We start from the raw sequence: 69,815 nt of genomic DNA, 5'->3' as shown, positions 1-69,815 counted from the left end.
TGGTAAAGAGACCCCGTGACCAGTTCCAGCCACTCTTAGTCCCGCCCAGACTGGGAACTCATATAAAGGACCAAGGAGAGCCCAAGAGGTCACAGTGCTGGCTGGGAGCACCGGGTCACCCAGACACCATGAGTTGGTCCTTGCAGCTCCGGAGTTTCATTATAAGCTGCGTGCTTTTACTACTTTCTCCAACGGGCCTGGCAGTAAGTGCTCTTCAGAAGCCATATTGTTTGAGAGAGAGAGAGAGAGAGAGAGAGAGAGAGAGAGAGAGAGAGAGAGAGAGAGAGAGAGAGAGAACCACTGGCAAATATATTTTTGTTTTTCTCCCACAGCAGTACACTGCTACTAGAGATAACTGTTGCATCCTAGATGAGAGATTCGTAAGTAGTTTCTGTGTCGCCCTCTTTCCCGAAAGCAGAGAAGGGTGGGAAACAGGGCACTACTTTCATGTATCAGTTGACAACTGAAGCTTTTGGGAAACGGTTTACTATGTAAGGGTAGTAACTAGAACTTATCTCCTCAGGTGTTTAATTACCTGCTTACTGACTTTGCAGGGTAGTTACTGCCCAACCACTTGTGGCATCTCAGACTTCCTGAATTCTTACCAAACCGACGTGGACACTGACCTCCAGACTCTGGAAAACATCTTACAACGAGCTGAAAACAGAACCACAGAAGCCAAGGAACTGATCAAAGCCATCCAGGTTTACTACAACCCGGACCAACCCCCAAAGCCGGGTGAGGAAACCCACTGTGGAGTTAGTTACCTTCCCTGCTTTCGGTTGTGCTATTTGCTTAAGTGACTTTTCTGTCCCTGGCCCTGTGACAGGTATGATAGAGGGCGCCACTCAGAAGTCTAAGAAGATGGTAGAAGAAATCTTGAAGTACGAAGGACTGTTACTAACCCATGAGTCGAGTATCCGGTATGTGTCTGGGTTTTAATGTACTCTCCAAGGCTCCTGGAGATTTTTACTTAAAATTCCACACTTCAAAGAAAGTGATCTTGGAATTTAGTTTTCATTTAGAGTATCAAGTCTCCCAGTGGGGATAAGAGAATTTAGTACAAAATGAGTTGTACTAGCTTGAAAGTTTTAAATAATACTCACATTGGAGAAAGGTTATTATAGATATCTTTGAATGCCATTCTGGCTCTATTGACCTGGATGTCCCCGTCCCCTTACAATATAAAACCAAATACATGGGAACTGAAGTGTGGAAATGCTCTTCACAAATATGTTACCAAATCCACACTAATAAATCAGAGAACAGACAGAAGGAGGATCTTGGCTGCTATAGCAAATCATGTCCAAGGTGAAGGAGAAGGGAAACGTTTTGGAGCTCCTTGACCAGAGTACATGGACCTGAAATTATTTCTCGTCCCCGTCCTCATGTCTAGCTGCCCAGAGACTCTGGGCATGGTAGCGCAGGGATAGTTTTAACTCCTTTTCCTGTTTCCCCCTAAACTAAACGCACAGCACCGTCGGAAACTGAGCTAGATGGCCACTGGGGGAAGTGGCCTCCAACATGCTTCTCCTCCTCCTGTGATCAGAGGGTAGGGCTTAGTGCTGCTACAGTTATCATTCCATTGCCTTTGCTCATCACTAAAGGGTAAGAAAACTGTTGTGAGAAAATGTCTAAGACAGGGAAATAAGGCGGTCCACCATTGTGTCCCTCTGCTTTACTTCAAAGACAGACCCAGTGGTCTGGGCATTGTACATACTTATCTGTCATGTCTGAATATTTTTGAGCAACCATGCAAAGGATGACCAAGGCAGAATCCTCGCTTTCCCCACCTGTTTTCAAGAGCTATAGGACCAGAAAAGGAAAGTATCTGCCCTTTCATGTCTGGGAATGCCCTAGGGACTTTTCCCATGTAAGTTATAGGCACACAGAGCACCCATCGCTCTGATTCCTCTTAGCCAGACCTACCTCCCACAATTACCTGAGCCTCCTTATGGAGAAGGCAGGAGTCAGCAAAGCCACCTGCAGTGACCTTTGTTTATTGACAGGGACTTCTCCATTCCTGTTCAAAGTCGAGACCACCTGCCTGACCCACCCAATTCTCCTCCACACGGCTTCAATTTAATTTTACAATTAGCAATTTTACAATTTCCCAAGACAGAAGAAATTTATCACAAAGGAGTTCTCCAGAAAATAAAGCAGCCTTTCTAACAGGGAAGATTAAAAACCCTGTCTTCCGAAAAGAACCGCTTAGCCCCTTCCCGCACTGCTGTTTCTAGGTATTTACAGGACATCTATACTTCAAATAAGCAGAAGATCACGAACCTGAAACAGAAGGTGGCCCAGCTCGAAGCTCAGTGCCAGGAGCCTTGCAAGGACTCCGTGCAAATCCATGACACAACCGGAAAAGGTACACACGAAGTTAATCCTGGGATCAGGGTCATCAAAGCAAGCAGCCAAAATAAAAGCAGTGGTGCACCTCGCACTGTACAGCAAGCATGGAAAGCATCTGACCTTAAAGCTAAGGGTTCCGACCACCCAGGGCTCCCTTGCGGATTAGTCAGTAATTGGGAAGGGATGACATTAGGCAGACTAGAGAGGCTGCTGATGCATTAACACCGCCTGGGGTTGGAGCCACTGCCCACTGCTGTGGTTTTACTTGCCCTTTCTTCTCCAGATTGTCAGGATATCGCCAACAAGGGCGCCAAAGAAAGTGGACTTTACTTCATTCGGCCTTTGAAAGCCACGCAGCAGTTCTTAGTGTACTGTGAAATCGACGGATCTGGAAATGGCTGGACCGTATTGCAGAAGGTAAGGGCCTCTGACTGCATATGTATTAAAAAAAATGGCCCACGTTGCTCCAGATGGTTCTCTAAGCATAACTCTCACCTCGGCCTCTTTGAGATGAGGACTGGTCTCACCTTAACCCACAGAAGAGACTCTGAAGCATGAGACCGCCTAGGTAATGAGTAACAGGCAGGATTTGAATCCAGCAGCCTGGCTTTGCTGTGCTCTGAGGCAACACCATGCTGACTCCCCTGTTACGCATTTACGGTCACATAAGCCAAGTCCTTTAGTGAGGTGACATGGCGGAAGCCTCTTTCCTCAGATCAAGAGCTAAGGCTGGCCCTTAACAATAACCCGCAGCCTCTCTGAGGATATAATTGGGCAGCTCACGACAAAGCCTTTTTGGCATCCGCCTGCCTGGTACCCACTGCAAAACTGGCCTTTTTACCTTGTAAGCTTATGAGTTCTGAAGACCTCCATGGGTCTTTTAAAAGTGCACAACAAAAACAAAAAACAAATTAGCAGCAACGACAAAAATGTCCATACCATTAATGTAGGAATAAGCATGTAGCAGGTGTGTGTGTGTGTGTGTGTGTGTGTGTGTGTGTGTGTGTGTGTGTGATCCTCAGAGCACCAGCATTCCATTTGACAGTTGGGGAGATAGAGGCAGCTTAGAAGAGCACAGTTAGCTGGTAATTGGCCAAACCGTATCCTCCACACATTGAATGCTGTTTCTTTATAAGCACCAATCATCTTTCCTCTGCTCTTGCCCATGCTGTTATGCAACTAGAGGCTTGATGGCAGTGTGGATTTCAAGAAGAACTGGATTCAGTATAAAGAAGGATTTGGACACCTGTCACCTACTGGCACCACAGAGTTTTGGCTGGGCAATGAGAAGATTCATCTGATAAGCATGCAGTCCACCATCCCATACGCATTGAGAATACAGCTCAAAGACTGGAGTGGCAGGACCAGGTATGGAAGGGACTTTAACATTTTGTCTTGGGCTGGGGACATAGCTCAGTTGGTAGAGTACTTGCCTAGCATGCATGAAGTCCTGAGTTCAATACCCAGTGCTACATAAACCAAGGAATGGTGGTGGTAACTGTCTATAGTTCTAGCACCCAGGAAGTAGAAGCAGTAAGGTTGGGAGATCAAGGTCATCTCCAGTTACATAGTGAGCTCGAGGCCAGCATGACTCACATTAAGCTGTCTCCAAAAAAAAATTTTGTCTTAGCGGTCTGCTACATTTATTAGACATCAATATATCATCAGCTAAATGGACCGTCAGCTGGCAATGGCCTAACAGCAAACAACCTGACAAGGGCAAAGAGCATGACCAGGCTCTTTCCAAGAAGAACTTGGACAGTCCAAAGAGAGCGAGAAAGCTAGGCTGTCTCCTCTAGGCGGGATGTGGATGGTGGGGCATTCACATGTCCAATTTACACACCTTGGAAGCATTCGGTAGTTGCTATAGGGTGTTCAATATGAACCAGAAATTGAGCATGAAATTAAATTCAGTCAAATTCAAGCATTCATGTTTCCCACTCATGCAATGATTGTTCACTCCGTCAAATCACAGACTGTCTGAAAATTAACTGACTCCTGTGGAGGATCTGCAGCCCTGCCAGGCTGAGCGATGCTCTGGGGTTTGGGTTTTAACCACCTCATGTAAGTGCAAAAAATTGCAGAGCCTTCTAATTAGACATGAAACATTGAAACATGCTCCATTTCCAAGTGCATTTTTTAAACTTTATTTTAATCCCCAAACTATCCCAGTAGCTAGCAGCATTTTCCTACGTGAGCATCCTCCACTTCCCAAGGATGAGATATGGGGAAAGAGATTAACTGTTTTCTAGAATTCTCTATTTAGTCACAAAAGACCATTTTTCTCTCTACTCTGCAAAACCGTAGCTGCCTTTACTAACTTTCCCAGAGGAGGTCTCTCTGACTCTTGAGGCTCTCATTTAACGCACCACATAGGGTGCGTGGCTTCTGCAACATTCTAGAAAGTCTCTTTTGCTGGTACACCAAAGAAAACCCTTTTGTACCCTCACACTTTAAGTGTTGTGGATGGGTAAGGAAATCCCTCTCCTTTAAATTTGGAACATGGGTTCACTCATTGTAGATAATTACTCTGACCTATGTGTGTGCAGTGCTAACAAAGGTTAAATGAAAGCTGAAATAATTACATTTTCCCATCTGTTTCCATTTGATCTCAAGATTGTGTAACTAAAAAGCCAGGAAGTGGCTTTTAGTTTTTCTGAGATTTGCTGAAGGCTTTTTAGATCCATCCTGGGTGGCGGGGATGTGATCTGGAGTGGTGCACATGGGTATTGCCTGGAGTTGCAGAAAACGTTGTCATTCCATTCCCCTCTTTGGACCCTGTGACTTGAGATCCTCCATTCCATCCTCACAGCACCGCGGACTATGCCATGTTCAGGGTGGGTCCTGAATCCGACAAATACCGCCTGACCTATGCCTACTTCATTGGCGGAGATGCCGGGGATGCCTTCGACGGCTACGATTTTGGTGATGATCCCAGTGACAAGTTTTTCACATCCCACAACGGCATGCACTTCAGTACCTGGGACAATGACAACGACAAGTTCGATGGCAACTGTGCTGAGCAGGATGGATCTGGCTGGTGGATGAACAAGTGTCATGCTGGCCACCTCAATGGAGTTTATTACCAAGGTATTTTTTTTCAGTTATGAGTATATGTGTAACAGATGCTTTATGGAAGATAATAAACAGAAGCAGAGAGATGAAGCATTATAATAAGCACAGAAAGTCTTTTATCTTACAGCTTTTCATTTGAAGTCAGAATTGGATACCACTCACTATCCAACTGGCATTACCTTAAAGAACAGAAAGAGTTTGCCTATGCTGGTCACCTCTAACGCCCACAAAGCATCAGTGTTTTGATATTGTGCTGAAACTCATTATCTGACTTGGAATTTGGTGTCTCCTTTAGACCGACCATGTATATGATAGCGTTACCATGTCTGTGCTTGTGGACACATTATCCAGGTTCAGCTGTCTATGAACTATGTCAGGCACAAGCAGTGAGAAGTGGATAGGTGTCCAGAGAAATGAAGTGAGAGGCACAGAAGTACTAGTAAGAGTGAAAAGTCATGGAAGCCTGGATGAAGGATCTAGCCTGGGGTTGTAGATGCTCGTTTTAGCATGGGGGGAGCGATGGTTTCTGTAAGGCTTAAGGGGTTTGGAGCACTGATTTCACTGACCACCTAGCAGTTCTGTATGGAGAGACTCCAGGGATACCGAAGGATCTTTTAAGGCCCCATCTACTAATGAGAAACTCCATGGTGATGTAGAACAACTTTCTACAGACACCTTCTATAGCCCGTAATAGCATCTTCCATTAGCCAGACAATTGTGCTGCCATGCAGCATCAGACCACCTGATCAGGAATCTGTGGCTCCTACCACAGGGAATGATGGATTGCCTCTGATGAAAGAAAGACAGACAGAGAGAAACACAGACAGACAGAGAGAAGTGCTCCAGCCCTGATAAAAATGGATAAATTTTAAGTACTGACATAATCACCAAAACGACTTATTGGCTCTTGGAATCTCTAGGGATGTTTTCAGTTAGGAGGAAATGCTGTAGACGTCACAGTAATTCTATTGGAACTCTAATGAGCTGAGAAAATGTAGGGAAAAAAGACACACCCATGCATCTCTGACTCCTTGCAGGTGGCACTTACTCCAAGTCATCTACTCCTAACGGTTATGACAATGGCATTATTTGGGCCACCTGGAAAACCCGCTGGTATTCCATGAAGGAAACCACCATGAAGATAATTCCCTTCAACAGACTCTCCATTGGAGATGGGCAGCAACATCACATGGGAGGATCCAAACAGGTCAGCGTGGAGCATGAAGTGGATGTTGAATACCCGTAAATCCTCTGCCTGGACATTTTAAATTAGACACAAAGAATTAACTATTAACTTCTATTAGCCTGTACCAAGTTCCAATAGTTTCCTCAAATTTTCTTCTATACCTCTATATTCGAGTTATTAATTTTGGTCTCTCTTAAAATGATATTTAGCCATAAATGGACATTAAACCCCACATGAACCATGTTTCTAAGTTACTTGAATCAAAGTTATTAAAATTTGTTTGTTTGAATAGACAACATTTTGTTTGACCTTTCCCCTAAATATTAAAAGTAAAACTACTGTACTTTATTTTATGATCAGCTGTAATTATTGTTTTTGTTGTTGTTGTTTCCTGAGTATTTTTAGTATGCACTAATAAAATAGGAGAAATTTTTAGAACTTCACCTGTATATTTTCCATGTATTTTACCTCTACATCATTAGTATTTAATTCTTCTTTTTAAATGAAAAGTTATATTTTTTAATATACCTTTTGTTTTATTATGTATTCGTAGGTTGGAGACATGTAAAGAACATTTCCAAGGTGATTTGCTCTTTTAACGGACTTTATCCAAGCAGAGAGATATATTTTTCCTATGAGACCATGGAACCTCACTTCCTTTACAGAGTTAATGGGATCCATGATGCAAACTCCATTAGCAGTTTTATGCTGGCGATAATTTATCTACATGCATTTCAATAAACATTTTGTTTCCTAAGATGAGACATTCAGTGGCTCTTTTGAATTACTCTTAATTGCAGAGTTCACATGTCATGGCTACATAGTATCCAAGCCAAGGGGAGTTGGAGGGAAACTCCAGCCTCTTAGCCTCCAGGGGTATGGAACATCCAGAGTACAGTAGCTCACAGTGACACATGCAACAAACGAAAGTGACAGCATTCCATGCAAGAACATGAACACAGGTCACAGGGTACCAAGCATTTAGCCAAGGTGCATGGCCAGCTAAATACATGCTGCTGGAGTAAGCTGTTAGAAGACTCTTCTAGAAGAGACGCCAAGCTCCTGTAGCCAGTATATCACATAGAACTGTACTCAGAGCAGAACTGAGGGACAATCTGCCCCTCTCGCGGGTGGTGAACAGAAGAAACCATTTACTTGCTCTGAACAGGAGTTCGAGATCCGGGGAGCTTGATTTGGCTGGCACATGCTTCTAGAAGGGATCGGCTAAGTGCAGGAAACTTGCATCAAGTTATTGTGCTGAGTACCTGGCTTGTTGTATTAAAAGACCCTCTATCCTTTATGGCTAGTAGCCACGTATAAGTGAGTGCGTACTATGTTGTCTTTCTGGGCCTGGGTTACCACACTCTTTTCCAGTCCCATCCGTTTGCCAGCAAATTTTATGATATCGTTGTTTTTAGTAGCTAAGTAATACTCCATTGTGTGAATGTACCACTTTAAAAAAAATCCATTCTTTGGTTGAGGGACATCTAGTTTGTTTCCAGTTTCTGGCTCTGAATTTTATGAATAAAATGCTGCTATGAGCATAGTTGGGCAAGTGTCCTTGTGGTATGGTAGAATAGCCTTTGGGTATATGCCCTGGAGTGGTAAAGGTGGGTCTTGAGCCAGAGACTCAAAGAGGATAAGTAACAAGGAGTGCTCAAAGGGGGACTTGTGAATCTCACTAAGAAGGGGACACAGAATAAACACCACAGGTATATGGGGAGAGAAGATTGGATGGAAGTGGGTGGTGGGGATGGGAACAGGAGGCATTGGGTGTGGGGAGGATAGAGGAAGAGATAGAGGAAGAGAGGAAGATAGAGGGAGAAACAGCTAGAATCAGGGGTGGCATCTCTGGGATGAGCTAGAAACCTAGACACTCCCAGTAATTGAACCCACCGTCTCCTGGAACCAAGCCAGACTTCTAGTGGAGGGATTGGGAAACCAACACAGCCACAAAAACCTTCGACCTACAATCTGCCCTGCCTACAAGATGTGCTGAGGTAAAGGTGGTACAAATACTGTGAGTGGCCAACCAATGACTGGTTCATCTTGAGATACATTGCCATGAAAGGGAGCCCACTTCTCAAACTGACCCACAGGCTGAATATCCAGAGACCTAGGATAGAACCAAACATGAATTCCTAATAATATGAGCAGTAATAGTGGTAATAGTAGTAGTAGTAGTGGTAGTGGTAATAGTAGGTGGTGGTAGTAGTGGTAGTAGTAGTAGTAGTAGTAGTAAAATCAGTGGAATGATTCCCAATGATAGTCTGCTCTTCTTTTAGATGTGTGCATAGCCCAATCGTCATCAGAGATGCTTCACTCAGGAAATGATGGGAACGAATGCAGAGACCCACAGCCAAATGTTAGGCAGCCCTTGGGGAATCCCACTGAAGAGGGGAAGGAAGAACTGTAGGTGCAGAAAGGGTCAAGGGTACAAGAAAACCCACAGAATCAACTAACCTGGGCTCATAGGGGCTCAAACAGACTGAACCAAGAACCAGGGAGCCTGCCTGGGACTGACCTAGGCCCCCTGCACATATGTTACAGTTGTGTGGCTTGGTCTTCAGGGGACGCCTAACAGCGGAGCAGCAGCTGTCTCTGACTGGTTGCCTTTCTTTGGGTCCAGCTGCAATAGAAAAGGAGGTGCCTAGTCTTACCACAACTTGATATGCCAGGACTGGTTGATATCCATCAGGCCAGCCCTTTCCTGACAAGAAAAGGAGGAGGAGTGGATGATGGAGGGGACAGGAAGTGTGGCAGAGGGACTTGGAGGATAGGGGAAGGGGAAACTGTGGTTGGGATTTAAAATAAATTAAAAAGAAAAAGAAAAGATCAGCTCTTGGTTTTGGTTTGAAGTGTCTTACTTTGCACAATTTCTTTTCAAACTCCTTCATTTCCTAATTCTTATGACCCCTATTTAAAAATAAAATTTCCTGTAGAGAGATCACTGCAATGCTTGACTCACTAAAATGAGCTCATACTACTAATTTTGTGGTTAATTTTTGAAACTCACTGAGTTACAAAGAATGAGTTAACTTCAAATTTATACTTGTGTGGTTATTCATACCTATAGGTAAATCTCAAAAAGTTATAGTTTCAGAAATAAGGCATGAGAAAGAAATACTCTGGACTCAATTAGACCATGTCTCTGTAAGTAATAGACAAGATTGAACACTTTTCTCGATACATGAACTACAACAAACTTTTAAAGTGAAGCTCGGAGCCTGGGGCCTTGTATACACATGCAGGCTCCCCCACAGGGCAGAACCACTGACAGCCATTGCTCTAACACCTCTCTCCTGTATTGTGCAGAACACTGGAAAGCTTCGAAATAGAGAGGCTAAATGGCAAGCATGCACCCAGGGCTCAGCCCCTGAGCTACTTGGGAAGCTTCCAGAAAGGAAGTGCAGAACAGTGGTCGAACTCTCCTTAAGCACATGCAACAACTCAGGCTCAGTCCCCAGCCCCCACCAAAAATGTTCTGGTTCCATGACTTCAAACAACTGTAGGGAAGATGTCTTGTATGTTCACGGACAAGAAGAGTGACTTATTGACCAAATGCCACGGTTTTAAATACACCTCTGAGATGCTGTACCTTTCCCCACTCCTTTACCGTGGCTGTTATTTATGGGCGAGTTTCAAGGCTGTGGGTGTGAACTGAAAACATAACTAGCCAGGTTATAGTCTTAGCACTCGGGGGTGTCTAAGACAGGAAGATCCTGAGTTCAAGACCAGCCGGGCCTATAAAACAGAACAGGCTCTCAAAAAAAAGTGTCAATGGGAAAAAAGAGTGAGTGAGTGAGAGAGAGAGAGAGAGAGAGAGAGAGAGAAAGAGAGAGAGAGAGAGAGAGATTAAGTATAGACAGCTTATCTGAGAGCTCACAAGACCTTAAATTCTTTCGCTCTCACTTAAATCAGCATGAGCTAAGAAAGGTATTTTTTGATACCTTGGTTTATTCAGATGCTAAATGTGAAATTTTTTTAGGGCTCATTAAACTGTAGATAGAATGTCTAGCTTAGAGTTTCTTATTACCGTGAAGCTCAATAAGAATGAGGCAGGCTGGCTGATGGCCTGGTAGGCAAAGCACTGTCTGTATCTCCTCCCTTCCCCCCATTGATGGCTCAGTGGGAGAAGCACTGCTGTCCGCATCCCCAGAACCAATGCCCAGACAGACTCAGTGGGACAGATCTGCAGGCTATGGAGAGGAAAAGGCACAGATAGAAGACTCGCAGGATGCTCACTGGCCAGCAAGCCTGGAGTATGAGATTCTGTCTCAAATAATGTGGGAAGTGAAGGCAAGCACCAGAGGTTGTCCTGTGATCTCCATACATGCACCACAGCACATGTGCATTACCCTCACTTACATGACCATATTTGAGAAATGGAGACAGAGAGAAACAGAGACAGACAGATGGACAGATGGACAGATGGACAGACAGACAGGCAGACAGGTGGACAGACAGAGAACCAGAGCCAGAGAGAAATGGAGACAGAATGAAACGGAGACAGAGAGAAATGGAGACAGGGACGGATGGGTGGACAGACAGACAGATGGACAGACAGAGAAACAGACAGACAGACAAATGGACAGAGACAGATGGAGAGACAGATGGACAGACTCAGACAGACAGAAGACAGACAGACAAATGGACAGACAGGCAGACATAGAGAGAGGAGAGATACAGAAGAGCCAAGGATTTAAAAACTAGAGGGGAGTGAGATGACAATGGAAGATTAAGACAGCTGAGCAGACTCCCTGTCATTCCCCTTTTGAACGTGCTCACATGTGGGGCGGAAGCTGAAGAAGATGCCTGTGCTCCTAGCACAGCATTCCATTTGGTCTGTGCTGGGTTTGTCTCCACAATTACTTATGCAGATTCCCTTTCCCACTCCACCTAATGAGCAGTCTTTATAACAAATTTAACAAATGCTACTTTGCTCTTGCTCTCTTGTTCTCTCTTGCTCTCTCTCTTCCCCTCTTCCCCCCTTTGTTCCTTCTCTCCCCATTTCCCTCCCCGCTTCTCTCCATGTGCTCATGGCCAGCCTCTACTCTTGTATTTCTCTCTCTCTCTCTCTCTCTCTCTCTCTCTCTCTCTCTCTCTCTCTCTCTCTCTCTCTCCCCCTACTACCCTCTTAACTCCCCTCCTAATGCCCTGAATAAACTCTATTCTATACTCAAAAAAAACAAAACAAAACAAATGCTCCTTTATTTATTTGCTTCTTTGCTTATCATAGATTGTATATGTATACTGTTTTAAGATAACAATAAATGTTTCTGTAACTCAGTGGTACTGAAGAGACTGGGCCTCAACTTTGTTACTAGTCTGTGTTAAATGCAAAACTTAAGCACTATCATTTTTAAACTCCTGTCTATATTATGCTTGCTTAGCTGATATTTAAGTGAAACATCTTTGCCTTTTGAATGTAACAAAAATTGGGGTCTGTGTTTTATGTAGCTTGTTTGTTTGTCTGGTCAGTTCATTGAATTTTGTCTTATATTTGTTGTTTGTTTCAGACAGGGTTTCTCTGTGTAGCCCAGGCTGTCCTCGAACTCACCCTATAGACCAGGCTGGCCTCAAACTCAGGGATTCACCTGCCTCTGCCCACCAAGTGCTGGAATGAAAGGCGCTTGCCACCACCTAACTGCTTTATGTAGTTTTGTTTTTAATTTTACTTATCTAGTAATTTATTTCACTTTGTTTTATAACACATCTATACCTCAGTAGAATTTTAATAAGAAATGGTTCTGCATTGCAAACAGCTTGAGAGGCTCTGAGATCTTCATTTCTGTTGCTTTTCCCTTTCTTCCCCCTGCCCCTTTCTCTATTTTTTTTTGGGGGGTGTGAACACCCAGCCCAGGGCCTCACCCAAGAAAGCCCAATCCCTCAGCTACACCCCTTGTCCAGTAACTTTGCTGTTTTAAGGTCCTTCTCCAATTGAAATCTGTATAGTTTCCCTCTTTGAGTCCAAGAGTTATAAAGTAGATGTTATTTATCTCCAAACAACATTTTTCAATATTTAAAAAATTTTAATTTAGTATTTAAAGGCCACAGTATGATCTGAGAACATAGCCTTGATGATCTTGATTTGGGGGGAAGGCAAAGTTCTGCAAATTCTTTGGGGGTGGGCACTGTCACTGAATTTGTCTATCCCACAGAATGAACACAGCTCATAACCACTGTCCAGCATGATCTACATAGCAGAGGCCTGTTGATTGTTATTTCCTTAAGAATTGAGGGGGGATGCAATTAGATAAGATGGATGAAGCAAAGAAGTGCAGGCCGACAGGAACCAGATGTAGATCTCTCCTGAGAGACACAGCCAGAATACAGCAAATACATAGGCGAATGCCAGCAGCAAACCACTGAACTGAGAACGGGACCCCCGTTGAAGGAATCAGAGAAAGGACTGAAAGATCTTGAAGGGGCTCGAGACCCCATATGAACAACAATACCAACCAACCAGAGCTTCCAGGGAATAAGCCACTACCCAAAGACTATACATGGACTGACCCTGGGCTCTGACCTCATAGGTAGCAATGAATATCCTAGTAAGATCACCAGTGGAAGGGGAAGCCCTTGGTCCTGCCAAGACTGAACCCCCAGTGAACGTGATTGTTGGGGGAAGGGTGGTAATGGGGGGAGGATGGGGAGGGGAACACCCATATTAGAAGGGGAGGGGGAGGAGTTAGGGGAATGTTGGCCCGGAAACCAGGAAGGGGAATAACAATCGAAATGTAAACAAGAAATACTCAAGTTAATAAAGATGGGGGGGAAAAGAATGAGGGGGATGGACCAAATACAAATAAATACTGACTTTGTAGCCATGAGCTTTGGTTCAATGCCACTGCAGCCATGATTGGATTGTTGTGGGATGTCACAGACCCACCCATCAGAACCTTCTGGGAAGGCTGCTGGCACAGAGTGAGGCTTGCTCACCTCAGTTTCACTGGGAAACACGGAAGCCGGTAAAGCAAGTTAAGTTCAGGCTTGTGACATTCACTCAAATCTAACTGGGTCACACTTGTGTCTCTCAAGGCTAAATGATGGGTCTTTGGCACTGGCTCCTATCCAGCAGGTCAACACTAGATTTTCTCTTCCTGGCAAGTGGAGGGGACTCCTCATAAGTGTGAGTGTTGACTCTCCTTAAATAAACATGGCAGGGCAGATTCTACTCTGGGATTATCCAGGACACATAGTTAAAATGTTACAAGGGAAAAGAAGAAGAAGAGAGCTAACACTGAGGAGACTTTGGCCTGGAGTTATTTTTCTTCATGTTTGTTTTCTTTACATAGCAAAGCTGTGTTGAGGGTCACATGACAGGAGAGAATGTAGAAAATCGTTCCAACAACAATGACAAAGTCGGGCTGCTTCTTTCTGGGAAGACTAATATTGTTGCATGGCTTTGAATATGATAGTCTGAAAGTATGAATTTAAGACAAGTTTTTGAGTCATGTTGCATATGATACTCATGTGGCCTAGGCTGGCTTCAAACTTACTATGTGGTCAAAGATAACCTACTCCACCCCCCTGCACCCCACCTGTGTGAGCTGTCATACCTTCCAGGGCCACAGGGCAGCAGGCTTTCTTCTTCACCTTTGTTCTCAGCGTTTAGACTTTTGTTTTCAATGTAGAGGAATCTAGTTTTCTGTCCCAGCCAGGAATTTTAGAAAATGCCCTTCCATGTGCACTTCTCTGTTGCTTTTCTTAATACTTTTGCTGCTGCTGTTGCTGCTGCTGCTGAAAGTTTATCTAAATGCATCATTTTTATAAACTGGTGAAACCAAGCCAAATGTCCTTTAAAACTGTGTCCCTGACTGGGGCCATATCTTTACAGTAGAACTTGTATCTCCAGTGTGCAAGGCTGTCCCCAATGGCACCGAACAATCAGAATGCAATGGACCTTGACAATTAGTCTCATCGCCCTTTGCATGTAACTCCTTGCTTGGAAAATGCTAAGTGCCTTGTAGTTACCAATTCTCCAAGTTGAACATGTTCACAACTGGTAGGCTTTCTGTGTTCATCTTCATCCCTGTGAATCTAGCAGAATACCGGGCTGACTGTTAGATATGTGGGATGAACGCTAAGAATGAAGCCATGTTGTCTGAATGAATACACAACGTTCATCTGGATGGCTGTACATTTTATCTTCATTGTTATTTTATGCATATGGTGTTTTTCTTTCATGTGTGCCCATGCACCACATGCATGCAGTATCCACGGAGGCCTTAAGAGGGAATCAGATGCTAGGGGACTAGAGTTAAAAACTCTTGTGAACCACCATGTACGTGCTTGGAATCAAACTCAGGTGCTTTTAATCACTGAGCAATCTCTCCAGCTATGTGGTTATATCTATGCTTTCATACAAATCAGACGTAAAAGGGTGGTAAACCTAAAGGAAGTATATTACAATTAATATTTCATTAATAATGCAGTTGACTAGAAAAACTCAGGGGCTCCATTTTGCAGATTCCCATCCTCAGCCCCCACCACCACAGTGTTCAATTGTACACAAGCGAGCGTGCACATACAGATACACACACACACACACACACACACACACACACACACACACTCATAACTACTCAGTGGGAGCATTATTGAAAGAGTTTATGTAAAGGACATTGACATTAACCTGAGGGGGATTGGGGGGAGAATATGAATGAATATGACCATTAGTCAGCAGAGGCTAGCCTGGTCTACATAGTGAAGTCCAGGACAGCCAGGGCTACATAGACACTGGCTCAGAAATGCAAACAAACTAACAGCAAAGCTAAGTAAGGCTCAACCGCAAGGCCTAGATTTAACCCACAGCAGCTCCCTCCCCAAGAAGCGACTGATTATGGTGCTAACTTCTACAAATCCCTGAATATTGTTCATGCCAATGCTCACTAATCTGCAGAGAGTTCTGTTTTAAGAAATATGGACATTTCCTAATTAAGAATATTAAAAGCAAATGTAGGGAAAGAGAATCAACCAATATTAAGACAAACAAGCGAAAGTCACCTTCTCGCTTTCCTAAGCATAACTCATAATTATCTCTGTGGTTAAGGAAAGCCCACTTTCTTACTACAGTTGTAACTTCCAGAAAATCATCTGGAGCCAGAGTGCTGACAGGTTCTGAACATGCCTGGTTATCATTCTTACGTGGATCATTGTAACCTCCTTTCTCTATTGTAAAACTCAGGCAAAGGGCCAGTCCAAAAGTTAGAACATGTTTTGTATTTCCCAGTTGTGTGTTTGGTTGTCATTTTAACCAAGTGTCTCCTGGTGTGCAAATACTTCTTCTTTTTTTTTTCTTTTTTCTATTTTTAGGAGCTGGGGACCGAACCCAGGGCCTTGCGTTTGCTAGGCAAGCGCTCTACCACTGAGCTAAATCCCCAGCCCACTGAGCTAAATCCCCAGCCCAATACTTCTTGTCATTGGGGAAGAACAAGTGTACATATTTATATGGAATTTTGTGGTGCTGAGCATAAATTCCTGTCAAATGTAAGAATCCTTGTTTGTGATTATTTGTAACTGGTAGAATCATGTCAGATGCAAAAGATTATCTAAGTCAAATATCCCCTTCAGAGTTAAGGAAAACAGTACAAATTTCTAGGGGAAAAGTCATTAGAAAGTTATAAATTATGCCACAGAGAATTTCTTAAAATCTTATTGATTTATTCTTTTGCTGTTGGAAAAGCATCCTTTACCACATACCCTAGAAAATGATGCTTAATGTGTTATTTGTAGCCTACAATGCTTCATGGGTTTCATGGCATACAGAAAGTGTCACACACACACACACACACACACACACACACACACACACACACAGCACCCCTGGCACACAAATAAAGAACCAGATTAAAGATGCCCACCTGGGTGCCTATTTGAGGAATCCTAGCACTAGAGGGAAAAGGAGAAGTTTTTGGTTACAGGCTATTGGGTCATCTAGGACAATAAAAGATGCCATTTCTAAGTAACTGTCTGGGATCACTGCCCCCTCTGCTGCTGTGCTGTCTAGTATGATAAAGTACCATGAAGAAAAGCAGTGCAGGGCTGCTGGGAAAGCAGTTCAAGGCCGCTGCTCTTAAGTGATGTGGTCAGAGAAGGCCTCACTGAGAAAGAGGAAGAGGAGGAGAGGGAGGAGGAAGAAGAGGAAGAGAGGGGAGGAGGAAGAGAAGGGAGGAGGAGGAAAAGGAAAAGGAGGAAGAGAAGTGAGGGGGAGGAAGAGGATAAAGAAAAGGAAGAAGAGAAGGGAGGAGGAAGAGAAGTGAGGGGGAGGAAGAGAAGAGAAGAGGAGAAAAGGAAGAAGAGGAAGAGAAGGAAGAGAGGGGGAGGAAGAGAAGGGAGGAGGAACTGGAGGAACAGGAGGAAGAGAAGGGAAGAGGAAGTTCCTGTTGAACAGACGCTGCGATGGAGTTAGGAAGTAAGATAAACAGACACTCCAGGGAACAATGGAACAGCAAGGTCATAGTCCTCAGGTGACATCTCTGGAAATGATGGCTTTCCAATTATCTCTGCTAGCTAATTTTCAGGGAGATTAAAGATCCATTTACCTGAAGCCTACCAGGTTACTCGCTGGGAATGTGTTGGCTACCCCATGCTCATTTCCTAAAAGGAAGTTCCTGCAGGCCTAGGAAAATATTTGAGAGGGTTTCCTGTCCATCCCTGGCATCTTGCTGACAGAGCGTCTGTGGGTGAATTTTTACCAGCCTCCCAAGGAATCAGTGCTATCTGGAACCGCAGTGGACTCTAGGATTTTCTCTTAGCTCTGAAGCCATCTTTAGAAAGCTGAGGAACCTGCCTCAGAGTAGATAGACGTGGCCTCAATGAAAGCTTGGATCTGTCTGCAGCAAGCTTCGCATGCCTGAGCTGCTCTGTTTGCAACAGAGGAAGGTACTCATGCTAGTTCGCTCAATGAGGACCTGTAACTTTTAGAGAGACTATAAAAACAAGTAAAATATTTCCATGTTTAAGTTTCTGATCTAGTGGGAGAGACAGATCGTGCCTCATACAAGGATAAATACCACAAGTAATAGCTGATGTAAGAAAAGATAGAGAAACTAGGGAACATTTATTTCAGGTAATCAACCAGGAGCATGCAGAATGTCCAGCAAATATTTGGGTGCTGGGCTGGGGATTTAGCTCAGTGGTAGAGCGCTTACCTAGGAAGCGCAAGGCCCTGGGTTCGGTCCCCAGCTCCGAAAAAAAGAACCAAAAAAAAAAATATTTGGGTGCTCAGGAAGCTGTTGGTGACCACTGTTACCAGGAGGGGCTTCACATAGGAAGCAGAATTTCAGACAAAGTAGGACTGGTTGCCAGGTAACAGAATATCCTGTTAAGTCTGAATTCCACATGTACAACAACATTCTAGTACAAGTATATTCAGAACATCGCAGAAGACATGCACGCTATAAGTTGTATTGGTTTTCTGTCTGCAATTCCAATTTAACTGGTCATCCTCAGCTTTTACTACTAGTAGCACACAAGTCAAAGGCTTCTTTTATTTCACTGAATCATGACTGATACGTAAATGTTCTATATGTTTGATGTGAAATAACCCATGCTCATTAGCACATGTATCATCTCATTTAATTCTCTTTTCCTTCTCTTCCTTTTTCTTCCTTTCTGTTTCCCTGGTTTCTCATCTCCTGGCAACCACTACTGTGCTCAACCACTACTGTGTCCCAATCTCTTGAGTTACACACTTAAGGTTTCACATGGAAGTGAAATCACATCTTTCGCTTAGCGTGAGGTCCTCAAGGTTCGTGCATATTTCCCCAAATGCTTGATTTTCTTCTTTCCACAGCCTGAACAATAATCTCTTGTATCTGCCCTTTTGCTTTATCCATTCATCCATTGCATTAGGCTGCTTCCATCGTGTGGGATTGTGAATAATATATCAATATTCTGTTCAAAGTCCAGCTGTTGCTTTTGGGGACGGGGGGTATAGAAGTGGGTGGGTGGGTGGCACGGAAGTTTCACTGCGTTCAGAAGAATTGTACAAGGAAAGGAAGAGCAGATGAAGAGAGGTCAGGCCCAGAGGCACAAGAGGAAAGAAAGCACATTCTCCATGACACTTCTCCAATCATGGCCAGCACTTACTCCCAGGTGTTGGTGACAATCATTTCCCAAAGGCCTTGAAATAGCTCTCCCATTTGTTTACCAACATGTGTAGGATGTTGTTTTTGCCCCTGTTCCTTAAATGAGGAGACTGATTCACAAGGATGAGCAGTTGACCTTCATAAGTGCACAGAACCAGGAAGCTGGACCTAGGATTGTTGGTGTTTGGCGCCATCGGTTACTGTCTTGACCTTTGGGTAAAGGAAAATAATCTGTTAACATAAATGGCTTTTAGGTCATTTTGAAATTCAGATGAGCTCTGAATCCTGCACCTAGCCTAATGTCTAATGTCTCTGCTTCAAGAAGTGATAGCCAGAATGCTCTGGCAGTCCTCATACTTCTTCAGGTGTGAAAGTGTTCATCTTTGTAGCTTCAATGGCCCCACTTCCTGGAATGTAGAATCTCCCTGCCCCCAACGCCCACAAATGCTGGCTACACAATCAAATGCTACCATTTGCAACAACTTATCGGAAACAAACAAGCTACAGAGAATTGAGCAAGAATTTCTGGGATGCCGTGGTTATTATGGTCAGAGCAAAGGACACACTGTGAGCTTTGGCTATGTGAGTAGGACAAGGGTGATGATTAACCTAGTCCCCTGCAGGTTTAAGTAGGATAGGAGCAGTGAGTGAAGTCAGTCCTCCTTCCCTTCAGCTTCCGTGCTTCCCATGAGCCATCCCTGCAATCAGAAACTATGCTTTCCCTGAGGGTCGCCTGCCTCATCCTGAGCTTGGCCAGCACAGTCTGGGTATGTGCTTTCCCTTCTCCTCACTCTCTGGTATTTCTTCCGAGAGGAGTTTTGATTTCAGAGACTACCAGTCCTTTGTTCTTAGCATTATAAATGCCAGACTAGGAGGCAAATTTCTAGGTCAGCCTGACAAGTCTGGGGGGATGTGACTTCCAGAGGGAGGCCCTAGGGGAACAAGGCATCTTGACACCTGTCATTCAGGCTGATTCAGATTCAGTCTTTCAACACTGCAGGTGTGTTTGTTAGCATAATTTCTCGGTGCTGGGACTTGATCATGCTGTGATGGCCTGCAACCATAAAATTATTTTTGTTACTACTTCATAACTTTAATTTTGTTACTTTTATGAACCATATTGCAAATATTTTGGGGGATAAAGGGTTGCCAAAGGGGTCATGACCCCCAGGTTGAGAACCACTGGGCATGCCAGTAAATCCCTCTACAACTGAGCTATAGTGACAGATTTCCAGCCTCATGAATCCCCACCACCACTACATCTTTGTCCCTCTACCCTCTGGAGACATCATTCTAACAGAACAAAACATTTGATAAGAACTGTTCTCTAGCAGGTAATTCCAGACATTTGTCTTTAATGAGCAGGGTTTAGTATGATTTACCTCTAGGTTTTGCTTTATTTGGAATGTTTGAGTTTTGTTTGTAATATTGAGGAGCAGAACTTTCTGAATGCTGACCAAGCATTCTACACCTGCAGCCCTAAGAAGAACTTGTTATATCTTTTTGAAGACATAAAAGGAAAAGGGCAAATTAATTGCCTTTGAAAACATATAGCAAATTCCAAAGAAATTTGTCATGAGGCAGTGTGGAAGGATTTGCGTTCCTTTTAGATAACTTGTAAATACTGACATCTTTTCAAAATTAAGCTCCAAAGACAAACAAAGGAAAGAAACCTAAATTAATGGAGCTTCTGAAACATTTTAATGTATAAAACGTGTCAACTATGACCAAGGACCTAGGAGATATCCTAATTAGTTACCCAGGCTGTGTATTATTGTATTATTTCAGTTGTTTTTGTTGGTGAGGTTTTTTTTTTTCCATTCAAAAATCTTGATATCAAGAGTAAAAAATAACATATTTTGGAGGGAATTAAACCAAAATAACCAGCTGAGGCGATATTTCTGGATAATTTGTCCTTTTATTGTCTTCCTTATCTCTTCTTATTATGTGCACTTTCTGTTTGCTTTATTCTTGTGCTATTTCATTCATACAATTGCATTTTCCATTATGTTTCTTATACAAAAGGGCTCTACTTGTTCTTTTTAAATAAATTGTTCTCTGCTGCTTTAACTATGCTAATTAAGATTATTTGAATTTTCACAAACAAGAATGAGATTGTGTTGATAATTATAAGGATGAACTATCCCACACTAACATAGTGACAGGAAAACTTGTAAGTTGGCAGTGCTGAGTGAGGCAATGAAAGACTGGAAGCCAAGCCATCCCATCCCTTAGACTAGGAAGTCTTATGGGACACAATGTTTGTATTTCATTTGGTTTATAGCTGAGAACTTTTAGCTTTGGGTTTCTAATTATAAGGTGTTTAAAAAATTGCTGGTTGCTGACTACTGTTTCAACTGTTCATTATTTTCATTTCAAATGAAAATCTTCAGTTGCATGATTGTCCTGCAAAGCATCGCCAAGTTTTAACTTTCCACGTTTGTATACTTGATAAGTGCTTGTCTGAATCATGGACCGTCTCCAAAGGTTACCATAGAAACCTGAAGGAGAAAGGAGCATGGGTGCCAAGAGGGCATAGATTTTCGAATACACAGAGTGGTCTTAGGGAGAAAAAAAACTAGACTTTTTCAGCTATCTTGTCTACAGTCATGAAAGAAAAGACAAAGGTGAAATTTAACTGATGCTGTTAATCCGGATCATTTTTCTTTTAAAACCCTAACATCTAGCAGATGCTTATCTAGAGTCAAATCCTGTTTTACAAATTCAGCCCTTTACAGCAGCATTGGCTGTTAATGTCTGTCATTTCTCCCTCTGGGCTTTTGAGCATGACAATGTCTCTTCTGCTGACTAACCTTGTTGCCTTTGCTCCTTTTTGAATATTTGAAACCCCTTAAAGACTGCAGACACCGGCACCACAAGTGAATTCATAGAAGCAGGAGGAGATATTCGTGGCCCAAGAATTGTGGAGAGACAGCCTAGTCAATGCAAGGAGACAGATTGGCCCTTCTGCTCTGATGATGACTGGGTAAGCAGGGGACATGGTGATCAGGGGTCCTTCCTTATGCCACTGTCTGTCTGTCTGTCTGTCTGTCTGTCTGTCTATCTGTATATCTATCTATCTGTCCTATAATATAAATAATATGTTAATATATTATTTGCACACACACATATACATATATTTTTTTCAAGGACATTGTTAGTTATGTTGGGTCTGTCGTGGGATAAACACATGGGATGCCTGAGTACTGGGACTACAAAATTCCCAGAGCATCATGCAAGACTAAGTGGACTGTCATTTCGGAATTTCCCTATGGCCTGTTAACTACTTTTGAGTCTGTGGTTACTTGGAAGAGCTGGGGAGGAGAAGCAGCAAGGGCTATGATAACATTGCCAACTTCTAGTAGCTGAAAGGCAGACCCTTCATAAGATCTCTCCCTTCATTTTCAGAACCACAAATGCCCTTCAGGCTGCAGGATGAAAGGGTTGATTGATGAAGCCAATCAGGACTTTACAAACAGAATCAACAAGCTCAAAAACTCACTATTTGATTTTCAAAAGAACAACAAGGATTCTAATTCACTGACCAGGAATATCATGGAGTATTTGAGAGGGGATTTCGCTAACGCCAACAGTAAGTGGGACATATTTAGTGCTTGGACTTTCTAACAAGGATGGCAACACAATTCTCCAGTGAGGATGTCTTCTTGCAGATGCTGCAGTTTGACTTTGAAGCACTCGGTGTGGAAATCATTGAAATTTAAGGAGAGGAATGTCATTTTCACAAAGTTAGAAATTAGCTTATATTTTTAATGTTCCATATTTTTCAAACAAAGAGAGGGGGCACCTTTCAAGTAGCTATTCTGCTTTTATCCTACAGACTAAGAGTCTCAGAGGTCAAGGGACTTGTCAATGACACAAAATAGAGGTCAGGTACACGTTCTACTGAGTCAATTACATCTCCCTACCTACCCCACCCCTGGACTCACCAGGTCTGGGGCACACTGTGGTCACTCTGGGAATAAAGAGCAAGTCCATTGAAGTCCCAGTTCTTGAGCCCTTGTCTGCCTTATTCTGTCTCTCTGAGACCTCAACAGTTTATGTCAATGGTACAACAGTAGTTGGCAGGTAAGGGATTTTGTTAACACCCAAAAGCTTAGAAAGGATTTCAAAGTTCAGGTAGAAAGAAAAACTCCTCGGAAAATATAAGCAATAATACATTAAAGTCCCATAAATGAAGTTATAATCAAATAATCAGATGTGATTAAACTATTTACCTTCTAACTTCAGTTTTCAAGCCCTCAAGTAATTTCTGGATTTATTTGGATTCCTTGTCATGTTAGAGACAGCGTGACTAAGACCCATGGATGACTCTTGTGTGGAACAATCTAATTTAACCGGAAACTTGCAGATTAGACATCCAGAGAACAAACCACAGTAGAATGAAGAATACGTGTGGAAATACTTACAAGCAACTTCCTTTTTCACATTTATTTATTTATTTATTGTTTATTTTTTTTATTTTATGAGCAAATCAGTCTGCAGCTACCCAAATACCTTGCATTTTCTATTTCAGACTTTGATAACACCTTCGGGCAAGTGTCAGAGGACCTGAGGCGCAGAATTGAGATCCTAAAGCGCAAAGTCATAGAGAAAGCGCAACAGATTCAGGTTCTGCAGAAAGACGTCCGGGATCAGCTGATAGACATGAAGCGCCTGGAGGTAAGCCTGAGGTCCGGGCCCCAATTTGTCTTTGACTAAGAAAAAAGGAAAAGGAACACTCTAGCCGCTACGGAACATCTACTAAATTCATTATCCACCCAAAATAGAAGTGTCTCCACCCTAGAGAAGAAGACAGAAGTCCAGAAATATGAAGGAAATTCTTGAAGGGTCAATTGTGTATTTGAAAAGAACATAGTCTGATCGGTCTACTCACCACATGCCGAGACCTTGGCCTTAGCATCACCTAGGCTCTTCAGGCAGGGCTAACAGTAAGATTAGTGCCTTCCTCCTTCCCATTCCAATTCTAAAATGGATCCAAATAGCTCCCATTGCACAGCGGCCTCCTTGGCCCTCCACAGCTTCCAGTGAGGATGGCATGAGTGGCGAAAGACAACGGGTAGGATAGATTTTTCTGAGAGTCAAAGAAATAAAACCCATGCCCAAAATGTAAACCAACTACCAGGCACTCAATTATTTCAATAGATAGAATTCATTTCCCTGTCTTCCTCTCTTTAGGTGGACATTGATATCAAGATCCGCTCTTGCAAAGGATCCTGCAGCAGGTCTGTAAGCCGTGAGATAAATCTAAAGGACTACGAAGGTCAGCAAAAGCAGCTTGAACAGGTCATTGCTAAAGAGTTGCTTCCGGCAAAAGACAGGCAGTACTTGCCAGCAATAAAAATGTCTCCAGTTCCCGACTTGGTTCCTGGAAGTTTTAAGAGCCAGCTTCAGGAGGGGCCCCCAGAGTGGAAGGCATTAACAGAAATGAGGCAGATGAGAATGGAGCTGGAGAGGCCCGGGAAGGATGGGGGTTCGCGAGGAGATTTACCAGGAGATTCGCGAGGAGACTCTGCAACACGTGGACCAGGGTCGAAGATAGAAAACCCCATGACCCCTGGACATGGTGGGTCTGGGTATTGGCGTCCTGGGAGCTCCGGATCTGGAAGTGATGGAAATTGGGGCTCTGGGACAACGGGGTCTGATGACACCGGAACCTGGGGTGCAGGAAGCTCCAGACCCAGCTCAGGCTCTGGGAACCTTAAGCCTAGCAACCCTGACTGGGGTGAGTTTTCAGAGTTTGGAGGGAGTAGCAGCCCAGCGACAAGAAAAGAGTATCACACAGGAAAACTGGTCACTTCTAAAGGAGATAAAGAGCTCCTCATTGGAAACGAGAAAGTCACCTCTACTGGCACAAGCACCACACGTCGTTCATGCTCTAAAACCATTACTAAGACTGTTTTGGGTAATGATGGTCACCGGGAAGTGGTCAAAGAAGTGGTCACGTCGGATGATGGTTCTGACTGCGGTGATGGCATGGACTTAGACCCGACCCACAGTTTTAGTGGCAGACTTGACGAACTTTCCCGAATGCATCCTGAACTTGGTTCCTTTTATGACAGCCGCTTTGGTTTACTCACAAGTAACTTCAAAGAATTTGGCAGTAAGACCTCTGATTCTGACATCTTCACAGACATTGAGAACCCTAGCTCCCATGTACCTGAGTTTTCTTCCAGTAGTAAAACCTCAACTGTCAGGAAACAAGTAACCAAGAGCTATAAAATGGCAGATGAGGCAGGAAGTGAAGCTCACCAGGAAGGAGAAACTCGAACTACCAAGAGGGGCCGAGCTCGCACAATGAGAGGTATCCACGCTTAACTTTTGGGAAGTTGCCCTGACCCCCTAGACTAAGTTAACCATTTCTGCAAAGTGCTTACCAGGCACGCTCTTTCTTAACCTCTTCTAGTGCTTTGGTGGAATCTCATTTTTTTTTCCCCGATCAGTTTTTCATGCTAGACTGTACGTTCCTTGGGGGCAGGGACTTTGCCATGTGTCTATTTCTGTAATTCCCAAATGCATAACAGTGCAGTCATATTTCAATAAATATATTTTAAATAAATGAACGAATTCTTCTGAAACTCAATTCTGAGTCTGTTTAACCGAATTCATTCAAATTGTGTGCAACTGTAATACCCAACCCGCTAACTTTAAAGTTAGTTTATGTCTCAGTTGATATTTAGATCAAGTTTAAAAATTTGTTCTATTAGTATTGATTGATGAATGCTTAGTAACTGCCTTTAACTATCATTTGATGTTAGCCACGTGCAAGTAAGCTTTCAAATCCATTTGAAGGAAGTTCGCTAAAGGATGAGTGTCCTTTACCTGCTAAATATTACATCTCGATGTAGGTTCATCCTTTTCCTGTGGGAGGAGGGAAGGGAGGAAGGAAGGAAGACAGACAGACAGACAGGCAGTATCTAATCTGGGCAATGCCTGTCTTTGTAAATTTAAATGAGAGTAACTTCCTCCAACCAGCTTAATTTTTTTTTTAGACTGCGATGATGTCCTTCAAACACATCCTTCAGGTGCCCAAAATGGCATTTTCAGTATCAAGCTACCTGGATCCAGTAAGATATTTTCTGTTTATTGCGATCAAGAGACCAGTTTGGGAGGATGGCTTTTGATCCAGCAAAGAATGGATGGATCACTGAATTTTAACCGGACCTGGCAAGACTACAAGAGAGGTTTCGGCAGCCTGAATGACAAGGGGGAAGGAGAGTTCTGGCTAGGAAATGACTACCTCCACTTACTCACTCTGAGAGGCTCTGTCCTCAGGGTTGAATTAGAGGACTGGGCTGGAAAAGAGGCTTATGCGGAGTACCACTTCCGGGTAGGCTCTGAGGCAGAGGGCTATGCACTGCAGGTCTCCTCCTACCAGGGTACCGCTGGAGATGCTCTGATGGAGGGCTCTGTGGAGGAGGGGACAGAATACACTTCACACAGCAACATGCAGTTCAGTACCTTTGACAGAGATGCAGACCAATGGGAAGAGAACTGTGCGGAGGTCTACGGGGGAGGCTGGTGGTACAATAGCTGTCAAGCCGCCAATCTCAATGGCATTTACTACCCTGGGGGCACCTATGACCCCAGGAACAACAGTCCCTATGAGATAGAGAACGGAGTGGTCTGGGTTCCCTTCAGAGGAGCGGATTATTCTCTGAGGGCCGTTCGGATGAAAATCAGACCGCTGGTGGGACAGTAGCTGAAAGTGGGGGAAAGTGGGGGCTCTGCTTTCTTTGCTTGGTTAGCCGAGAAGAATGATCAGAAGAGGAAGGTGTCACGGATCTTGTGGACTTTTTAGAAATTCCCAGGTGCTATTCCATTGTTCTTTGTACTGTAGCTGAACACAGCTGAGATGCGTTACTGCTTTGAAAAAAAAATAAAGTTTTACATTTTTTTTCCCATCCTTTAAAAGCCCCTATGAGTTTTAAAACATTTGCAAGGAGATGCCAAGGGATATGGATCAGGAAGAAGGAGTCAGATTTGAGCTCTTCTTGAAGGTGGTCACTTCTTTTCTCAGACCCGCCAACCCCCCCCCTCTCACCCCCCAGTCATAAGCCCATTCCTTGCAAGTACAGAAACTAATTTTCACAGGAGATAGTGTGGGTTCTAAGCTGATGTTTTGGGCCCGCCTAACTATGCCCCTACATTTGCCTGCCCCACCCCCACCCTCACCCCCTTCCAGCTCTCCACTGTATGCTTTGAGACAGTCTCACAGACCCAGGAACGAGTTTGCCAGTTTCTCTAGACTGGCTGGCCAGAGAGCTCCACAGATCCTCTGATTGCTAATATCAGGGGAGTCTTATCACTTCCCCTGGCTTGGTGTGTGGTTGTTGGGAGCTGGAATCAGATACTCCGGTTTGCACATGGCACATCGCAAACTTTTTACACTGAGCCACAGACCTCGCCCAGCCGTTTGTGCAGTTGCTTTTTATCCCTTTGTTACCTGTAGTTACTGGTAACACAGGCAGACAAAGAGACTTTAAACCACAGCTCTCTCCTCTTCGCAGCAGCAGTGACTGCCTGGCCCTTCATAAAGCCTTCCAATTGCTCTTGGTATTAAATGCTACTCTTGCTCTCCCAGCACTCTCATGGCTCCTAAACTGGAGGAGCTTGTTTGAAGAAAACTGACACCCCTCCCCCAACCACTACCTTAAAATTCTCCCCCTACTTGAAAGTTCATGGATTTATTTAAAAAAAAAAGTCAGTTCAGTTTAGTTTATTATATTCATGACTATCAACATGTTTTTATGATATGATAACTCCAAATTCAACTCCTAGCTTGCTAATTGTAAGAAAATATTTTGATCTTTACCAAGAATAAGTATTGAATTTGAGGACTGAACTAGGTGGAGGGGTGGGGGTGGGGTAATCACGTTGAGTCCCTTCGAAATACTCACCTACCATTCTTTAGAGCTCCAGGATTATAGCTCATCACTTCTTAAGGGAGGAAACTCCATTAATCTTCCCTTGAGGAACTTATAGGAAATGGACCCGTGAAGTAGCGCATTGTTTTAGGAAGCAAGCTAACATTCATCACGGTGGTTAGAAATTATCCTCTGGGCCCCTTGCCTGATTCTAATCTGATGGAGAAGAATTACTGAGTGTAGCTAGTCAAGACACCGGAAGGCAGAGCTACTCATTCCCATTTCCCAGAGGAACGAAAACTGATGAATTTTAATATAATTCAAGCCAGCATAGCACTGAAACCTGGGATCTAGAGGTGGCTTAGCACAGGTAACCTATGCTATAGGGTAACATATATGTCAGAGTTAGCCTATGCTGTGGTGATAACATGGGAAACATAACCTATGCTATGAGGATTAATGAAGCAGAGTTAACCCTAGCTATGGGGGTAACCTAGAAGGGCTAACCTATGCTGCTATGGAGTAACCTAGCACAGCTAACTGTTGCCACAGAGGTAAACTGGTAGAGAATTCAAAAAGCATGAATAGGCCCTTTAAAGACAATGTCCCCAACCCTGTCCTGAGTGCAAAAAAAAAAATGAGACTTGCACACTGGACACACAGGAGAAATCTGTCCAGAACATGCCACTGGCCAGTCAGTACAGGCCGACAGCCATGATGCATCCTAACATTATACCAAGCCTGACTAGTAAGTCCCAGTCAGACTGAGTCATAAGTACTTCTGTGATCTGAGAGCAAGCTTAGAATACTTTAAATCCACCATGAGCTGGGAGTGAGTTGATGCCTGTAATTTCAGCACTCAGGAGAATCCATGCATGTTCCAGGCCAGCCTGGTCTACACACCAAGTCCCATGTCAGTAGATGGAAGAGAGATCTTAATGAATGAAAGGTTCAAGAAACAAAAGTGTTTCAGAACCTCGCTCACTTAATGCAGAGACACACAGCTTCCTGCCTTCTGAGAACAGAGAATGTGTCTTTAAGTCTAAGCACTTGTCTCCAAGATGTCCTCAAACATGAAGCCCACTAAAATCTATATGAGGAATAAAACGCACAATTGCCTCTGATGTATATGTAGTTTCACCCCCAGAGAACAGAACATACAATCACCTCTGATTATATGTATATGTATATGTATATGTATATGTATATGTATATGTATATGTATATGTAGTTATCACCCCCAGAGATTGCAGTGCACACTGATATTAAACACTCACACACATATATTATAGCTAATAAGGCCTCCTCCCTATCTCTATGAAACACAGGCTTTGAAAAGCCCAGTGTTGAAGGAACTTAATGTTCTAAACACCTGACGGCAGCCATGCCTAGGGGACATTGAATGGCCTTTCACAAGGATCACAGCATTTGGGGGTGTTGGTAGTGGCTGGGGAGATCACTAAAGGGAGAGAGTACTGAGTGCTACTCCACCCCAAAGTTGACAAGTGTAATCATGTTGGCTATGTTCCAACTATAAGCCTCTTGTATTTTTAATCATGCACTAAAGCTCCTTATCGGTTCTTAAACACACAGTGAAGCAATACTATGACTCTGAAACTGATATTTTTATTATAAAATCAAAGTCAATTTGATTGTAATGTTCCTTAATAAGACCCATGAGATGGTTCAGTAGGTAAAGGTACTTGCTGCTAGGCCAGATGATCTGATTTCAGTCAGGGGATAAAAATGGTAAGGGAGAACGGCATCACTCAGGTTGTCTCTGACTTCTGTATGTGCACACAGACGTACACTAAATATGCATAATAGTTTTTAAAAAGAACACTCTACAAATTGTCTTAGAAACCTGTGTGACTGTAACAGCTTGCCACAAAAACCTGAGTTCGATCCCAGGAACCCACGCTTGTAATCCCAACACTTCTACTGTGAAAGCCTACTTCCTAAGGCTTGAAAAAGGACCACACAGGACGCTGTAGAGGGTGTCTTTAGTTCATTACGTCTCCATCTCTTGCTCCCAGAGGCATGAGCAGTCCCGGTGTGGCAGGCCAACTAAGAAGCAAGAGGGAAAGCACAAAGCAGCAGGGAAGACAGAAACGGTCTGACATGTAATGTGAGATCTCAATGCACATTTATAGCATAAAAAATTTCAATGCACCATTTCCATAAAGGAAAATATCAGCCCTTTGTGGCTGAATTTCACATGAACTGAACTTCGTTTGCTTGAAAACTCCCTATCAAGCAAATAATTAAATCTACTTTTTTCTCCTTATCCCCAAAGCAGGAAGTAGTCAGAAAACCAGCTAGCCAGACACACACACACACACACACACACACACACACACACACACACATATGTACACACAAAACAATAGGAAACAAAATACAGACTTAAATTTGGACTGCCTCATTTGTTCTAAGTTGCTTAAAATATATAGATTAAGATAAACGTATTACTGTCTACGCGCCTTTTTGAAGTGAGAAGTGATGAAATAAAAAAGGAAAGCCACACTTCTACCGGAGTCAGGTAGCCCCCATTCCCTGAACAACTTCCACTATGTAGGTTGGGTTGGCCTACAAGTATGTCTATAGGGGGTTGTCTTTCTTACACTAATTCATGTGAGAAGACAGAGCCACAGTGGGTGGCACCATTCCCTGGAGTTGGGTCCTGAACTGTCTAAGAGAGAAGGGAGTGAGCTAAGGACTAGAAGCATGCAACTTTCTCTGCTCTTGACTGTGGTTGTGATGTGACTTTAAAATTACTGCCACCTTGACTCCCCTGCTGTGATGGATTATAACCAGAAACTCTGGGGACCCTGTAAGTTGCTTTGCATCAGCACAGCAAACAGAAAGAAACTAAGGAACTTAGAAACTGCTTGGGGTTGTTGACATTCAGTTCTGGTAGGCATGGTGATAATGTAAGCTCTTTGTAGGTGACAGTCCTTACACAAAAACAATTTCTTAGATATACATGATTTATTCATTTACTTACTCATCTGCTACCTCAATGATGACTTGGGGGGTTGTTTGTTTGTTTGTTTTTATTGGATTTTTTTAATTTACATTTCAAATGTTATTCCCTTTCCCAGTTTCCTGTCCATAAGCATCCTATCCCATCCCCCTCCCCTTCTCCCATAAGGGTGTTCCCCTCCCCATCCACCACACTTCCCACTCCCCCCCTGAGATCTCCCTACACTGGGGATCCAACCTGGGCAGGACCAAGGGCTTCTCCTTCTATTGGTACCCAACACGGCCATCCTCTGTTACATATGCAGCTGGAGCCATGGGTCTGTCCATGTGTAGTCTTTGTAGTGGTTTAGTCCCTGGAAGCTCTGGTTAGTTGGCATTGTTGTGCTTCTGGGGTTGCAAGCCCCTTCAGCTCTTTCAATCCTTTCTCTAATTCCTCCATCAGGGGTCCTGTTCTCAGTTCAGCTGCTCACTGCTAACATTTGCCTCTATATTTGACATGCTCTGGCTGTTTCTCTCAGGAGACATCTATATCCAGTTCCTGTCAGCATGCCCTTTCTGGCTTCATCAATCTTATCTAATCTTGGTGGCTGTATATATATGGGGCACATGTGGGGCAAGCTCTGAATGGCCATTACTTCAGTCTCTGCTCTAGACTTTGCCTCCATAACCCCTCCTATGAATATTTTTGTTCCTCCTTTTAAGAAGGAGTCAAGCATATGCATTTTGGTCATACTTCTTCTTGAGCTTCATGTGATCTGTGGATTATATCTTGGGTAATTCTAGCTTTTGTGTTAATATCCATTTATCAGTGAGTGCATACCATGTGTGTTTTTATGTGATTGGGTTACCATGCTCAGGATTATATTTTTCTAGTCCAATCCATTTGCCTATGAATTTAATGAAGTCATTGTTTTTGATAGCTGAGTAGTACTCCATTGTGTAGATGTACCACATTTTCTGTATCCATTCCTCTGTTGAAGGGCATCTGGGTTCTTTCCAGCTTCTGGCTATTATAAATAAGGCTGCTATGAACATAGTGGAGCACATGTCTGTTGTATGTTGGAGCATCTTTTTGGTATATGCCCAGGAGAGATATAGCTGGGTCCTCAGGTAGTGGAATGTCCAATTTTCTGAGGAACCTCCAGACTGATTTCCAGAATGGTTGTACCAGTCTGCAATCCCACCAACAATGGAGGAGTGTTCCTCTTTCTCCACATCCTTGCCAGCATCTGTTGTCACCTGAGTTTTTTATCTTAGCCATTCTCACTGGTGTGAGGTGAAATCTCAGGGTTGTTTTGATTTGTATTTCCCTGATGACTAAAGATGTTGAACATTTCTTTAGGTACTTCTCAGCCATTCGGCATTCCTCAGCTGAAAATTCTTTGTTTAGCTCTGTATCCCATTTTTAATAGGGTTATTTGGCTCTTTGGAGTATAACTTCTTGAGTTCTTTGTATATTCTGGATATTAGCCCTCTATCAGATGTAGTATTGGTAAAGATCTTTCCCAATCTGTTGGTTGCTGTTTTCTCCTAATGACAGTGTCCTTTGCCTTACAGAAGCTTTTCAGTTTTATGAGATCCCATTTGTCGATTATTCATCTTAGAGCATAAGCCATTGGTGTTTCGTTCAGGACATTTTCCCCAGTTGCCCATGTGATCGACACCCTTCCCCACTTTTTCTTCTATTAGTTTGAGTGTATCTGATTTGATGTGGAGGTCCTTGATCCACTTGGACTTAAGCTTTGTACATGGTGATAAGAATGGATCGATTTGGGCTGGAGAGATGGCTCAGCGGTTAAAAGCACTGATTGCTCTTCCAGAGGTCCTGAGTTCAAGTCCCAGCAACCACATGGTGGCTCACAGCCATCTGTAATGGGATCCAATGCCCTCTTACAGTGTACTCATATACATGAAATAAATAAATTTTAAAAAAAGAATGGATCGATTTGCATTCTTCTACATGCTGACCTCCAGTTGAATCAGCACCATATGTTGAAAATGCTATCTTTTTTCCATTGGATGGTTTTAGCTCCTTTATCGAAGATCAAGTGACCCATATGTGTGGGTTCATTTCTGGGTCTTCAATTCTTTTCCACTGATCTACATGCCAGTCTCTACCAATATCATACAGTTTATTTTATCACTCTTGCTCTGTAATACTGCTTGAGGTAAGGGATGATGATTCCCCCAGAAGTTCCTTTGTTGTTGAGTATAGTTTTCACTATCATAGGGCTTTTATTATTCCAAAGAAATTTGCAAATTGCTCTTTCTAACTCTATGAAGAATTGGGTTGGAATTTTGATGGGGATTGCATTGAATAGGTAGGGAGAGAGTGGGCAGCCTTGTCTAGTCCCTAATTTTAGTGGGATTGCTTCAAATTTCTCTCCATTTACTTCAATTTTAGCTACTGTTTTGCTGTATATTGCTTTTACTATGTTTAGGTATGGGCCTTGAATTCCTGATCTTTCCAGGACTTTTATCATGAAGGGGTGTTGAATTTTTTGTCAAATGCTTTCTTAGCATCTAATGAATCGATCATGTGGATTTTTCTTTAAGTTTATTTATATAGTGGATTATGTTGATGGATTTCTGTATATTGAACCATCCCTGCATCCCTGGGATGAAACCTACTTGATCATGATGGATAAATGTTTTGATGTGATCTTGGATACAGTTCGTGAAATTTTTTTTAAGTATTTTTGCGTTGATATTCATAAGGGAAATCGTTCTCAAGTTCTCTTTCTTTGTTGGGCCTTTGTGTGGTTTAGGTATAAGCATAATTGTGGCTTCATAGAAGGAATTGGGTAGCGCTCTGTCTGTTTCTATTTTGTGGAATAGTTTGGATAATATTGGTATGAGGTCTTCTATGGAGGTCTGATAGAATTCTGCACTAAACCCTGGGCTCTTTTTTATTGGGAGTCTTTTAATAACTGCTTCGATTTCTTTAGGAGTTATGGGATTGTTTAGATGGTTTATTTGTTCCTTATTTAATTCTGGTACCTGGTATTTGTCTAGAAAATTGTCCATTTCCCCCAGATTTTCCAATTTTGTTGAATATAGGTTTTTGTAGTAGGATGTAATGACTTTCTGAATTTCCTCAGATTCTGTCGTTATGTCTCCCTTTTCATTTCTGATTTTGTTAATTTGGACACACTCTCTGTGTCCTCTGGTTAGTCTGGCTAAGGGTTTATCATCTTGTTGATTTTCTCAAAGAACCAGCTCCTGGTTTTGTTGATTCTTTGTATAGTCCGTTTTGTTTCTAGTTTGTTGATTTTAGCCCTAAGTTTGATTATTTCCTGTCTTCTACTCCTCTTGGGTGTATTTGCTTCTTTTTTTTAGGTGTGCTGTCAAGCTGCTGACATATGCTTTCTCCTGTTTCTTTCTGCAGGCACTCAGAGCTATGAGTTTTCCTCTTAGCACTGCTTTCATTGTGTCCCATAAATTTGGGTATGTTGTGCCTTCATGTTCATTAAATTCTAAGTCTTTAATTTCTTTTTTTTTTATTTCTTCCTTGACCAAGTTATCATTGAGTAGAGTGTTGTTCACCTTCCATGTATATGTGGGCTTTCTGATGTTTGTGTTTTTATTGACGACCAGCCTTAATCCGTAGAGATCTGATAGGATGTATGGGATTCTTTCTATCTTCCTGTATCTGTTGAGGCCTGTTTTGTGACCAATTATGTGGTCAATTTTGGAGAAGGTACCATGAGGTGCTAAGAAGAAGGTGTATCCTTTTGTTTTTGGATGAAATACTCTACAAATATCTATTAAGTCCATTTGGTTCATAACTTCTGTTAGTTTCTCTATGTCTGTTTAATTTCTGTTTCCATAATCTGTCTTTTGGTGAGAGTGGGGTGTTGAAATATTCTACTATTATTGTGTGAAGCACAATATGTGATTTGAACTTTAGTAAGGTTTCTTTTATGAATGTAGGTGCCCTTGCATTTGGAGCATAGATATTTAGGATTGAGAGTTCATCTTGGTAGATTTTTCCTTTGATGAATATGAAGTGTCCTTCCTTATCTTTTTTGATGACTTTTGGTTGAAAGTCCATTTTATTTGATATTAGAATGGCTACTCCAGCTTGTTTCTTCAGACCATTTGCTTGGAAAGTTGTTTTCCAGTCTTTTACTCTGAGGTAGTGTTTATCTTTGTCTCTGAGGTGTGTTTCCTGTAGGCAGCAAAATGCTGGGTCCTCTTTACGTATCCAGTCTGTTAGTCTATGTCTTTTTATTGGGGAATTGAGTCCGTTGATGTTAAGAGATATTAAGGAATAGTGATTGCTGCTTCCTGTTATTTTCATTGTTAGAGGCGGACTTATGTTTGTGTGTCTCTCTTCTTTTGGTTTCATTGCAAGGAGATTATTTTCCTGCTTTTTCTAGGGTGTAGTTTCCCTCCTTGTGTTGGAGTTTTCCATCTATTATCCTTTGTAGGGCTCAATTTGCAGAAAGATATTTTGTAAATTTGGTTTTGTCATGAAATATCTTGGTTTCTCCATCTATGTAAATTGAGAGTTTTGCTAGATACAGTAGCCTGAGCTGACATTTGTGTTCTCTTAGGGTTTATATTACATCTGCCCAGGATCTTCTGGCTTTCATAGTCTCTGGTGAGAAGTCTGGTCTAATTCTGTTAGATCTACCTTTATATGTTACTTGACCTTTTTCCCTTACTATTTTTAATATTTTTTCTTTGTTTTGTGCATTTGTTGTTTTGACTATTATGTGATGGGAGGAATTTCTTTTCTGGTCCAATCTATTTGGAGTTCTGTAGGCTTCTTGTATGTTTAAGGACATCTCTTTCTTTAGGTTAGGGAAGTTGGGAGTCTTTACTCTCTTCTATACCTATTATCCTTAGGTTTGATTTTCTCATTGTGTCCTGATTTCCTGTATGTTTTGGAGTAGGAGCTTTTTCTGTTTCACATTATCTTTGATGGTTGTGTCAATGTTTTCTATAGTATTTTCTGCCTCTGAGTTTTTCTCTTCTATCTCTTGTGGTGATGTTTGCATCTATGACTCCTGATCTCTTCCCCAGGTTTTCAGTCTCCAGGGTTGTCTCCCATTGTGATTCCTTTATTGTTTCTATTTTTAAATCCTGGACAGTTTTGTTCAATTCCTTCACCTGTTTGGTTGTGTTTTCCTGTTATTCTTTTAGGGATTTTTGTGTTTCCTCTTTAAGGGCTTCTCCTTATTTGCTTGTGTTGTCCTGTATTTCTTTAAGGGATTTATTTATGTCCCTTGGAGTCCTCCATCATCATCATAAAATGTGATTTTATATCTAAATCTTTCTTTTTTGGTGTGTTTGGATACCCAGTATTTGCTTTGGTGGGAAGCTGGGCTAGGATGATGCCAAGTAGTCTTGCTTTCTGTTGCTTAGATTCCTGTGCTTGCCTCTCGACTTCAGGTTGTCTGGTGTTAGCTTGTCTTGCTGTCTCTGACAGTGGCTAGACCCTCCTATATACCTGTCTGTCAGCACTTCTATAGACCTGTTTTCTTTCTCTGGTCTTCTCTCAGGTGTGTCGGTGCTCCTTGCAACTGGCTTTCAGCTCTCAGCACAGACAGAAACCTGAAGGATCCTGCCCCTGCCTGCTCCTAGGTCCCTGTGCCCAGGGGACACAGATGGTACTAGTCGATTTTCTCTTGGGTCCAGAATGTAGACAGAGAGTAGTGACCTCTGAGTTCTCAGGAGTATCTGCACTTCTGAGGGTCCAGCTCTCTTCTCCATGGGATTTGGGTGCAGGGAGCTGTGTGACTGGTTCAGTTCAGTTCAGTTCTGGGCACAGACCAGAACCGCAGGAACCGAAGGCTGACTGCTCCCATATTCCTGTGTCCAGAGACACTATACAGTTTCCTCTTGGGCCAGGGATGTGGGCAAAGGTGGGCAGAAGTGGCAGTCTGTCCTGCAGTCTCAGGATTGTCTGAACTTCTGGGTGTTCAGCTCTCCCCCACAGGACTTGGGTCCAGAGAGCTGTGTCCAGAGAGCTGTGTCCAGAGAGCTGTGTGACTGTTTCAGTTCAGTTCCCGGAGCAGGCCAGACCCAGGAGGTTCCTGCCGCTGACAGCCTCTATATTCCTGTATCCAGAGGCGAGGCACAAAGCCGTTTCCTCTTGGCCCAGGGATGTGAGACGTGGGCAGAAGTAGCAGACAGGGTGTTTAGTTCTCTCCCCCACAGGATTTGGGTGCAGGTTGCTGTTGGGTCAGTTTAGTTCAATTCCAGGAACAGCCAGAACCTGGAAGTGCCCTGTCCCAGAGGACTTCTACCTTTGTGTGTCCTGAGTCCACCAGGCAGGTCACTTAGAGCAGAAAAGTTGGTCTTACCTCTGCTCTCAGATGTGTAGGCGCTCTGCTTGTTTGTTTTTGAGACAGAATCTTTACGTGCCTCTGGATGTCCTGAAACTCATTACATAGGCCAGCTCTTGGTCTGGAACTCACAGATTCACCTTTGCCAGCCTCCAGAGTTGCTAGGACTAAAGGCATGGGCTTTATCAGTTGCCCAGCTTGATGGCTTATTTTTAACTGGATGTTTTATAAATCTCACATATAAATATCTGAGATTAATTGAGGGAGAGAGCAGCAAGAGTCTTAAATATCACAGAGGGGACTGTAGGAGAAGGAATTTGCACCCGGGGAGTCAATTTCTTACAGAGAAGCTGGGCACTATGTCTTTGGCTCTCATGGGGTGAAGGCGAGTAAATGTAAAAGCACTGCCAGGTTTCGAGTGATAACTGAACAGAGGTCTTCTCCGTCAGCTCATTGCTGAAGCAGGGGTGACTGCGATTGCGACAGAGTTGTCTGGAAAACATTTGCTAAGCTCACCTTTGACTCAGCCACAGAGGTCCCCGACCCCAAGGTTGCACACCTACACAAGTGGTTGCAAAATTGTGCTAGGTGTCTCCTTTGGGGAGATTCAGCAAACACAGCAAGCAGTCACTGGGTATGGGTGAAGGACACGGGGGTATTTATTAAACTGTTCCTGAAATTGGTTTTATGTCTGAGCCTTTCAAAATAAAATGTTAAGGCAGGAAATAAATATTATATGGGCAACATAACAGCAACTGGGTAACAAAAAGCGAAGTGCCACCCTTAGATCACATTTGCCTGAGAGGAGAAGAAGGGTGTGGTCGTTTTAGATCTATAGATGACTGATGGGTACTCTTCAAAGGAACTAAAATTCAGAATGAGAGAAGCACATGAGCCTGACAGGTAAAGTGTCACCCTTTAGAGACATGTTAAGTCCCAGTTCCCCCTTACGGCAACTTCAAGGATGGCTGTGAGCTCAACAGTGCTCCTTGGCCACCATCTGAATCAAAACTACATTAGGTTCGAAGGACGGAAAGAGCCTTTAATAAATACACCAGTAATTCTGAAACTAGGGATTACTAGCTAGGGAAGAGATACCCTTGAGGGTGTTTTTTGAAAAGCAGAGGGTCTTTTAATAAATTCAGGTTAGCGTTCAGAAATTTCTGTTTTTACAAAGTCTATAGATTAAGGTGAGCATGGTGGCCTGGGCCTTTAATCTCAGCACTGCTTGCAAGATAGATTTGCACATGACAGATTACCCAGGATCCACCTACTCCTGCTATTTGAGCACTAAGAACTGGCCATCAGATCAGGTGTCTGCTTTAGTGAGATTACTGTGGCTTTACTTTAGACTCTAGGGACTCATTCTGCCCTCTGTGTTTGCTAAGCGATAGAGCAAAGGTCTGAGGACTGTGCTTTTCTACCTGCCTTAATTCGAAGAACTTTTGTACTTTCAAAATTCCACCTCCAAGTATTCTGCATTTTGAATGTGTGTGTGTGTGTGTTGTGTATGTGTGTACGTGTGTGCATTTATTAGAAAAACAACCTATATAAAGCATATATTTAAAAAACAACATACGAAAAAGGGATAAATATCTAAGGCCTTGGCAATTCTTGGGGTTTATTCATTCAATGTTTAGAAGTTACAAGCTTTTCATGCTGGAATAAAAGTTGAAAAAAAAATGCTCCTTTGGGAAGCAAAACAAAGAACTGGCTGGTGTTCATTGTCAAAATGTGAGCAATTTCCTAAGGCTTTTAGAAAGTTCTAGGAGTGAACAGTTGACAGGGGTGGGAGGCTGGGGGGGGTGTTCAAAATCGGCAGCGCTTTGTCAGCTTGTGTAGGGGGGAAACACACTGCTTGGCGTGGCCAGGTAGACCATGCAGATGGCTCCTTAAGACCTTAACTTCACGTGTCTGGGCATGTTTTTTTCAGGAGTGGGATTGCTGGATCACCAAATCAATTGTTTTTCATTTTCTAAGAAAGCTGTGTTTGGTACAGCGGTCTCTTTATTTTGTATTTTCACAACAAAATGATGGCAAGTGTGGGATGGGGCAGGGGAGCAAGGGAAGGGTTGATGTGTGTGACGTTATAGTACTGAGTGAATTCTAGTGATCCCCTGTAGACAGGAGTGCAGGACTTGTGCACTTAAAAGTGACCTAGTGTCAAGTGTTGGTACCTTAAGACAATGAAATGAACAAATGCACAAGGGGACGCTAGGAAAGTTTAGGAGGCAATGGCTGTAATAATGCCCCTTGTGAATGAGGGGCGAGTGTGTGCTTGCCTGTGAGCATACGTGCAGTGTAGAGATTTGGGTTTAGTGTGACTAATACAAACATAGGTAGGCAATTCTTTTGTTTTTTGTTATCTGTGTGTGTGTGTGTGTGTGTGTGTGTGCGTGCGTGTTGTAGCACTGGGAATCAAACTTGATACTTTGCCGTGCATATAAATTATAACTCACTAAATCCATTGGAAAAATAAGGGACTAATTTGTACTGGGATGATGGAGTGCCTAGTGACAAAAATGCAGGCGTGTAATGAAAGGAGCAGGAGACATAATGGGAGCCATTCATGATCGTTTTGGCTCTAACTATGGGATTTGAGGGCAAGGCATTCAGTCACCGATCATAGAGAGGTGACTGTAAGCAGGCAGGTCAGCTGGGCAGAGTTGTCCGCCTTTTGGACAATGTAAAAGATATCAGCATGTGTGGTATAGAGTCTGATAGAATCTAAGGCAACAGGGCAAGGCAAAAATAAAGGGACAAGGCCATAGGAGAAAGCATTTCAAAGAGGCAAATTAATCTTCATTTAAGTGAACATCAAGAAGCTGAGACTCAGGACACTTAGTGCCACGAAAGCAGGTAGCCATGACAACAGAAGAGCCCTGGGGTGGGACTCTCTGAAGGAGTAGGTGCTGCCGGGGTGTCCTGGGGAGAAGTACACAGAATAAACAGCCTGCTTCCACATCGCCTCCTGTGGAGCTGCCTAAGGAACACGCTCTCCGCGGGCGAGGGCGATGGGCAAGCTTGGCCTCCTAGTTCACCATTTCACCAGGAAGCACGCGACGACAGCTTCATCTAATTACTTGCTTGGACTCTGGCCTTGCGATCTTCTTGAAGGGCAGAGCCATTGCTTTCCCACGGGACAGCATGGCATTTGATGTTCCCAATGTTCAATGCCAGCTCACTAGGCATTTGAAATTGTAAGTACCTTCCTGCCCCACAAATTCAAATCCTGACAGTGTGGATGACAAATTAGGAAAACATTAATTTACAGTGGCAGAGACTGGTTTACGTAATAATTCTGTTAGAAAGATTTTTAGTGAGACACCTTGCATGAATAAGTAGGATTTTGAAAGCAGACTTATAAACATCAACTTTCATTTGTGTGACACTTTTGGATAAAAGGGATGGGGGGGCGGTGTTGGGAGTGCTCGGTCTGAAGTGCTCCACCATCAGATGGAATCACCATTTATTACCATCCTTTTTATTCTCTGAATGAAGAATATAAATGAGGCCCAGAGAGATGCTCAGAAATGAGGCATGGCTTCATTTCCCCACAACTGCATCAGAAGGCTCGCCACCATTGTAACCCCAGCTCTGGGAAGATCTGACCCCTCTGGTTTCTGCAGGCCCCTGCATGCACCCACACACATTCACGTAATTAAAAGTAATAAAAATAAAATTTTAAAATGAAAAGAATACAAAGGAAATCCATGTGCTGTTTCCAATGTCTTTATCCTTTATCATTCCAAAAAAAAAAAAAAAAAGACACACTCAGCCATTGTTTTGAGCATTAGTGGATATAATGTATCAAAGAAAATTTCAATAACATAATGTAAAAAATGTCAGACATAGAAGGATGAAAGTCTATGCTTGGGGGACTATTGCTGTGGGAAGACGGGCCTGATCTTCATAGACATCTTTCTCATGGAGTACCACGATCCCTTCCAGTTCATCCACACCACACCATCATCTGTGCCGTGCTTGGACATGTCCCAGCTGTAAAGGCCACCCCAGTAGTATCTGCCATTCGGATTGGCTGCATGGCATCTGTTATACCACCAGCCGCCGCCGTCTTCTTTTGAGCACTGCTTTCTTGGATCTGTAGTTACCCTGAAAGGAGACGAGTTTGAGTTATGATCCATACAAGTACCATTGTCAACTCAGATCTCCCGGGAGTACCCATGAGAAAGTACCGTACTCAGTTGTGTGGGGGACTCTCTCCCTCGAGTCCTGTACATAAAGCCCAAGTACAGCAAAGCTCTTCTCTGCCCTCTACCATGCAAAGGAAACAGCTGGGCCTATCCGGCCTAATTGTGAAGGGACCGAGTACTTTTATTCTGCAATAACTTTTCTGAGACTCTAGTATGAGAGATGCCGAGATATGGAATGATGGCTTTGGTAGATGTGTTAGTGAATGACAATGCAGATGTGTGTATAGAGACACAAACTCAGAGCTGTGCTCTAGTTACAGGTCTGTCTTCAGGTAGCACACGCCTTAGGGTAAATTCGTATCTCCAAATTTCATCTGAATGATGAAACTAACGATGTCTGCCTTCTATCTGGGATGCTCTTTCTTTTGCTATGTAAGGAGTTCAGGATGGGATATGGGGCCTCCTGATACACTCTAAGTGTCTGGGCGGTTGTTTGGAACACTGGGTAAACCCACAGTGCTAGGGGTTGCCATTCCTGGGGACATTCAAGGTAGGAGCTAAGACCTCGGAGCTTACCAGCCATCGTTGTCCCTGTCGTAGGTGCTGAAGAACATGCCGTTGTGGATGGTCATGGTTCTGTTCTCCCCCACCAGCTGAGAGGCCCCTTCCATGAGGGCGTTGCCAGCAGTCCCTTTGTACTTGTTCACTGACACTTGGTACTTGTTGGCCTCGGTCTGCACCGTGAAGCCTCCATAGTGTGCCTTCACCTTGTCTCCTTTCCAGTCCTCCATTTCGATTAGGAGTTCTGTGGGTCCTATCCTGGTGAGCTGGCTAATCTTATCATTGCCAAGCCAATATTCGCCTAGAGAGGATCGATATAAACATCAGCAAGAGCGAAGCCTCTGGAAACCAGGCGCTGCTTCCCCCCCGGTATTTAGCTCCCACATTTAAATGCTTTTATATTTAGTGTGTGTGTGTGTGTGTGTGTGTGTGTGTGTGTGTGTGTGTATGTGTGTGTGTCTGTGTGTGTGCGTGTGTGCATAGTTAAATTTCTATTGGCATCCTAAAAATCTAAAAACAGATTCCCTGTCCTGGATGTTATTGATAAAGGAAAAAAACTCACTAAAATAGAAGGATTTGATTTTTCACTTGCAGTCTTACCTGGCAGGCCACAGTACTTCTTCGTGTCTTCGTTGGTTGCAATATTTCCAAATCCTTTTTTGTATGGGTCCCATTTCCTGCCAAAGTCGACGCTGCCATCCTGACGGTTCTGTATGACCGTCCATCCTTTAGTTGAGAGGAATAAAATTAGCCTAAAGGTAACCAGTAATACTACTACTCTGGAAGGGAAAGTCTGACTTCACTGCCATTTTGTTTTACTCTATGCCTCCTTATAGTCGGTTCTCCACGTACACGTGATAAGGAAATAAGCATGAAGGGAGAACTCTTAAACTATTTGGAAATATCAAGCACTGCACGGCACCTTAATGCACGCAGCAAGCTTCTCTCAACTCAAGTGGTTCCTCGCCACCGGTATGAGAGCTCAGCCTTGTTTCGCGGCATCCATTACAGAATGACAGGTCGGTCCCGGGTATTGTTTACCTCCGTTTTCGGTTTTCATGTCGCAGTACACTCTGTATGGTTTGCTGGAGGTGTCAGGCTGAATGAGATACATTTCGGATGTCTCACCTCCCTTCCTAATGATCTCTTCACACTCTGCAAGAATACAAGGATGCATCATGTTCAGGGACGTTAACAGAGCCCACAGCTATTCGTTCTTGAACATAACCGATTGTTCCACTGGGTACAGAGGACCATTTTATCACAAACATTTGAGCATAATGCTCGAGAAGTTGGGCCTTCTTGTTACTGGAAATCAAACTAAGTTTTGAGGAATTCTATCAAGTGAACCACAGAGGTCCTTTCATCTACTGTTCCTACAAATAGAGCACATCTTTCCACAGCCCTGTCATCTGTTCACCCAAACACATGCATACACACATTAGAGACCCCTGGAACACCCACCTCATATTCTAATCAGCTCAGCAGAGCCAGGAGGAGTCGCCAATCGAGGCAGAATACAACCCACCCAAGATATAGCCATGACATGCTGGACTATCATTACACTCTGTTGGGGAAAAGCTACTCTGTTCACTTTCTACTCCCTATGTTTCGAGAAGGTTCGATCTTCTGCAACTCGATGGAAATACATTTACTAACTAGTTACCTTTCCCAGACACCACCGGGATGTTGCAGTTGACTGTGCATGGAGTGCGGCAGTATTCCGTCTGAGCTGAGATGTCAGACTCCAATTTTTGTATTTTGCTTCTCAGGTCCTCCAGGATTGAGCGGAGCACACGAAGATTAAGGGGGATATTATCGTTCACAGTCTCATCAATATATAATTTCTGGTCTTCCAGAATGGAGGAATACTCATTTATGACATTTTCATTATCTGGAAAGCCAAAACAATACAGGAGTGGTCAACATTTTTTTTTTTTGCCTATAAAGGTGTATCTAACTACATAAATATGATTTTAATTTTCTGAGAAAAAACTAATATATGTTGGAGCGCCATTAAGCCACTGTGACTGCTGAACTCTAGAGGCATTTTGTTTGTTTGCTTGTTTGTTTGTTTGTTTGTTTCACGGCATGTATAAATTGGCATGCAGCCCAACTACTACTTCAGCGATTTGCCCTAGGTACACATCTACGAGATTGTAGATGGTAAGGAACCATGTCGTGTCTTACTTTGGGGAGCAGTATCGAAGACTCCATCTCAACATATAGCATTGCAGAGCCCAGGCAGTTGGCATTCGCACACCTCATGAGTACTGCAAAGCCTTGGGATTTGCAAGAACACTTCTGAATTCTTTTAATTACTAAGGGTCTACACTTGGGTGAGCTGCTCTCTGAAAAGCCTGTGCCATGCTGACATGCCGACTGATGCCAAAACTCACCAGGCCCGTAGCCCCCAAGATTTGCATGCCGGATGTCACTGTTTGCAGATTAACGTCACACTGACCTTTCTCATATTCAATAGCCTCAGGGATGATACTTACCAATGCTAAGTTTTTAGCCCATACATGTTATCTTCTGAGTCACAAGACAAATGTCTAATAGACTGAAAATAAGAACCCACAGTGACATTTCTCAAAGAAAGTAATTGTAGTGAAAGTGGTACCAAGACTAATACTTAAGGAACGCTTGCTTGTCTGGCAAACTATACATGAATGTGCCTGAAGGAAGGCCCAGGATAAGCAGGGACAGACAGAAATCACAGCAAGTGCTGGTCAACCCAGGATGATATAACTGCGTATGACTGCATATACACCGTTAACAGTTTCAATTTCATGAGTTAGGTAGAACCCCACCACCACCACGATGGCTACCTTTAACTTGTGCCTGCTTCTTTTTCCACATGTCTTTCAGCAGAGTCAGGTACTGAAAGGTGACGGAAGAGGTCTCGGAAACAGAGTTTATGTTGCTATTTAACTCAGCAATACTGTTTTTGATTGGCCTTTCGTGGTTTAGCAAAGTTTGACGCAACTCACACCCTGTAGGACATAGCACTCCCTGTAAACCAAGAAAATAGGAGGATTTAGAGATGTAGATATGTGTTTAAAATGCACATTTGGGAGACTTCTGTGATCTCATGAGTTAATTTAAAAACTTGATATTCCATTTTCTTCATGGAAGATCAAAACTTTAGAATGGTCAGTGAATGCTTATAAAGAACAGAAATGGTCTTTACTATAGGGGGAGAACGGGGATGGGATCAGGCTATGAAAAGCTTACCTACTCCAATGAAGGAAGCAGGCAACATACAAAAGTAAAGGCAATGTCCAATAGCCTAGCTTGTTATCCAGACTCAAAAGCCCAATAAAGGATGGTTAAGTACGAAAAAGGGACTCTATAGAGTTTGTATTTTGAATTTCAATTCTTAAATATGCAAAACAGAAAGATAGAGAATGTTGGTCTATGAAATATTAAGCTTTTCTGCACTGGAGACCCACTGTACAAAAACCATGAATGCCCCTACCATGTCTACGTCACCGTGAACACAGCCTCCTGCATCAGGGGGTTTTCGTTCCACTTTCTTCTGGCCTGCATCAACTTTGGCTGGACGGGCTCGATAGCCACCTCCGCTGATAGGAGGAGGGGCAGGTCTTAGGCTAGGAGGCTCTTCCTTTCTCCTGTCAACAGGTCGATGACCACGGGCAATTGAGAGGTCCTGCAGAAACCAGGCAGGGCCGCAATGCAAGGTTAGAGAGACCGTGAGAGATGACTATTCCACATTCATGCTTTGTTCCTGAGGTGGCACGAGCCTGACTGTTTGCTCCAGGGCTTTCCACTGGTTCCATTGGGTGATTTATGTCTCTTTAAGCAGATGGAGGATTGAAGACACACAAGACTACTGCGTAAAGCTTTTATGAGGAAGGTGTGGGCATGGGGCTAAGACAAATCAACTCTAGATTGTGAGATTTAAGCTTTGGAACACAGAGACCTGTCAGGAATCTAGACTATCAGAAAGAAGATTCTCATGCCACCTGGGTAAGTAAATTCCTCCAGTTGGTAATCATTTCCCCAAGTTTTAGCTTTTATAAATTGATGATCAGGGCTGAGTTTCATATGGTCATATTTGGGACAAGATGGTCTGTTTAAAGAAGAACTATTAGTAATAAGACAGTAATTGACCCTAACGTGTTCTAGAGAATTAAGATGGTGTGGATAAGGTATTGCATGGGTTCCAGTCTTGTCACAACCAAGTTACTTTACTCATGACTCAGTTTTCCTCATTCAGAAAGTAAGAACAACCCTGGCTTGCATTTACCTTATGAAGCTATTGTAAAGACTATTTTTAAACCTGCAATACCTTTAAAACTGAACTTGGGTCAAGTTCTTATTACTATCTCCATCGTGGCCACAGTTCAATTTTCAACAAAATGATTTAAGCCATTCTCTTGCAATTCCTTTCATTTGTTATCAGACATAATGCTATTCCCACACTTCAAGTAATTTCCAGAGTTTGCAGACTGCATTAAAAACTGTTTGCTAATTTAAAACTCCTTAAAAGGTTGGTCAAGTGGAAGAGGCATGAGCCAATATGAAGGTTGACATGGATTAAATATGTTAACCACTGTTTCAGTACTTTTCCTCTGAGGGTCGTATTTGCAGATGAGGAAGCAAGAAAACCTGAAATAGTAGCTGTGCTCTCCTGCAGTTGTGTCACCACACGAGCTGCATTTTACTGTCATTTGTTCATTAAGACATTACATTACATTCAGGGAGGAGGTGAGGAAATTGAAACCCTAATAGTCTGGCTGCAGTCCCTTGCCTAATTACTAATTAATCTCACCCCTCCCCTTTGTGTGTGTGTGTGTGTGTGTGTGTGTGTGTGTGTGTGTAGGTATAGGTATATATACTATATTTTTAATGAGTGAACATTCATGAGGATATACATATTTCATATTAAAGCCATGATCTTCATCAGGGCTTGTCTGCTCCAACGCAAACTTAATGAAATGTGACTTTGTTCACTGCAAACACAGTTATGGAAAGGAAACTACTGGCTTGTTTTAGAATGTTGTACAGAGGTGAGGTTGTCTGGCTTCACGAGAGAAAATAAATGACAAATACTGAAGGAACCAATGGAGACAAACAGGAAAGAGCTATTACAGAAATAATTAAAGACAGGAAACGCACATGGGAGCTTAATCTAAAGGATTAATTTAGTAAGAATCTGAAAGCATTTTTGAAGTAATTTATGAAAATGTAACCAAAACATCCTTTAAGTTTTTCTTACCAAACCCAGATTCTTTTCCTCTTATTTGTATGATCAAATAACCTGAATGCTTACATGCCCTTCAATCTAAATGGGCCACAGTGAGTCAGCCCATTGCAATAAGATGTGCATTTTGATTTCTACTGTACATAATATACTCACTACACTACAGTTTCATCCGGATACAGTCAGTAACAGAATTTAAACTATTTTTCTTAAATGTACTTCTAATTTTTATGACATGGAAACAATGCTGGTAATAAGTTGGTAGAAGTGACACTTGGACTGAGTGTGGCGGCTCAAGTCTGTAGTAAGAGCAAGGAAGAAGCTGAGAAAAGCCAGGAGCCCAGGCCTTTAACCCCCACACTAGGGAGTTAGCGGCCAGCAGATCACTGTGAGTTGGAGGCCAGCCTGGAGTTAAATAGTTTCAGGCCAGCCAGAGCTACACAGTACAACCCTGTCTCAAACAAACAAGTTGAGGCAGGAGGATTGGCATGAATTTGAGGCCAATTGGAGCTACAAATGAAATCCTGTCTCAAAAAAATATATAGATAGATAACATGAATAAAACCGTTTTTACAAGTGAGAAGGTTGTGCTATATATATCGATAACTAAAAATACTGCCTCTGTTGTAATTTTCTAATCTGAAAACACCCAAATTTTATTTTCTGATTTTAATATTATAATTATTACCCATACTCAGTAACCTCAGGAGTTATATATATTATCTTATTCAGCAAAGAGCAATCTACAGCAGTTTTTTGACTTTCAAAATACTAATCTATTACCATCATAAAGCCTATAGGTTAAAAAATTTATCATTATAATTATAATAATGTACCGCAAGAACTAAGTAAAAGTTGATAGCATTAGAATAACAAGACAGAAAAAAACACATCTACCATTAGCTAAGCCATCTTCACCCTGGAGAAATGAAAGTGAATCAGCCAGAAAATAACATGCGACTTTCATATATCCAGGTCAATAGAACTGAATATATAATATACATAATGTACAGTTTTACATTAATATTATTGGCACTATGATATCTATATAAAAACAAATCACCACTTTATCGGAGTCAGTAGTTGCAGCTTGAGTTTGAACTAAGGAAACAGACAGCAGCAGCAGCCATAGATGCCTCATAGTTTCAGATTTTCTGAAATTCCAAGCAGTTGCCCTTTGCCTGCAGACCTAGCTGGGAGACTGTCGATCCTATATATAACGGGTCCTTTCACGGGCATGGCTTCAGGAATGGTTACCTCCCTTTAGTTAATATTTGACAGTTTGGTTCACTTGTTGGCTGAACCGTTTTATCATTTGAGCAACATCTTCCCAGCAAGCCTTGTTTACCCATCAGACAGCTCTTCCTCACTGCTGGCCTTATGTGGACACAGGGCGTTCTTTGAATCATTGAGTCAGAGCCAATGATGGGAAACAGGGACATTCTGAAAAGAGCCCCATGTCAGCCCCTATCGTTGTGAATGTTACAGGAGTTCGCAAAGGATGTGTAAGGAAAAGGTTTAATTCAAATGAGGCCGTTTGTCCTACCCAGAAGGGGCTCCGTGAAACTATGACCTCAGTAAAGAGATTCATGCAGGCTCAGGCTCTGAGGCAGCTGCATGTGCACTTTTGAAAGAGGCTGTTGAAGTAAAGGGTTAGTGTAGCATCATGGTCTCTCCATTCTTCTAGACATTAATCATGATTATAAAATAGTCATCCTTCTCTGCTGTGATAGACAAACATCATAGAATGGGGGGCGGGTAAAAAGCCCAGGGTGCTCTTTTATTTCTGCCCTGACTGGCTTTTGTACTTTGTCCTTTATTCAGTGGTTAAATTATTTAATAACTCTTAAACACTATTATGATATCAATATCCCCAATCAAGATTATCATTATAATGGAATACACAGTTAGCACTTCATCTTATTATTATGCTATATGGCTTATTTCATGTTATATTAGTATGAGATGGTAGGTATCATTTTAACATATGTGAAGTCTTCATATGTCTCGTTCAGTTAGTCTGGCCTACAGTAAATGTGACCTATTCTCTTTCGTCATTTCTCACAAGCCACCGATTCTGTCTCATCTGTTCATTTCTCCGCAGTAGCGAGAATCAAGCCCTCCTCCGCCTACACAAATCAAGGGGAGATCCAAAGTCAACAACTCACGTTCCAGCAAGTGCATTCGCTCAGAAATATTTCTGGGCTTTGTATGGCAAGTGAAGCATTCTCGTCAACTTTCCAAAATCTTCTTGTAAGGATGAAAGCCAGTGATCTGAGGTTGCATCACAAGAGCGTTTTAAACAATGTTGCAAAAACAGAAATGACAAGTTTCTTCTCTTGACAGTACAGTATGTCAAATCCTTTTAACTTAGACTGTTGAAACGAAGGCTGACTTTAGATACAGGAAAACAATGATTTGTTTCTAAACGTGTGCTTCATTTGTCAGGATGAGTAAGCATACGTGGGAATTCTTTAATTTTTTTAAGAGAAATATATAATCTGACAGTGAGTTTCTATATGTGCATCAATCAAAAGAAGATATGAGGATAAACCTTGAAAATATAATTGATTTTTAAAAAATGCATCCTAATGATATGGGTAGGATTTCATCTCTGTGACACTTATATTTTTGCTGATGTTAGAAGAACTATGTTGAAGAAGATCAAACATTCTTTTGAGATGTATGGTATTATTATATTTCCAGTCTCTGACAGGTTATCTCCTATGATAGTGCCAGCCACTATATCAGCCTGTGCATTTATAGTATCTCTGTGTATATAAGGCAGATCTTATTCAACATGAAAGATCCTTCAGCCACCTCTTCATGCTGCTTAGACTGTACTCTGAGCTTAACAGTCATTCCCTGCACAGTGCCTCTGGGCCCCCGAAGGGACAGGCAGTGTGGGAGGGGCTGAAATACACCGAGGAGCAAGGCATTCAAATCAACAGTCATGGAATAAACAAACTGACATTCACAGATACATGCCTAGCCAGTGTTCATTTATCCTACTTAATTCTGAAAACAACTACCTTGTACAGATGATGAAATCGAGGCTCAGTGAGGCTCAGAGGCTAGGTCAACTACCCACAGACACAGAGGTAGCAAGTGCTGGTACCAGACTTGACCAAGTCTGTAACTCAACAGGCCATGTTCTGTGCCCATCAAACCACAGTGCCCGGTGGGATTTATGTTCAAGGTATAGAATTTTGCCTGTACCTTCCATTTGCTGTTGCTGCTGTTTGGGACCAGTTCATGTATGGTTATCACAGTGTCTCTGGTGGGCACACTCATTCTTGCCTCTTTCTTTCATTCACAATTTTCAGCCTGGTATATAGGGTGTGCGTGGATATTCCTGCCCATGTGACAGATGTAGGTGATACCTTGTAACCTTGTTTTTCCCCTCTAGAGTTATAGCTAGTTAAGCAGCACTCTGAGTTGTCTAATAGACCCACGCAGACTACTCCATTTCAAGGAGAAGAAATATACTGAAAAACTTAAGTGTTTTTACACTCCGCTGTCATTGGTCGAGAGGGAAGGGAGTGCTGTTTGCTAAGCCAATAATTCGGCGTTCCTCACATTAGTTGATCTTGTTTTGTAAGTCAAGGGCAGTCAATCAGTGACAGAGAAATCAGATGACCCATTCTGTTCAGTGCTTCCTGGCACTAAAGACAAAATAATTGTGACCCCCCCCCAATTATCAAGACACTTCTTCTTGCGACTTTTTTTTCCAGTTCATGTGAGGCCCAAAAGACTGTACAACACGAGACACTTTGGGCTAAGCAGCCATTTTGAGTTCCACCTCTGTGGCAGGTGGGATAGTTAGGTGAACAAAGGAGACAAGGACCATGAGTCTGTGGGGAAAGACTGGAAATAGAAGTCAGCCACAGCAACCTGTACTGAACCATGCAGAGTGAGGGGAGACTTTTGCAGTGACTTGGGTATCAACCTTTGGAGGGAAAATGGACACTGAAATGAAAATGGCTTCTGAAACTTGCAAGTAGGAGCTGAGTAGCAACGAGCGCTTGTATCACACATCTTATGCCTGGCGTGTTTCCTATCTGTTCTGAGTGTATGCATGAACAAACAGAGAGGACATACTGGAGATCTGCCTGTCTACACGGCATACGATTGCAAACATTACAGGCATTAGTCTCTATAGCGGGTTTCCCTTAACTACAACGTAAGAGCAAGAGTTGAAGGCCAAGCTGAACCTGTAGCACAAACATCAGAACAGTGCGGCTTGGAGACCTGTGGTAGGAAGGGCCTGTGGCAGGGATAAAGAGTAGGAGGCCACTGTCTCTGCTGACAGCTTCCTCTGTTGTTCCCTCTGTTGATCTTTATGTGTAGCTGATAAGGAAGGAGCCTGGGGAGCAGGGACAAGAGGGCATTCTCTTATCTGACCAGATACAGATCACAGGAGCAAGAGCAAGAACGAGCTGCTTCTCTGCTTCTGTGGGACTGAACACCACAGAGGTTTAGTGACCATCTTTGGAGTTCGGGAGTGGGGCTACGGTGGTCCTGTCAGTATGATGCACACTTCAGGTGACCAACAGTGGCTATGCTAGCCTTACCCCCACGCTGGCCCTATCAGAGCCTCTTAAGCAAGTTAAAATCTGTAAAGGAAGTAAGCAGAGATTCGGGTCCATTGGCTCGATGGCCCATTAACAGCACCCTTGCACAGAGAAGGCTCAGCTACTGCAGGTCAGTAGCGATAACAGGTCTCTCCTTAGGCTTTTGACTCTTCAATTAAATCTGCCAGGCCCTCTGGTTGTCCCAGTCATGCAGGGCCCCACACTACTTCACCCATCATTGCTCAACAGCCAAGGGTATGACAATTGAAGGAAATTGAACAGATTTGCATTGCTGAATGAAAAAGCAGCTTAGTCAATGAAGAAAGGCTTTCCTTAAAATCTGCACGATCATTTTCACACAAACGAATGTAGCATTCATATCTATATCCATCAAAATTTAGTCATGCTTGCTTAAAGAAAAAAAAAAAATCCTCTGCGCACAAATGAAGAGCCATAGTGACATCTACTGTCTATATAAGGCGGCTCGCAATGGCGACATCTACAGTCTATATCTTAGCCAGCCAGCACAGGGTTTTATTTTTAAAGATATGTCCATCTTACTCTTTTTGTTTGTTCTTTTGTTTTTTTCCTCTGCGTAGTTCTGGTCCTGGCTGTCCTGGAACGCAGAAATCAGACTACCTCTGCCAGTACTGGGATTAAAGGCATGTGCCAACACCTCTGGGCTAGAATTCTTAACCAGCCAAAGATCCTGGATCTCTTCAAAAACAAGGAAATAGGAGGAGGGAGGCCATAGCAAACAAGAAGAACACAGGTTCCTATGTGAACAAGAAATCTGCCTACGATATATGTGATTTATGGATCTCATAACTAGATAATAGGGTCACTTAAGGTCCTTATTAAGCCAAGAAGGTAATTTTCACATGGGTGACATAATTCGAGAGTTATAAGAAAAGCAAAACCTAGTGTGGTTACCTCTAAGATTGCTGTTATGAGCCTTGTCCATAAGTTGTGTTCAGGATGACTAACAAGTTTAATGAGAACTGTCTAGTAGTCATATTAACATAGATATATTAAGGTCTTTCTAACATTTCCTTAGTGTTTTGTGATTTAAAATGTTCTTTTCTAGGTTATTAGTATTTTCTTGCAAAGTATACAAACGTTGACCACTTTTACAGAAAATAAGATCCTTTGACTAAACTCACATTTAAATTTAGAAATGCCCACTTGTGGGCTAGCTACAAAGACGGCTCAGGAGTTAAGGCTCAAACTAAAAAGACGGAAATGACTGTTTTCAGGCTAAAAACGCGACTTTCATGTTTTCATGAATTAAAATATTTGAATTTGAGTGAATAATTAAGAATTAAAATATTTGAATTTGAGTGAGAGCACTGGCTCACATTGCTATACCTGCGCTACATTTTCACCCTTCTCAAAGTATTCGCAGTACTCTCTGAGGACGGGATCATTGAACTTAATCACAGTTCAGGAAGATGCACAATCAGTGAAAATGCCTTATTTAAGATCACAAATAGCAACTACATCAATATAGAAAACACTTGGAAACGATCGAACGTAAGCCACAGATTTTATCTGGGTAAAACACAAAACGTCAACACTTTAGCATCAGGTCAAATAAAGTAAAAACAACTTAAGTTCCCAATGGTTTCTGAAAAACGGCTTGCTCAGAATCTCTAAGCAGCACTTAGCTTCCGGAAACAAGTACCTCCCCTAAACAGGGCTTTAAGGCCCGCGCTCCCTTCGCTCCGGCTGGAAGCTCCGCCCTCAGCCAGGGGACCCCGCCCAGTTCCGCCGAGACCCGCCCCTCCCCGCCCCAAACCCCGCCCAGTCCCGCCCAGCATCTGCCTAGATCCTACTCTTCGCCACGAGTCTCCGCGCAACTCCGCCTAGCTTCCGCCCTCCACCGCTAGACTCCGCCCCTCGACCCCTGCGCGGCGGGTTGCCAATACGCATGCGCGGTTGGCGTCACGTCCGGCGACAGGCCCCAATCTCCGGAAGGAGCTGCAGAATAGTGGCGGCGATTTCTGCGTCGAGCATTTGGAGTTTCTTCGCTGCTGAACGGGTAGACTAAACGGCGGCGACATGGTGGAGGTAAAGTAACGCTCGGGCACTCGGGAGTCGTTTGTCTCTGGAGCTTTGCCCACGGAAGTAGGATGAAAGTACTGGGAATCTGGGGAAGCGAACTGTAGCCAAAGCTGGTGGTCTTGGGATGTCGGGGTGGGAGGAAGGCCGATGACATCCCGAATCCGAGGTTCAGTCGGCGGGAAGCCTGAAGGAATCTTGCAGTCCGTGTGTTGTTGGCATCTGGCCCTTTCCTGGGAGGCGGGGCTTCTGATGCTCCCACCTTGGCTGGGATGCTAATCCGTGCTGTCTTGTCAGTTTCACAGTTATTTCATCTCTACCCCATTAAAGCTTGCCGTTCTTGATTTTATTTGTTTGTTCCTGCGTATCCCAAACGTTTCTTATTCCCACCCACTGCGTTCCAGATCCACTGCAGTCCTAATCTAGCCCAACATCTTTTGCCTGGACGAATTCTATAGCTTCCAAGTGCTTACGATTAACGAACACATTGAAGGAATGTAGTTCAGTGCTGCTTTCTGTCCCAGTGTTAAATGTTGGTGATGGCAGAGGCCTAAACCCCACCGACCCTAGGAATCCACACTCCCGCAGCATTCACAACTGCTGCAGTTCTGAATTATATGAACGTCTTCGCAGTGGCATCTCCCAGAGCTTGCACTGTTTGAACCTCTATTCTTTGTAAGGCTGTCTCCCTCTCTGCTTACCTGTCACCTGAGAGAACCTTTCTTGATTATATCTAGCAATTCTTTTTTCCCCTCTGAGTCACCCCATCGAACCCTCCAAAATGTGGAATTATTTTGCTTATTTTTGTGTGTTGTCTCTTGAGCTCTGACCAGACAGGAGCTTTCTCATCTTTGTTGTTGGCTGCAGTAGTTTGTCACAGTTACTGAGGAGTGTTAGCCTTTATGTATTTAGCCTGTAAAGTGCGTAATGAATCTAATGTTGATTAGAGTGTATGGGTCTCTTCTAGCTAGATGTGTGATCCTGATTGTTTCTTTACAGGAGGTACAGAAGCATTCTGTGCACACACTAGTGTTCAGGTCATTGAAGAGGACCCATGACATGTTTGTGGCTGATAATGGAAAACCTGTGCCTTTGGATGAAGAGAGGTAAGTTCTATTCCTTTTCAGTTGCTAAAGTATTTTATATTGATAGAAGAGCACAAAGTGACAGAGAGAAGGTGACTTTGAAAGGTCTTAAAAATGCAGACACAGGATACTTGGGCAGTAGCAAGTGTCTTTTCATCATAATATAAATAGCATTAACTCATTTTGCTTATTTTTGTGTGTTGTCTCTTTAGCTCTGGCCAGACAGACAATAACTCTTGTCTATCTTAAAAATCTAATTATAGTTTACAGATACCCAGTGTGATGATTTGAAAGAGAATGGCCTCCATAGTTTCATGTATTTAAATGCTTGGTCTCTGTTGGTGGAACTGTTTTGGAAGGGTTAGAGGAGGTGTGTCATTGGGGATAAGCTGTAAGATTTCAGAAACCTACACCATTCCCAGTTAGCTCCCCTATCTATTGCTCCTTTTCTCCCTCCCTCTTTCCTCCCCTCCCTCCCTCCCTCCCTCTGCCAACAACCCCCACATCATGCTTGTGAATCAGACGTAAGCTCCCAGCTGCTGCTCCAATACCATGCTTGCCTGTCCGCTCTCATGCTCCCTTCTCTGATGGTCAAGGACTCTAGCCTCTTAAACCATGACCCCCAAATTAATACTTTCTTCTCTAAATTACCTCAATTATGGGCATTCCTGTCACGTTATCGTATTTCTAGGGAATCACTTTGTGCATGCTTTTAGCTTCCTGCTCTCAGACTCTCGTTGTGCTGAAACTGTTCTTGGCCAGTATCTCTTCTCCCATCTTTGCTCCTTGGTACAGTGAAGACTTCGAAGTGGCATATTCTTGGTTCTCACCAATCCTAGTCTGGGATTGTGTTGTGTGCAGTGCCTTTCTCTGTCCTTTGCTTTTTCTTTACAATCTATTTAATTCCCCTCATTTACATTTATATTTAATTTTTAAGGTGGATTATCTTTTTAAGTAATATAAGTACATTTCTCTTTAAAATGCAGAGCTAATTTAGTGCTTTCATTGGGTCTGACTTTTTAGATTACTAATAAAGGTGTCTATACAAATTTTACTATATTCAGACATTTAAAGGTTTTTTTAAAAGATATATTATTTTATGTATGTCTTTAATTTACTTGGACCCTTGAGACCTCATCAAAAAAGGTTTTGTGTTTATTGAGCTGCAAACTATGGTCCTGCTTTGGTTTAAATGAATACTGTATGGTAGATTGTGAGGTGAAGTAAATGTATATGGTATAGAAATACATTTTGAAATTTCATATTTGTTAAAATACTAGTTAACTTGAAAAACATCCTGGAACTGTGAGTTGGAATACAGTATCTCTTTCTGTACTTGTGTTCTGGCTAACTGAATATTTTCATTGGTGATGTGTTTCTAGTATTTAAGGATGCATTTCATGTTTATGATTGTTTAAATAGTCACAAGCGGAAAATGGCAATCAAGCTTCGTAATGAGTATGGCCCTGTGCTGCATATGCCTACTTCAAAAGAGAATCTTAAGGAGAAGGGACCTCAGAACGCACCAGATTCATATCCTCATAAGCAGTATCCTGCCAATCAAGGTGAAAACCATGAGGTTTACAAGTGGAGTTTTAAAATAGAAAAGGTTTCCTTAGTGCCTCACTGTGGGGGGACTGATTATTTGTTGTTGCTATGGTGGAAGTTTTGATGAGCTCATCAGAGTAGTAATTAAGATGCTTAGGTGATGACTTTTACTAGAAAGCAGAATGTATGATTATGGTTCTTAGGAGGTAGACAAGATTACAGTGGGGTCTACAGGGAGAAACTGAAGTTGATTCCTAACCTGTGGGGAGACCATCTGTGAGGTCTTTATTTTGGAAAGATGAAATTATAATGAACAAAGAGAATCTAATATTCCATGTGCAACTATTTACTGTGAAGAAAGCTAGAGTAGGTTGTCAGTTGACGGGAGTCTGTTCCAGCATGGCTCGGTGGAAGCACATGATCTGCCTGTTAACAGCTTACAGGCAGAACCATCAACCCCTGCCTTTCTGAGGCTTCTGTAGAGGTGGAACGGAAAACTTGAGTTAATATTTATAATACCTTTTAAAAGGCAGTACGTTAATAAAGGTAAATTCATTGGCAATGATTTTATTTATTTATTTATTTTTAGGACAAGATGTTGAATATTTGGTGACAGGTACACATCCATATCCACCAGGACCTGGTAGGTGACAGTAAGGTTGCACAGATGTGTAGACAGTGTGCCTTAGACAGTTGTGCAGGTACCTAAATGGATGAGGATGTATGTGTGTGTGCATGCGTAGACAGGTTAGCACGAAGGAAGCAAGTATAATTAGATAGAGGGCAAAAAGCCTTTTATTTGTAGAACACACAGGCATTGAGTACTTCTTATAGTAACTTAATTTACTCTTGGAAGTATTCTGTTAATGTTTGAGTGACTACTGTTTGCTATGAACGTACTGTCTGAATCAACAGGAAAATATCTTCATTGTCTTGGGTTGCTTTTGATACCAAGCTATGTGTGTTCCGTCAAATTTGATCTGTGTATTAACCTGAAATTATTATAAGAAATTAAGAGCAACGTCAAGCCGAATGTAATGAAGGTTGTTCTATACAGGTGTTGCCTTGACTGCTGATACTAAGATCCAAAGAATGCCAAGCGAGTCAGCCGCACAGTCCTTAGCTGTGGCGTTACCGTCTCAGACCAGGTATGCCTGGGAAGATTACATAGATTTTCAGCATTTGCAGGTTTTTGTTTTGGTTTGCTTTGTTTTCTGGTTAACATGTAAAATGTGGAATCCAGATGCTACCTGTCCACCTTTAAAAAGAAAACCTGTGTGTGGGGGTGGTTACAGTGGGTGGGGGTGGGTGTGAACCTCAGTGCTCATGTGTAAATAAAAAGACAGCTTCTGGGAATTGGTTCTCCTTCTACTGTAAGTTCAGGGATTGAACTCAGGCATATATAGCATGCCTTTACCCACAATGCCATTTTAACACTCCCACCTTTTTTTATTTAGGGTCTTTTACTGACCTGGAACTCAGCAAGTAGGCTTGGCTAGCTGACCCTGGCCATGTGCCTGTTTTGTCTCCAATGCTAGGGTTATCAGCATGTGTCACCATGCTTTTTCTTTTTTTTTTTTTTTTTTTAAAACAAAGGTTCTGGGAATTGAACTCCTCCTGCTTAGAACAGCAAGCACTTAACTGACTGAGGTGGCTCACAGAATTCTTAAAAGAGAGTTTGTGCAGATTCCATAACTAGGGATGTGCTGAGTGGTTATTCTTGATCTCTGTTCTGCAGAGTTGATGCAAATCGGACTGTGCCTGCTGGAAGTGAGTACCGACACCCAGGGGCTTCTGACCGTTCCCAGCCCCCAGCAATGAATTCTGTAAGTCTCCTGGGTCAAAAAGCAGCAGATTTCTAGCTCTAGGAACATGATTCCTCTTTTATCTTAAAAGTCTTACATGGATACTGAAATCAGTACTGTCCTGGGATCTGTTAATAAAAATAGCAGCCTGGGTTAGTCCTTAGCATTTCATAGCCCTAAACACATGGTTTTGGTAAGTTGCTATTTTTTTTAAGATTCCCACAATATAAATAGTGGGTTTGTAAATGACGATACTGTGATCATGGTAGTTGCTATTCACTCTCAGAAGAACAAGGGATGGGGCTGGGAAGCAGTTCAGTCAGTTAAGAGCACACACTGTGCAAGCACAAGGACCAGAGGTCAATCCCCAGCACCACAGAGAAGCTGTGTGTGGCTGTGTGTAACACCACGCAGTGATGGCGCGGGGCAGTCAAAGTAGGTGTGGCAAGGTTCTCTGGATCTCCGTGGCCAGCCAGCTCAGCTGGAAAGGGAAATCCTTAGCCTCAGGCTCACTGAATCCCTTTGTTAAAGAGTCAAGAGTGGTGATAGAACAGAACACCTGACATTTTCTGACCTGCACATGCACACACAAAATAGTTTTAAGGAAATCATCTTTATTACTGGGGTATTTTTCATCTTGAGCAGGGCCTGTCTCTAGGTTCTTATGTTGCTTTTACTGCTGCCAGTGAATCGGTTTATTTCTTTAAGCTACTTTTCCTTACTACAGTTAAGAGGAAAATGCCACACTAGTAATAGCATCCAGCACACACAGAGACGGACACACACACTGCAGGGAGTGTTATCTGAACCTTGTGTGGGGTGGGTTCATGTTGCTTTGGGCGTGCACTGATGTCTGGTGTGGGTTGGTGTATGGTTGCAGTTGAGCGCTACCTCTGTGCAGCCCCTTGAATGAGCCCTGGCTTTACTTGCGTAGGGATGGAGCTCATTTGGCCGTCAGACCCCACACTACATTTCAGAGCAGATCTCTGTTTAGGCTTTCTGCTCCCTTAGGATAGAATTTAAGTTTCTTGAGGATTAGGGTCTCATGTAGCCTTAACTCTTGTATCTGAGCTAACCTTGAACTGATCTCCACCTCCTGATTGCTCAAATTGCAGGCTGGAGATAAACCCAGATCTTCATGGATGCTAGGCAAGCAGTCTACCAACTAAGCCACATGCGCTGGCCCAGTTAACACCTGCTAAGGGTAGAATTTCATAGGTTTCAGTGTAGTTTTGAATTAATGAAGTGATGTTAATGGTAGATTCTTTAGTTGAGCATTCTTTATTTAAAGTGCTTAGGACTACAGTGTTTTAGATTAGATTTTAGGTTTTTTTGCACGGAATATTGATATACACATTTTTAAATTAATTGCATGTCTTCTTTGACATTTCATACATGTAAAAGTGTGTTCTGGTTGCTCTTACCTCCCACCCTTAGTCCTCCCTCCCTTCTACAAATCCCTTTTCCATTTCTAGGTTTGTTTTGTTTTGTTTAGTGGCCCATTTGGTCTAACCAGGCTTGTGAATAGACTATGGGCTTAGGACTAGCCATTTGACGGTCAGCCCCATGTTCCCCTCCCCATCCAGACCCTAGTTGATGGGGTTAGTCTTGTGTAGGCCTAGTGCAGGTTCCTGCAGCACCTGTGAGTTTAAGATTTCACTTGTGTTAGGCTCAAAAACGGCATCTGTCTGTCCTTCCACTTTGTCTTCCGCAGTGCTTGCTGAGCCTTAGAGGAGCTGCTGTGGACGTCTGGTCAGTGCTGAGCACCCAACTGTTGCCTGTGTTCTGCACTTAGACAGCCATGGGTCTCTGCGTTTGTGACTGTGACCTCCAAAGACATCCCACTCATTACGTCCAGGACTAGCATTGGTCTATGGGTATAGAGATAGATAGTTAGAAGACTTCTAGCCATATGTTTTCACCCACGCTTATAGTACCATGTATGGCTTCCCTCCTGTGGAGCAGGCCTAAAGTCCAAGCACAGAGCAGTTAAATACTCCTATGACAGTAGTACCACTATTGTATAATGGGTACATCCCGCCTGACTGGTTGGTATTGAAGTTCACAGAGGTTGAAGCTGGGTAGGCCCACTGATGTCTTTTCTCCACTGAGAGCTCCTGTCTCATCTTCCAGCTGTGAAAGCTGGCTAGTACAGGGAGTTTCCATTTCTGTTCCAGCTCTTTCTCTGTCTTGCAACCCAGGTGTGTGGCGTCCTCAGCACTAGGGTCTTAACATCGAGTTCTGGTCATATTCACTCTTGTGCTCTATCGGTCTGAAATCTAGATTAGGCGTGGCTTTTGAAGCATTTGGAAGTTTAAATTTTTGGGTTAAGGATGCTCAGCTTGTATCAGCTACTAGATATTTTAAAATAGTGTTTAATTATTCTGTTAGAAGGATGAGAGAGGTTAGAAGGATGAGAGATAAAGGGAGGTTATCAAGTTTTTGCCTAAAGTTGGCCAGCTAGTTGGGTTTTGAACTCCAGAACTCAGAGTGCAGTACCCGTCTACTTGGGTATTTTTTTAATTTCTTTTTCTTTTTAATTTTTATTAACATTTATTTACATTTCAAAAGTTTCCCCCTTTCCCAGTACCCCTTCCCGAGTTTTTACCCCCCTCTCCCACTTCTGAGAGGGTGCTCCCCTCCAGCAGCACCCCTCCTCCTGGGGCATCTAGCTTCCACAGGAATAAGGACATCCTCTCCCACTGAGGCCAGACAAGGCAGTACTCTGTTTCACATGTGCCTGGAGCCACCTCGCCACCCATGTATGCTCCTTGCCTTTGGGCCTAGTCTCTGGGAGCTCTGAGGGGTCCGGGTTAGAGGACACTGTTGTTCTTCCTATGGGGTTGCCATCCCCTGCAGCTCCTTAGTCCTTCCTCTAACTCTTCCATATTGATCCCCGCCTTCAGTCCAATGGTTGGCTCTAGTGTCTACATTTGTCTCAGTCAATCGCTGGTAGATCCTCTCGGAGGACAGCCATGCCAGGCTCCCATCTGCAAGTAAAACATGGCTTTAGCAATAGTGTAGGGTTTGGTGCCTGGGCATGGGATGGATCCCAAGTTGCGCCAGTCACTGGGTGGCCTTTCCTTCAGTCTGCTCCATTTGTGTCCCTTCATATTTTTTAGACAGGAACAATTCTGTGTTAAAAAAAAACTATGAAGATGGGTGGGTGGCCCACTGTCTTAACTGGGGGTCATGTCTATCTACAGAAGGTGGTCTCATTAGGTTCCATCTCCCCCTCTTGGGCATTTCGGCCGGTGTCATCCCCATTGAGTTCTAGTAGCCCCTTACATCCCAGGTCTCCTGGGCTTTTTAGAGGTTCTTCCCACCCTCCACCCCCACTGCTGCGTATTTCAGTTCATTCTTCTGGCCCTCTGGGCTTCTCTCCTGTTTCCCCCACACCTGATTTTGCCCCACCCCCTTTTCTCCTCCCGTCCCTTTCCCACCCAGGTCCCTCTCCCTTCCTCTGTCTCTCATGATTATTTTGTTCCCCTTCTAAGTGGGTTTCAGGTATCCACACGTGGACCTTCCTTCTCCTTAAGCTTCTGTGAGTTATTTCATGAGTACTCTGAACTTTTTTGTAAATATCCACTTATCAGTGAATATATCATGCATGTCCATTTGGGTCTGGGTTACCTCACTCAGGATGATATTTTGTAGTTCCCTCCATTTGCCTGCAAAAATTCATGATGTTCTCATTTTTAGTAGCTGAATAATATTCCATTGTGTAATGAACCACATTTTCTGTATCCATTCCTCTGTTGAAGGACATCTGGGTTCTTTCCAGCTTCTGGCTATTGTAAATAAGGCTGCTATGAACATAGTGGAGCACGTGTCTTTGTTATATGTTGGGGCATCTTTTGGTTATATACCTAAGAGAGGTATAGCTGGATCCTCAGGCAGTGCAATGTCCAATTTTCTGAGGAACCTCCAGACTGATTTCCAGAGTGGTTGTACCAGTCTGCAATCCCACCAGCTCTGAAGGAGTGCTCTCTTTCTCCACATCCTTGCCAACATGTTCTGTCACCTGAGATTTTGATCTAAGCCATTCTGACTGGTGTGAGGTGGAATCTCAGGGTTGTTTTGATTTTCATTTCCCTGTTGACTAAGGATGTTAAACATTTCTTTAGGTACTTCTTAGCCATTTGAGATTCTTCAGTTGAGAATTCTCTCCGAACATAAAGAGTTCTGATGAAGCATTACATTTTTTTTTAAGTTAAAAGGTATTTTAGCTGTCTTCCTCTCCAGTTAATAAAAAAAAAAAAAAAGCCATTCATAAATCCTCCTTCAATTTGTATCTTTGAATTAGTGGGTTGAATCCTTCAGTGTGATAGCTGTAATAGTTGTGTCATCTGCCCCGTATCTCTAGATGATTATGGAGACCGGCAATACCAAGAACTCTGCATTAATGGCTAAAAAAGCCCCTACAATGCCCAAACCCCAGTGGCACCCACCGTGGAAACTCTACAGGGTAAGTGGGTCTGTGTTTCCATCAGCCAGGAGTGGGGGTGAGAGCTTCAGTGTGACCCGGGTGCGGGCTAGCACTGTGCTGGGGTGTCAGGATACGGTGGAAGGCAGCACACATGCGGAGAGCAGGTAACTAAGTTCCTGCTGTGGCCGTGAAGGAGACATTTCTTAGAAAGATGCTTCCTTGGTCAGTGGTCCTTCAGCAGTAATAAATTATACAATGACTCAAGATACATCAGATCAAAATAGACAGGAAATGGACGGCCTGCATGGTTGTTTCCCATGTACCATCCATCCTGCTGTGTGGGGCTGATGGATTTTAGTAGATAGAGATCTGAGTACTCACTGCGTGATCATGATGTCACCTTATCCCTGTCCTACTTTAGTCATACACGCTTCCCCTCCTGGCAACCGCTCATCTGTATTCTGTTACTACACCTGCATCTCTTTTGTCTTAACTTTGCCATGACATGCAAAGTGGATAGTAGATGTTTCTGGAGAGTGGTGTCCTTCCCTTTCTGATTTTGAGATAAAGTGCATCCCTTTTTCCTGGTTAGTAGTATTCCATCGTATAGCTGTACCACACTTTCAGTATTCATTCACTCATTGAAGATGATGTTTCTTACTCTAAAATATAATTGTCAAACTACAACTGTTTTTGAAGATGATGGTTCAAGTCCAGGTTGTGGTTAAAATTGAGTGCATTTTAGATAATGTATGGATCAATCTAACCACCTCACTTTTCGTTACACAGGTTATCAGTGGGCATCTTGGCTGGGTTCGGTGTATTGCTGTGGAACCTGGAAATCAGTGGTTCGTTACTGGATCTGCTGACAGAACTATAAAGGTAATAAAGAGAATGTTGGGTGTCTTTCATAAGTTACTCCCTAGAGCAGTATTGTTGATGCAGGAAAATTTACCATCAGTACTAGTAACGATACGTGTTTGCATAGTGGCATTCAAACTTGTTTTGTAAGCATGTTAACTGCCTACTGTTGGTTCTGTGTAACTTACAGAAGTATGTTTTCTGTGATGACAGGATGAAAGCATAGTTCTCTGTAGAAGTGTGGTGGAAAGTTCTCTGAGAGCCAGGCTGGTACGCTGTACACAGTCCTACCGCAGTTAGAGCGTCAGGTGGACTGGGTTTAGAAAGTCGGTGTTGATGTGCCAGTGTATCTACTGTTAACCCTTTACATGGATGTACTGCTTACGAATCAGCTTTTAAATTGCTTTAGGTCTCACTGTGGCTGTAGCCGGACTGACCTTGCCGAATAGACCAGGCTAGTGTTAAGTTCACAGAGACCCACCTGGCTCTGGAGTGCTGGGGTTAAAGGCAGTATGCACCACCATGCCTGGGAGAAATCCCTAGTTTATTTTGAATCTTGTTTTTCTCACATAGCATCATCTTGAAGACCTATTATGAAAAGTTCAGTATTTTACATGAGTAGAATGTGCAGATAATTCTGTAACTTGTTCCCTATTGTTCAACGTTAAAGTTTTTAGTTTGATGGTTTTTCCTTGTGATAGCCCGCATTTGTTTAGACTGCTCTTTGTGTATTGTGTGTTGTAGTTTGATAGACCCTCATAACTACAAGGTTAGGACAAAAGTCTGAGCTGGTACAGGGAGTGCAGCTTTATCTCCAAAGTAGGTGAGCTGATGCTTGGTCTGTTGTCGTGTAGCACTTCAGACAAGTGCAGGGATGTGACCACTGGAAACAGACAGAGGTCTGATTTTAAGCAGACATGCAGACATGTAGTGAGGTTAACATTTTTGTCCCTGGTATTTTCTGGATTAAGTTGCCATTCTCTCTGGTACAGTTAATGATGCTTTGTTGGTATTTTTTTGTTCTTTTATGAATTGGGAACAGTAACCTTGCCATATTCTGCAAATATTTACCCAGCTTCAATATGCCTTTTCCCCTGCTTTTATTTGGAGAGGGCTCATTTTAAAGAGACTTGATTTCCCCTGTATACATTTATGTTAGTGGGGGAAGTAACCAGGATAAAGCAAAACAATTACTTGATTTCAGATTTGGGACTTGGCCAGTGGCAAATTAAAGCTGTCATTGACTGGCCACATCAGCACAGTGCGCGGTGTGATTGTGAGCACGAGGAGCCCTTACTTGTTCTCTTGTGGAGAAGACAAACAAGTGAAGTGCTGGGATCTTGAATATAACAAGGTAAGCCTGGAGCCATCGAGCTTGTTTTTATTCACTGCCGGCCCTTTGAGGGCTATGTTAGCTCTTTGCCTTGGCACTGCATCTCCGGGCCCCACTGTCGATGTTTCTGATGTTAGAAATTGTAACTTTTCCACTTTTATTTTTAGGTTATACGGCACTATCATGGCCATCTAAGTGCAGTGTATGGTCTGGATTTGCATCCAACAATCGATGTCCTGGTCACTTGTAGTCGAGATTCTACTGCTCGGGTAAATGAAATGTGGTTGTGTGGTTTTTTTAGGTGTCCTGTATCTTCTCATATGCAAACTTGGTATTAGTGGGTTTTTGTTTTGTTTTATGTTTTTAGGAGAACAGGTTCTTGACTTATCACTCACCTGGTCCCTTGGGATTCGTGACTTCTTCGTTTGCTATCGCTCTTCAGTTTGGTGTTTACTGTTGTTAATGTCCTGAATCATGTTGACATAATGACAGCCTCATAGTCTCAGCTGGTGGTTCTCAACCTGGGGTGTGATCCCTTTAGGGTTAGAATAACCCTTTTACAGGGGTCACCTAAGACCATGAGAAAACACAGATATTTATGCTTTGCTTCCTAACAGCAGCAGAATTGCAGTTATGAAGTAACAATGAAAATAACTTTATGGTTGGAGTCTCTGCAATGTGAGAAACTGTGTTAAAGGTTTGCAGCACTAGAAAGCTTGAGAACCACTGGTCTAGACTCTCACGGTGGTTGCCTGTTAGCTGTTTAATTCTCTAGTCCCATCTGGGACCAAGCTGATAGATGAATGTCCTGATATTTCTGCCTTGGCCACTGTATCCCCATAGCACTTGGGTCATTGTCCTCCATTTGCGCATTTCCTTCACGATGTTCAGACACACTGGTTTGGCAGACTTAGAGCTTTGAGATACGAATGCCTGTCCTTTTTCATATCATGTTGATTTTACTTTTACAGATCTGGGATGTGAGAACTAAAGCCAGTGTGCACACTTTGTCTGGACACACAAATGCAGTTGCTACCGTGAGATGCCAAGCTGCAGAGCCACAAATTATTACTGGTACGATCTGCTTCTCCACCTACTGCCATACCAGAAGCATCGCGCGCCATTCTGCAGCCGCCGTGAGCTCCCCCACCTCCAACTTATGCTCTAGTTTCTCTTTGTATCTTAATCATGGGCATTTGAAATTCAGGCTTGCATGATGTTTTCTAGGATTCTTTTTATTTGCTTTTTTATATTTTTTATCTTGTGCTATTTATGTATTATAGGATATGTTAGGCATTGTTAATGCTGTTTAGAAAACTGCTATAAAATACAGTCAAGTGTCATTCTAGAACCCCATGACCATCGTTTTAGTTTGAATCTTACTTGAATGACAGTGGATCTTTACTTCGACTGGAAGTTAATTCTTCAGTTGGTTTGTTTTGTTAACTAGAAATATTAAGACAGAAAGACTCATTTTGTTTCCTTCCCTGCCACTGGAGTTTAAAATTGCATGTTGGTTTTTATTTGCTATTTATAGGGTTTTAGACTTGTATGCTTTGCCTGCATATATGTGGTGCATATATGTGGTGCCCACAGAGGTCAGAAGGAAGGGTTGGAGTCGCTGGAGCTGCAGTTACAGATGGTTCTCCTCACTGTATGGTGCTGGAATCTAACCTAGGCCTGCAGGAAGAGAAGGCAGGGCTCTTAGCCACTCTTTAGAGCCTCAGGCAAAAAGTTGCAAAGAACTAAATATAAAGTAACTGTAGTTTTAGGACTTTGAGGAAATTATTTACAGTGGTAGGACTTTCACTTAGTGTATACATATATACAGACGAATTCTTTGTGTTTTGTTGTGTTTTAACTTGGGGATTCTGTCTGGGTGCCTTTATTACAGGAAGTCACGATACCACAATACGATTATGGGATCTGGTGGCTGGAAAGACACGAGTCACATTGACGAATCATAAGAAGTCAGTCAGGGCTGTGGTCTTACATCCGCTACAGTAAGTGTGTTGTGCTGATTAGCTTTTCTTTGTCTGTGTCTTAGTGAAACTCTAGCACCAGGAGGGGCTGCTTTCACACCTTCAGCCAGTGCTCCTTGCGGACAGACTTTCATCCCATCTGTTGCTCTCTTGCCTCACGTTCTATCTGGAATGAAGGGCATGGCCCCTCTACCTGTGACAAATAAGGCCAAGTCACAGTTAAAGCTGCATGTCAGAGTAGGCGGTGTAGTGTCTGGGTGCGTTCAGGACATACAGGGCACTGAACCTCCTTTACCTGTCTTAGATTGTCTCACATATGGTGTCCTGGCAGACAGACAGAAGAGTTAGATTCCTAAGGGAGAAATATGTGCGGGAGGAAATGGAGGAAGAGCCATCAGCCCAGCGGTCATAGTTAGCAGAGAAGGCGGGTCACACTGACGTCAGTACATCACTCCTGATGCTCAGCTCCTCCCTCTGCCGCTCCCCTCTCCTTCCCCTTCTTGTCCCCTTTCCTTCCTCTTTCTCTTGCCATCCCTCTCGTTCCTTCTTTACCTTTCTTCAAGATTTTTTTTTGCCCAGTGTGTGTGTGCATTGGTTGTTAGTGTAGCAGTGTGCCCAGTGTGTGTGTGCATTGGTTGTTAGTGTAGCAGTGTGCCCAATGTGTGTGTGCATTGGTTGTTTAGTGTAGCAGTGTGCCCAGTGTGTGTGTGCATTGGTTGTTAGTGTAGCAGTGTGCCCAGTGTGTGTGTGCATTGGTTGTTAGTGTAGCAGTGTGCCCAGTGTGTGTGTGCATTGGTTGTTAGTGTAGCAGTGTGCCCAGTGTGTGTGTGCATTGGTTGTTTAGTGTAGCAGTGTGCCCAGTGTGTGTGTGCATTGGTTGTTAGTGTAGCAGTGTGCCCAGTGTGTGTGTGCATTGGTTGTTTAGTGTAGCACACTGAAGAAACCAAAACTTCGCTCTGGGATTTCCGTGTATTTCAGCAGTCGGACAAGGCTGGTGGAACTTGGAATGAATACAGTGATGATTTTGTACTGTGATGAACAGGAACATTTTACTGAGGCTGTCGGGACCAGTGAGCACACAGGGATTTTTAAAGCTGCGAGTTTCTTTGATGCACTGTACTCCCCATTAAGTCTTGTCAATCTTTGTTCCAGTTACACATTTGCATCTGGTTCTCCAGATAACATAAAGCAGTGGAAATTCCCTGATGGAGGCTTCATTCAGAATCTCTCTGGGCACAATGCAATTATTAACACGCTGGCAGTCAATACGGACGGAGTACTTGTATCTGGAGGTAACACAAGGTTTTCATGGTGTTTCGTTTGCCCTTCTGTTGTCGTGAGTGAGTTAGGGTAGTCTCTACAGCATCACACTATGTTGTAGTGGACTCTCCTGATCCACGCAGCCTGTTGCATTGTTTAGACATCTCTGCATTCCTATGTGGTAAAGGTAGGGACTTATGCTAGTAACTGCCCGAAGTGTAGTTGGATTTTAAATGTTATGGTTCCTTTCCAGGTCTATAATTCTGAATTAAACACAAATGAAAGTAGACAAAACCATATTAGGGAATTTGAGTGTGTGTGTGTTCCACATCTTTGTGTTGCCGATGTGATGTTTAACTCATGGGCCATGAGCTGTGGAAGGGATAGAAATATAACTACGTGTTCCTTTACAGCTGACAATGGCACTATGCACCTTTGGGACTGGAGAACTGGCTATAATTTTCAGCGCGTTCATGCTGCTGTACAGCCTGGGTCTTTGGACAGTGAATCAGGAATATTCGCTTGTGCTTTTGATCGGTCAGAAAGTCGGTTACTAACAGCTGAAGCTGATAAAACCATTAAAGTTTACAGAGAGGATGAGACTGCAGTAAGTTCTTAGTTTCCATATCTATTTATCCATGTGTCCGTCCATCCATCCATCCACCTATCTACCTATCTTCCTATCTTCCTTTTTAGTTTATGTTTTATATTTAGAGACATGGTATCACATGGTATCCCTTTCTAGCCTAGAATTCACTTTGTAGCTTAAGTTTACCTTAAACTTGAAGCTGTCTTCTTGCCTCTGCCTCCCAGAAGCTGAGGTTATTGGCATGAGCCACCACACCCACCTTTGACGTGCATTTTAAAGTAAAACAACTGCATGCCAATTGGCAAGGACTGCTCATTCGATTACAGAAAGAAAGGGACTCACTCAAGTACTTTGGGGTTCCTCACCTGGATAGTGATCTTGGGACTTCTGTGTGGTTTCATTGATGCAGAAACATCAGTATAAAAGCATTACTTTTTAAGTCCAGTTCTTCCTCAATACAGTTACCGGAAAGGAAAATGATACATGAATCATGGTAAACAGTAGACTGCTGTGGAAACAAAATGTAGAATTACAGTGGTGGTATTGCTATAATATCTAAATGGAAATCTGACGTTAGGTGAAAATCCAACCCAGCATGTGGTAAACCATTTATCCCTTGTTAACCTTGGATAGTGCCAGGAGTTTGTCAGCTGTTTCTAAAATTCTTCCAGATCTCCTAAACACATCCTGCCGACGAGTACTGTGACTTAGCAGAGACAGGCCTTTTTGTTGAAAGGAAACAAACTAATAAAATAACACTTTGTTTACTGTTCTGTTTTCAGACAGAAGAAACTCACCCAGTCAGCTGGAAACCAGAAATTATCAAGAGAAAGAGATTTTAGTGTCCTCATGGCTGTCCTGTTCATAGCTTGGTGTTGCTGAGGATGTCCAGTCATTCATGGATGCTCACTTGCAGAAAACATGGCTGCTTTGTATTTTACAATAAACTGCTCCCCATGGCCCTCACCTGTGTTTGATTTCTAAAATAAACAGTTTATAGTTTTAGTAGTAAAATGTAAATATAAAGAACTCAGGCTTATTGAGCCTTGCTGATTCTAACACCATGTTGGCAAGGATGGGTGTGTGTGTGTGTGTGTGTGTGTGTGTGTGTGTGTGTGTGTGTTTCACCTAGATGTACGTCTGTATACAATGTGTGTGCCTGGTGCCCATGAAAACCAGAAGAAGGTGTCAGATCCCTGAAAACAGAGTTACAGATAGTTGTGAGCCACAATGTAGGTGCTGGGGATGGAACCTGGGTCCTCTAGAAGAGCAGCCAATGTCCTTAACCATTGCTGAAACCCCTATTTTGATAATTCTGTTAGAAAAATCCTAATGGATGTTTGAGAGGAAATTTTTTAGGCAGTTCTTTGAAGATTTAAGACAATGGCTGATAATTTGGGATTAAAGGATTGAAGTTCTTTCTGGGCATGGTAGTGATAGGTACGTGCTTTTAATCCCAGCACTAA

General features: G+C 42.9%; 4 protein-coding genes across 8 annotated transcripts; 3 read left to right on the top strand and 1 right to left on the bottom strand.

Moving 5' to 3' along the window:
* Positions 1-96: 96 nt before the first annotated feature.
* On the top strand, positions 97-7,380 carry Fgg (fibrinogen gamma chain). 3 transcript variants are annotated; one of them, XM_032896721.1, is made up of 10 exons: positions 106-203; positions 333-380; positions 555-738; positions 830-923; positions 2,241-2,371; positions 2,639-2,772; positions 3,539-3,723; positions 5,168-5,445; positions 6,468-6,637; positions 7,170-7,380. In XM_032896721.1, exons 1-10 carry the CDS (start codon positions 129-131, stop codon positions 7,182-7,184), a joined length of 1,314 nt encoding a protein of 437 aa, XP_032752612.1. In that variant the 5' UTR covers positions 106-128; the 3' UTR covers positions 7,185-7,380. The 3 variants fall into 3 exon arrangements, with proteins under 3 accessions (XP_032752610.1, XP_032752612.1, XP_032752611.1); XM_032896719.1 differs by having other exon boundaries at positions 97-203; positions 6,468-7,375; XM_032896720.1 differs by having other exon boundaries at positions 129-203; positions 336-380; positions 6,468-7,375.
* An 11,992-nt stretch (positions 7,381-19,372) lies between these two features.
* On the top strand, positions 19,373-26,638 carry Fga (fibrinogen alpha chain). Its single transcript, XM_032898188.1, has 6 exons — positions 19,373-19,478; positions 21,569-21,697; positions 22,120-22,303; positions 23,246-23,391; positions 23,908-25,033; positions 25,722-26,638. Exons 1-6 carry the CDS (start codon positions 19,425-19,427, stop codon positions 26,429-26,431), a joined length of 2,349 nt encoding a protein of 782 aa, XP_032754079.1. The 5' UTR covers positions 19,373-19,424; the 3' UTR covers positions 26,432-26,638.
* A 14,023-nt stretch (positions 26,639-40,661) lies between these two features.
* Fgb (fibrinogen beta chain) lies at positions 40,662-48,005 on the bottom strand. 3 transcript variants are annotated; one of them, XM_032898184.1, is made up of 8 exons: positions 47,886-48,005; positions 45,074-45,265; positions 44,424-44,607; positions 43,259-43,486; positions 42,634-42,747; positions 42,193-42,318; positions 41,608-41,893; positions 40,662-40,990 (listed from the first exon to the last, which is right to left on the bottom strand). In XM_032898184.1, the coding sequence occupies exons 1-8, from the start codon at positions 47,961-47,963 to the stop codon at positions 40,759-40,761; spliced, it is 1,440 nt and encodes a 479-aa protein (XP_032754075.1). In that variant the 5' UTR covers positions 47,964-48,005; the 3' UTR covers positions 40,662-40,758. The 3 variants fall into 3 exon arrangements, with proteins under 3 accessions (XP_032754075.1, XP_032754077.1, XP_032754078.1); XM_032898186.1 differs by having other exon boundaries at positions 47,889-47,984; XM_032898187.1 differs by having other exon boundaries at positions 44,424-44,573; positions 45,217-45,265; positions 47,889-47,984.
* Positions 48,006-53,340: 5,335 nt separating this feature from the next.
* Plrg1 (pleiotropic regulator 1) lies at positions 53,341-69,315 on the top strand. Its single transcript, XM_032898183.1, has 15 exons — positions 53,341-53,466; positions 54,457-54,563; positions 55,965-56,107; positions 56,680-56,733; positions 57,148-57,238; positions 57,829-57,916; positions 62,262-62,363; positions 63,114-63,206; positions 64,390-64,539; positions 64,686-64,787; positions 65,490-65,592; positions 66,413-66,521; positions 67,653-67,792; positions 68,174-68,367; positions 69,132-69,315. The coding sequence occupies exons 1-15, from the start codon at positions 53,458-53,460 to the stop codon at positions 69,189-69,191; spliced, it is 1,545 nt and encodes a 514-aa protein (XP_032754074.1). The 5' UTR covers positions 53,341-53,457; the 3' UTR covers positions 69,192-69,315.
* The last annotated feature ends 500 nt before the right edge of the window (positions 69,316-69,815 follow it).

The sequence above is a fragment of the Rattus rattus genome, chromosome 3, assembly GCF_011064425.1.
Source record: "Rattus rattus isolate New Zealand chromosome 3, Rrattus_CSIRO_v1, whole genome shotgun sequence".
Lineage (NCBI taxonomy): Eukaryota > Metazoa > Chordata > Mammalia > Rodentia > Muridae > Rattus > Rattus rattus.
This window is presented reverse-complemented; position numbering and strand designations above follow the sequence as displayed.

What these genes read in the sequence shown, in the direction of transcription:
- Fgg (XM_032896719.1), top strand. Translation starts at nt 129, where the DNA reads ATGAGTTGGTCCTTGCAGCTCCGGAGTTTCATTATAAGCTGCGTGCTT. An exon ending in TTTCTCCAACGGGCCTGGCA is followed by an intron (nt 204 to 332) that starts GTAAGTGCTCTT and finishes TTTCTCCCACAG; the next exon opens with CAGTACACTGCTACTAGAGA. An exon ending in CCATGACACAACCGGAAAAG is followed by an intron (nt 2,372 to 2,638) that starts GTACACACGAAG and finishes TTTCTTCTCCAG; the next exon opens with ATTGTCAGGATATCGCCAAC.
- Fga (XM_032898188.1), top strand. Translation starts at nt 19,425, where the DNA reads ATGCTTTCCCTGAGGGTCGCCTGCCTCATCCTGAGCTTGGCCAGCACA. An exon ending in TAGACATGAAGCGCCTGGAG is followed by an intron (nt 23,392 to 23,907) that starts GTAAGCCTGAGG and finishes TCCTCTCTTTAG; the next exon opens with GTGGACATTGATATCAAGAT. An exon ending in CCGAGCTCGCACAATGAGAG is followed by an intron (nt 25,034 to 25,721) that starts GTATCCACGCTT and finishes TTTTTTTTTTAG; the next exon opens with ACTGCGATGATGTCCTTCAA.
- Fgb (XM_032898184.1), bottom strand. Translation starts at nt 47,963, where the DNA reads ATGAGGCATCTATGGCTGCTGCTGCTGTCTGTTTCCTTAGTTCAAACT. An exon ending in CATGAAAACCGAAAACGGAG is followed by an intron (nt 42,319 to 42,633) that starts GTAAACAATACC and finishes TCTCAACTAAAG; the next exon opens with GATGGACGGTCATACAGAAC. An exon ending in GACAGGGACAACGATGGCTG is followed by an intron (nt 40,991 to 41,607) that starts GTAAGCTCCGAG and finishes GTCTCCTTTCAG; the next exon opens with GGTAACTACAGATCCAAGAA.
- Plrg1 (XM_032898183.1), top strand. An exon ending in GTGGTCTTACATCCGCTACA is followed by an intron (nt 66,522 to 67,652) that starts GTAAGTGTGTTG and finishes TCTTTGTTCCAG; the next exon opens with TTACACATTTGCATCTGGTT. An exon ending in ACAGAGAGGATGAGACTGCA is followed by an intron (nt 68,368 to 69,131) that starts GTAAGTTCTTAG and finishes TTCTGTTTTCAG; the next exon opens with ACAGAAGAAACTCACCCAGT.